General features: G+C 45.8%; 6 protein-coding genes and 1 non-coding gene across 9 annotated transcripts; 3 read left to right on the top strand and 4 right to left on the bottom strand.

Annotated features, from left to right (window-relative positions):
• Positions 1-5,694: 5,694 nt before the first annotated feature.
• On the top strand, positions 5,695-9,540 carry LOC136540761 (transcription factor bHLH57-like). Of its 2 annotated transcripts, XM_066532776.1 has the most exons (4): positions 5,695-6,028; positions 6,487-6,933; positions 7,030-7,416; positions 8,930-9,540. In XM_066532776.1, exons 1-4 carry the CDS (start codon positions 5,975-5,977, stop codon positions 9,017-9,019), a joined length of 978 nt encoding a protein of 325 aa, XP_066388873.1. In that variant the 5' UTR covers positions 5,695-5,974; the 3' UTR covers positions 9,020-9,540. The 2 variants fall into 2 exon arrangements, with proteins under 2 accessions (XP_066388873.1, XP_066388872.1); XM_066532775.1 differs by lacking the exon at positions 5,695-6,028 and having other exon boundaries at positions 6,046-6,933.
• A 5,873-nt stretch (positions 9,541-15,413) lies between these two features.
• Positions 15,414-20,440, top strand: LOC136540760 (DEAD-box ATP-dependent RNA helicase 10-like). Its single transcript, XM_066532774.1, has 13 exons — positions 15,414-15,807; positions 15,923-16,055; positions 16,139-16,208; positions 16,553-16,615; positions 17,040-17,114; positions 17,342-17,461; positions 17,833-17,874; positions 17,980-18,054; positions 19,090-19,236; positions 19,388-19,525; positions 19,647-19,758; positions 19,865-19,953; positions 20,086-20,440. The coding sequence occupies exons 1-13, from the start codon at positions 15,627-15,629 to the stop codon at positions 20,203-20,205; spliced, it is 1,365 nt and encodes a 454-aa protein (XP_066388871.1). The 5' UTR covers positions 15,414-15,626; the 3' UTR covers positions 20,206-20,440.
• Positions 20,441-21,354: 914 nt separating this feature from the next.
• On the bottom strand, positions 21,355-21,549 carry LOC136541007 (U2 spliceosomal RNA). The gene has a single exon (XR_010780123.1). It is a non-coding gene; the product is annotated as a U2 spliceosomal RNA (small nuclear RNA).
• A 9,513-nt stretch (positions 21,550-31,062) lies between these two features.
• LOC136540759 (probable long-chain-alcohol O-fatty-acyltransferase 4) lies at positions 31,063-32,388 on the top strand. Its single transcript, XM_066532773.1, has one exon. The coding sequence runs from the start codon at positions 31,149-31,151 to the stop codon at positions 32,190-32,192; it is 1,044 nt and encodes a 347-aa protein (XP_066388870.1). The 5' UTR covers positions 31,063-31,148; the 3' UTR covers positions 32,193-32,388.
• Positions 32,389-35,348: 2,960 nt separating this feature from the next.
• Positions 35,349-37,462, bottom strand: LOC136535785 (uncharacterized). Its single transcript, XM_066528185.1, has 4 exons — positions 37,126-37,462; positions 36,863-37,035; positions 36,688-36,751; positions 35,349-35,719 (listed from the first exon to the last, which is right to left on the bottom strand). Exons 1-4 carry the CDS (start codon positions 37,331-37,333, stop codon positions 35,511-35,513), a joined length of 654 nt encoding a protein of 217 aa, XP_066384282.1. The 5' UTR covers positions 37,334-37,462; the 3' UTR covers positions 35,349-35,510.
• Positions 37,463-38,316: 854 nt separating this feature from the next.
• LOC136535784 (psbP-like protein 1, chloroplastic) lies at positions 38,317-40,564 on the bottom strand. 2 transcript variants are annotated; one of them, XM_066528184.1, is made up of 7 exons: positions 40,334-40,564; positions 40,141-40,221; positions 39,887-39,963; positions 39,628-39,750; positions 39,455-39,526; positions 38,774-38,870; positions 38,317-38,628 (listed from the first exon to the last, which is right to left on the bottom strand). In XM_066528184.1, the coding sequence occupies exons 1-7, from the start codon at positions 40,497-40,499 to the stop codon at positions 38,522-38,524; spliced, it is 723 nt and encodes a 240-aa protein (XP_066384281.1). In that variant the 5' UTR covers positions 40,500-40,564; the 3' UTR covers positions 38,317-38,521. The 2 variants fall into 2 exon arrangements, with proteins under 2 accessions (XP_066384281.1, XP_066384280.1); XM_066528183.1 differs by having other exon boundaries at positions 39,887-39,969; positions 40,334-40,563.
• Positions 40,565-42,770: 2,206 nt separating this feature from the next.
• LOC136535783 (flavanone 3-dioxygenase 2-like) lies at positions 42,771-48,148 on the bottom strand. Its single transcript, XM_066528182.1, has 4 exons — positions 47,805-48,148; positions 47,436-47,683; positions 43,682-44,006; positions 42,771-43,568 (listed from the first exon to the last, which is right to left on the bottom strand). Exons 1-4 carry the CDS (start codon positions 47,997-47,999, stop codon positions 43,326-43,328), a joined length of 1,011 nt encoding a protein of 336 aa, XP_066384279.1. The 5' UTR covers positions 48,000-48,148; the 3' UTR covers positions 42,771-43,325.
• Positions 48,149-69,446: the final 21,298 nt, after the last annotated feature.

Genomic DNA, 69,446 nt, shown 5'->3' with positions numbered 1-69,446 from the left:
GCATTCACTAGGGTTGGTAGTAACACATGGAGAAATGTGGTATAGCCTCACGACACTGACGATTTTATTTTCTAAGAAAAAAGAACATCATTTGCATAATTCTTAGACCCCGTTCGCTTGTCTTAAAAATAGCCTGTTCGGCTTCTTTTTTCAGCCGGAACAGTGTTTTTCTCTCACAACAATTCAGCCGGAACAGTGTTTTTCAGCCAGTTTCAGCCAAGTTTCAGACCAGCGAACGGGGCCTTATTATGTTAGACTTAAAGCTTAATCAGAATCTTAATTAGCCTAACATAGGAACACCTAATCCAGTTCTAGCACTTAATTATGTCTTAATTGGTACTGACCTTTTAATCAATATGTCCAGATCGAGTGCTGCTGAAGTCCTCGTGGCTGCTCGAGCTATAGCCATGACATGAAACTCCTTTTGCAGTGGCCGTCATAGGTGAGGACAACGGCACAGTGGTGGCCCACGGCTGACTCCTGTGCTCACCTTTATCGGTAGTTCTTAGATTAATTATGGTCAGTTCTCATTGTAATCACAAAGGTGACTCCACCTTATAGCTCGGTGTGACCTGAGACCATGCTAATTAGTTAGTTACTGGGCCCACCAATCATGAACGTAGATTAGTGAGAGCTGTTAGGCTCACGAAGACTAGTCAGATTTGACTCTTGACCAAGCCGAGATCAACTCTAACATCTTATACTCATAAAAAAACACGTTAGCGGAGTAGTGGTAGTAAAATCAAATGATGGTCATTATCATTATTCTCTGAATGTACTACGAGTTTACCGGCGTGAAGGGAAGAACGTTCGCGCGACAGCCGGCAGCAGAGCGTAGCCTGCGGGATCGATCGATCCTGCCGAGTAGGTCTGGAAAAAATACTCGTGGCTCGCTAATTTATTCGACTCGTAGTCAGCTCGACTCAGCTTGTTTTAACTTTTGATGAGCTGAGCTGGAAGTCTAGCTCGCTGTTTTAACGAGCCAGCTCATGAGCTGCTCATGAGCTGAGGCCTATCAGCCTACGACCATGAATCCAAAAGATGATGATGCTGATCTAGAAATATCAACCTATTCTATTGGTACGTAATCCTTATTTTTAGCTGTTTCATATGAATTTTGATTTTATAATTGTCGTGGTACTTAAATGTTGATTTATAGATTATTTTTCAGAGAGAATGTGATGATGCTGATATTGAATTTGTGGACTTTCCTAAATCTGTGGTGGGAAGCAACTGGTAAGTATGCTGGAACAGCATGGATCATGGATGGACCAACTATGTTGTATGATTGATATTTTTAATGAACCTGATGTGCATTAATCATGTATGGTTATATAATAGTGGACGTGACATTTTAGAATTAATGTAGCATAAACATTATAAACATGTGTGTTCTATTTTTTTAGTAGCTCGTGAGCTACACGAGTCAGCTCGCTAACGAGCCGAGCTGAGCTACGTCTCTAGCTCGTAATATTAATGAGCTGAACCGAACTGACTCGTTAGCCTAACGAGCTAGCTCGAGCTGGACCGAGCCGAGTCGAGCTGGCTCGATATCCGGCCCTACAGGTGAGAGCCCGAGACGTATAGACGGGGGCTAGCATGCATCAGTCAGGTCTGTTCGCTTAAACTTATCAGCTGACTTATCAGCTGGAATCTATAATATTTTTCTCCTACATTAAGGGCGTGTTTGGGACTGCTCCGCTCCATGTTTTTCAGCTCCGCTCCACGTTTTTTAGCCAAACGGTTTCAGCTCCACGCACTCTGCTCCAGGAAAAAGGGTGGAGTTGTGAGAGCACCTAAAGAGGTACACCACAAACTCCAGTTTTTTGTGGAGCTGCTCCACGGTGGAGTTTGTGGAGCAGAGTTTGTGGAGCAGTCCCAAACACCCCCTAAATCAGCTTCAGCCGATTTATCAGCCGACTTTAATAACAGCCGAACCGGTGCTGCATGCTCCTATACGAGACGACATATATACGCTGTTTTCATGGCCCGTCTGCTGTCTGTCTCATACAAAATGGAGTGCGACTAAGGCTGGATAACGAGCTGGCTCGGCTCGGCTCGGCTCGTTATCCTAACGAGCCAGAAAGCAGCTCGGCTCGGCTCGTTAAAAGCTCGAGCTGGCTCGTTAAGCTCGCGAGCCAGGTATAAAAAAATACACAAAATATAATATTTGCATTTATCTAAAGTTTGAGAATAATAATAATATAAAAGAAATACATCTACACCGGTTACCAGTCAATTTATAGGGTCTAGACCAGTTATCAGTCAATTGTAAAGTACAAGACATGAAGTAATAAAAAACTAATATAAATTTTGATATTTTTTTCTGAAAGCTTGGCTCGTTTAGCTCGCGAGCTGGCTTAAGTTGGCTCGTTATAGCTAATGAGCTAAAATCTTGACTCAGCTCGGCTCGTTATCATACCGAGCCGAGCCGAGCCGAGCCGAGCCAAGTTGAGCTTCGAGTTTTTCGTTCAGCCTTAAGTGCGACCATCCTCGGCCATTATTGGACGCAGACACAAACACACTACTTCTACGGGAGTGCGACCAGTGCAGATGCCACTTCAGCGGCATGCCAAAATACACAACTTCTACAGGAGTGCGACCATCCTTGGCCATTATTGGACGCAGACACAAACACACTACGCAGGTACGTTTGCACAGCGAAGAGACCAAGCTGCAGATGGAATTCAAACAGAACTGTCTGTTGGTCTCTGTCTCTGCAAACCGGAGAGTTTCTAAACCAGTTTACACGACCACACTCGTGCCTGTAAACGGATTGGATACGGATCCATATAAATGTATATATAGTTAACTTTTATCTTGCATTTTGATTTATAGTATTTCTCTTTATATAAGCATAGATACTATTTTTATGTCGGATAAAGTATAAATTGATATTAACATTATATATATAAATAATGCAATTCTAGGTGGGATGGAGGGAGAACTTGTGTATGGGCATGTTTGGATAAGCTATGGCTCATTACTAGTTGGAGCTAAAAAATTAGTCTAAATTAGTTAGAGTTGGTTATCTGATTGAGAACAACCAGTTGAAGGCTTGGCTAAAATTAGCCCACCTAATAGCCCTCTTATTTGGATATGCTAGGGCTAATTCCAACTAATTTTTAAGCTAGTTATAACAGTTAGCCATTGGTATCCAAACATTGTATATAGCTTCAATTCGGACGCTGTCGGTACTTTTTTTTGTTACCTACTAACTCTGTCCATAAAAATTCGTTTAACTTTAATTAATTTTATTATAAATGATATTAATAATACGTATGTCTCTAATTAAGTTTATCACAAAATGTATTTAATTAATTTATGATAATTTAGATTAAACTTTAAATTACTCTTCCTCTTGTGAACCGAGGGAGTACCTAATAAAGCGCACATGTGCGACCTGAACCTCCTTCAGTCCTTCGCGGGGCTTTGAACAAGGGAAAATTGGTTCTGTAGTATCGAAAGGTTGCAACCTCCGTAAAATACCACTGAAAGAGTTTGGCCCCGTAAAATAGCATTAAAAGTTGTCACCGTAAACTAAAAATAGCACTCCGTCAGGTTTTACACTCGGGAGCGTTAATTTGATCTAGACTCCAAAAGTTAAGTGACATTTTTGCCCTTGCCTTATCCTCGTCCCTGTCCTCATACGGGAGCTATGCCGCGCAAGTGAGACAGCCGCGCCGCGCTCAGTTCTACCTGGAAGCGCCGCCTCCGCCCGTCCGCCGGCCGCCCGGGAGCTCCGAGGGCCTCCTACGCCGGCCGCCGCGGCTTCCTCTTCGCGCGCAGGCCGCTCCCCGTGTGGAGGCCGCGCTGTCCGCCGCGGGCCGCTCGTCACGCGGAGGCCGCGCCGTCCACCACCTCCTCCTCCTCGACTGCGTGTTGCGCCGGCCGTGACTCCTCCTCCAGTGTGCATGCGGTGGAACAATGCATCGATCTGAGATCCCCGACGGGTAAGAATAAAACCCTAGTTAAGAATTTCAGCTTTTCAGATTGGTGACATCATTCATTCAAGGGACAGATTCTTATAGTATTGCTAATTGAATTGAGGAGGTAGGAACTGGACATTTTGCTTGCTTTGGTTGGTTGAGCATGGGTTGTAGTGTCCAGTCTTCACACTTTTAAAGTAGATAGTTGTTTTTGGTTTTGCTTTGCATTTTTTGTTTGTTGGATTTATGAAATAGTTCGTGTTTTAAGTTTTAGTTCTTAGGCTGTTAGGATGAAACACTGCGAACACATTGGTACATGTTGGAACTCTTTATCTTGAACGCTGGAAAATTTTCTTTAAAGAAGAAGTTTTAATGACATTGGACATGATGGTCATGTTGCATGGTCTCAGAAATGCATTGCTGGACCTACTCTTCTCTACCATATGTGTTTATTCTGAGTTATACTTGAAGTTAATAATAAAGTTGTTCCACTAATATTATTAACTTCTGAGACCATCCAAGCACCGGTCAGTCCAGGACCAACAACAAGAAGGATGGCAGCTTTTGTTTCTACACCAACAAGACCACCAGGCATACGAGTGAGTCTAGGGCCAATAACAAGATGAATGGCAGCACAACTGGATACATCACCATGAGGCATTGCTAGGAGGATCATCATAAACTAGGCTAGTGTGATCTTGAATTATTTTATTGAACTGTTGCTGTATGAAAAAGTCATGTACTAAATCTATTTTGTTCATGTGTTGGACCAGACCAATATGGTTCCTGTGAACTTATTTAGCCATGTGCTTACAAGATGTGTTGGTCAATATTAGTCCATGTGTTGAACCAGAATATTTTTCATGTGCTTGGTCAATATTTAGTGCATATGGTGACTTGTATGTGTTGAAATGCTGTCAGTTCATCCTTGTATTTCATTCTTACGTTTTTAGAGCTTCTGTACCGGTTTGGGGTTTGATTCTTATGTTTTTAGAGCTCTTGTAACGGTTTGGGGTATTTTGGTCTAAGTTAACAGACCTAACGCTCAAATGTAACAGAATGGTATTTTCAGTTCACGTGTGCACCTTTCAGTGACATTTTACAGGACCGATGTCTTTCAGTGGTATTTTACGAAAGTCACGATCTCTTCGATGCTACGTAACCAATTTTCCCTTTGAACAAACCTGCGTGAATGCGTGATCGTGATCGTGATCGTGATCGATCGCATAGCCAACCCGGCGACCCCCTGCCCGCCCGGTGTCCGAGGAGAGCCCCAACCGGGCAGACCTCCCTGCGGCAGGCTGGCGCAGGCTAGCAGACGGGGAGAAAGACATCGAGCACGGCGGCAGGTCCGAGGGAGGGCAGGTCCGGGCCATGGGCAATGGCAGGTCGGTGGGCGACCCAGAGCGGGCGGAGGCCGACTGGCCGATCGAGACCCCACGCGGACGGCCGCCCCTGCCACTGCCCTCGGTGCCGACAAATCCGTTACGCTCGCCGGCCGCTCCCGCGCGCGCCACCCATGCATGTCACCGGACACCCGCAATAATTCACGTCTTGCACGGATCCACCCCCTCCCAAATCCAAATCCTTCCCTCCTTGGACCAGCTACCTGCACTGCCCTACCCACCAGGCCACCCCCCCACCCGTTCGAGAAGAGACAACTCCTCCCTCCCCTAGTCCCCTCCTCGCACTTTCACACGGGATCCGTGGCCTCGCCTATGGCCTATCCTCCTCCTCCTTCCTGTTCCACTACACAGACACAGTGCACTCTACAGTGCTGCTGCTGCAGCTGCTAATCCTGCCCTTCCTTTTCCATTTATTGGAGCCCTCGCTGCACGTAATCGTAGCTCCAGCCGCTGCTGCCGCCGCCACAGGGAGAGCTAGCGAGGAGGTATAGCTAGCTGTAGCTGCTGCTGCGTGGACGGAGGACGGAGGGGGCTTGCTGTTGCAGGCTCGCAAGTCGCAGCTGCCGCCTCACGCCTCAGGGAGGGGCTCATTACTCCCTCTGCAGTTACTGTATAGAGACGCCTTGCCAACAAGATCTCATGGAGAGGATGCAGCTGCAGCTGCAGCTGCAAGGGCCCATCGCCTCTTCGCTGGTAAGTTCACCTACACACTCAGGGAGCTGAGGGGGCAGGCAATGGAGTTATGGAGCAAGCAGCTTCCATTTCCAGCGGCAGCTTCTCTCTGGAGGAAGCTCGTCGTAAATGCATTGGAGTATTACTGCACCCTGCCTCCTCTCTCCTGCCTGCCGCTTCCTTTCCCTTCCGTGCCCTCTTCTTTTGTTCCTCCTTTTCTCCTTCCCTAATAATGTCGTCGCAGTGGCAGCAGCTCTGCCGGCACCCACCCACGCACGCACGCACGCACAATTCAATGCGCGCCACTGGGCTCGCTACTCTTCCTAGGAGATCGACTCGACTACTAGGAGTCTCTTTAATGGCCTTGCTGTTGCACTTGCTGCCCCCGTTTCTCGATCGGCTTGCTGTTGCTGATGATGTGCCTTTCTTGCTCCCCTTCCGGCGATGGCGTGGCGACGACGGTGGCGGTAATGGAACAGTGGGCGGACAAGCAGCAGCAGCAGCAGCAGGCGGTCAGCACCAGCACCGCGGCCGCTGCGGCGCAGATGCCCTTTCTGGCGCTGCTCCAGGGCGCGGGAGTCGTGGTGGAGGCGGAGGACCAGCAGCAGCAGCAGCAGCATGACGGGCGCAAGCGGCACGTCTTCGCGCGAGCCGTCTCCGACCTCGACCTGCTCGAGAGCTGCGTCACGCAGGTGGTGGCTCCCGCGGCGGCGGCGTCTGCGCCCGTGGCCAGCAGGACCGAGAGGCGGAGGAAGCGGCCGAGGCCCCGCGCGCGCGCCGCGCCGCCGCCGGAGAAGCGCAGGAAGCCCGAGGAGGCCGAGAGCCAGCGGATGACGCACATCGCCGTGGAGCGCAACCGGCGGCGCCTCATGAACGACCACCTCGCCTCGCTCCGCTCCCTCATCCCCTCCAGCTACATCCCCCGCGTAAGCCAAAGCCATGCAACGCCCATGCAGACGAGACAATGCTGCGTTCCCTTCCGATCCGTCTCTGACGATGCAACAACAATGATTTGCATGCAGGGCGACCAGGCGACAGTGGTGGGTGGCGCGATCGACTACGTGAAGCAACTAGAGCAGCAGCTGGTGGCGCTGCAGGCGGCTGCGGCCGCGCGTCGCGGTGGTACCGGCGCCGCGGCCGCGGTGGCCACGGCCGCGTCGGACGGCGTGTTCGTGTCCCCGCAGTACGCGAGCTACTCGGACTCGTCGCGCGGCGGCCTCGGCGCTGGCGTGGACGTGGAGGCGACGGCCGCGGTGGGCAGGCACGTGCGCGTGCGCGTCGCGGGGAGGCGGTGGCCCGGGCGGCTCGTCCGCGCCGTCGCCGCGCTCGAGGACCTCCGCCTCGCGGTCTTACACCTCGCCGTCACCTCCGTCGGACATGACGCCGTCGTGTACTGCTTCAACCTTAAGGTCAGCGAGAAGTGTCACGTCGATTTCACTTCTTGTCATGCTCATGCATGTCCCGTCTCCTCCCACGCACTTCCATTGCTTGCGTTACGTACTCTCGTCCCTCGTTTTCCCCCAATCATGCGTTTGACTGGTGCAAAGTGCAAAGAGAGTACCCTTTTTCTCTTTCCCGTTTTGTGTTAAACTGCACTTGATTTGAAATCCACCTGCGCAAAGTGCAAGAAAGTACTCTATTTTTGAGAAAGGAAAACGTGACTTTAAAAACTGCACTTGATTTAAAATCGACATGTGGAAAGTGCAAGAGAGCACCCTATATTTGACAAAGAAAAAACATGACTTAAATTCGGGAGGAGTTTTTTTTTTAATTATAAATTTTGTACGAGTAATTCTTTTGAATTTCGTTTTAAAAAAACAATATGTAGACGACAATGCTGCAGTAGGGGACTAGGAGTACATTTCCCCCCCTTCGTTTCCTATAGTTTTTAGAAGCACGAAGCATCCTAAATAACAACCTCTAGTGCTCTTTTTTACCCAACAACCACTTAGAGATGCTCTTAGAACATGATATTAACAAAGAAATTCAGACTTAAATATGGGACAAAACTAGCATTATCTAATAATACTGTTAATGTAGTAGTATTACTAGTATATATGATGTCTAGTATCATACTAGTAATGCTACATTGGCAGCATTATCCTATTGTTTTTTTACTATAAATTCGATAGGAGTCAGAGTCGGAGCAGAGCCAATACAACTCCAACTCCTTCGCATTAAGAAGACAATGTGTTGACAGCATTGCTGCAGTCTATTTTCTTTGTTTCCAATAGTTCGTAGAAGCATCTTAAATAACAACCTCTAGTGCTCTTTTTAACCCAAACACTTGGAGACGCTCTTAGAACATGACGTTAACAAAAGAAAATTAGACTTAAAATAAATTTGGGACCAAACTAGCATCACCTAATAATATACTGCCAATGTTGTATTTCTAGCATGATACTGGATATCTTTGTGAGATTTCGCTACACGCTGACATGCACATGCACTTGCGATGCAGCACTGCCATGATGGTTGCAGAAAGCGAACGGATTGTTTTTCCTCGTGGAGCGTTAGTTGCGGTTGCGTGGGATCTCTCAAACCAAACCGCCGTGCAGACATGCGGTGCATGGGTCTCGACGCCTTGTATGAAGGCAGGGCTTGGAGTATGTAGATGGAGTGTTCGAATACGATGAGCCCCTGGTGGCCTGGTAGGCTTGCTAGTACTGGTGGCCTTGCATTTGGTAATTGGTACAGGCAGGCATGAGACCACACCGTCCACCGTTTACAGACAGATTAGCCCTTACAAACCTCAGCTTTCCCTGGCTGTCTGTTTCCCTCTTGTCCTTGGAATCTGCGACGCAAAACACAACACAGCTCGCTACCTCTGCATGCGTCTGTGGCGATGGCGCGCTCGTCCCTAAGACCCTAACCTTATACTTTTACAGTAGTGTAATGGTGCACCTATCTGTGTACGTGCAGATGGAGGAAGGGTGCGAGGTGGCGACGGCGGACGAGGTAGCGACGGTGGTGTACCAGATCTTCGCCTACGCCGCCGGCGCATGCTGCTGACGACGGCGGCAGCCGCGGAGGGACGGGGACGGTAAGTCAAAACCACGTACGGAGGCGGGGCAGGCATGAGTCATGTACACGACGAGACGAACGCGGGCGCAGAGGAGGGGACGACGGCCGGGCCACCCAGAGGAGAGGAGGACATGCGTACGAAGAGGTAGAGCAGGGGCAGAGCGCTAGGGGACGGACCAAGGTGCGGCCATGGCAACGGCTGCGCTGCATGCAGTGGTCCATGCGTGCAGCGCAGAGACGAGCAGGAGACCTCTCTACTGTTGTTTTTACTTGGCTCAGTAGAACTCCAGTAGGAAGGGTGAGGAGTGAAAACTGTAGCTAGTAGACCAAAGGCTGAACAGAGTGGTACAACAGTGTTGGGGGTGGCAGGGCTAGATGTAGACCTGTAGTTTTTTATCCCTTGTCTTTGGAGAGCCATGCATCCATGTGTGTGTGTACGGTTTTAGATAGACCACGCACAGTATCGATCGTGTGTGTAAGCGTCCGTTCGTTTGCGTTATAAGGTATTTTTGTTTTCTCTCCATAATTAACATGTTCGTTCGTTGGTTTCAGCCAGGCTTATTCAATTAGCCAACAGTATTTTTCTCTTACAACAAATTAACACCAGTCAACCTAAACTAGCCTAGAAACCAACCAACGAACACGCCGATAATCGGCCAGATCAGTGTTTTAATTTGTAAACGAACGGGGAGCACTGCTGCTGGGTTCCGTGTTTGCAGTTGCGCGGTGCCGTGCAACCTTCTGGCCTGAGCTGGCTCTGGCTGCAGCGTCGGCCTCTGATCTCCACGGCAAGCCCCATCTCTGCGTGACGACTGCGGAGCCGTGCATGTCCTCTGCTGTCGTCGTTGCCGCGCCGCACCCGTCTGCATGCTTCTCTCTGGGAGGACGACGGGAGGACGGGGGACGGACAGGCTTTGCCTCATCGGGTGCTGTCGTCGCCATGTACAGATGCCCTCTCCTGTGCGTGCCAGGCTGAGCGGGGTACGACACGCTGCCACGGGCCTACAGTAGTGTATGCGACTGCGACTCTGCGAGCCATGCAAGCTAAGGGGCCGCGGCTCGATCGGGTGGTTCGTCCTGAATGATCGTAAATTTTCAACCGAAATAGTATTTTTCTCTCACACAAACCAGTCAACAGTACTTCTTCACGAACCAGCAACTATACAAACCAGCCAACCGAACGGGCTTTGCCAGCCACTGGTGCGAAAAGCTTTTGCCCCGATCCGCCGGTCCATCCTTCCTTGCCCCGCGCCGCTGCGCGCGGCGCCGAAACGAAACCGAGCGTGGACGGACGTGCCATGCCCCGCTCCGCTCCGCGCGTTCCGCGTCGCGAAATCATTCTCGGCGTTCTGCCCCGCACCGCAGCCCGCAGGCAGGCAGCGGAGCCAAAAGAAAAGCTGCCGTGCCGCGGCCGCCGGCCCATTCGCGTGCGGTGCAGCCGTAGCGTCGTAGCCTGTAGCATAGCTGTATGTAATGTAACCTGCCGCGCGCGGCGGGGGAACTGTGTAGACCGTGCTCAGGCGGGTCACTGTGTTGGTGCGGTTTGTTTCCCTTTCCGGCTTTCCCCCACCGGGGCGCTCAGGGCCTTTCGCAGCATCGCTGTCGCTCTGTCGGTCTCGGCACGGCGAGGATCGGATCGGAGCAGTACCGTCGGCCGCCGGTGGCGTCGGCTCGGCGACGGCGAGGCAAGTCAAAGCAGAACGGAGGAGGGCATACCGTTCGTTTATTAATGCCGCCGCGGGTACGCGAACGCACGCATGAGCAGGACTGCATGACACGAGGGCCGGCCCGATCGCCGATCGCCGCCTGCCTGTGTGATTCGGCGTACGTGCGTGAAGTCACCCATGTCCATGTGTGCAGCAGCGCCAGCGCCTGCTTCCTCATGCGCCAGAGTCCACCACTTGAGGCCTTTTCATCTCCTCTTCCTCGGCCCTGTTTTTCGAGCTAGCCGAACAGAGGCGAGGGCGTGCCGTGACAAGGACTTGTTACCAGTACTTGCAAGGAACGTGGCAAGCCAAGCCGGCCGTGCCGTGCGCCCGTGCTGCGGTGCTGAGCTCTAGAGGTTGGACTTGGACCATGCCAGTCCGGCACAGCACGGTGCTCGTGTGTTTCACGTCGTACTTCTAACTTCTAGCCATGTGAGACATGTCAGGTCAGGCCATATATTAACACTATAACTCTTTCGGTTTAAGCATGAGTCTTTACTTTGTCTTAAGCGCACCCTATAGCTTGCCGACCCTGTCTTACTGTTGTGCCGGCGGCCCTCAGAATATCTTTTTTGTGTGTGTGTGTGTTCTCCTCGTCACTAGTTTTATGATTTTTTTTCATGAATTTCATAATTCTTTCGAGAATTGGAGGAGTATAATTGTATAATAAATAAGTTATCTGTTAATTGTATTTCAGTGTTGTATATGCTTACATGTCATTTCTGTATTGTGCCGGCTCAAACACGGTTTGGAATAAGAGCGGGGCAGTGTAGACATCGTGCCGAGATTTTATGGGTACTCTACATGACAACCTTGTGTTTTACCGTACTAGTATGAACCAAAATATTTTGTGCTGTCTCGTCGGACGATGCCAAACGACCGTGGCTTCGCTGGCCTCAGACGAGGCGGTCCATGTCCCAGCTCTGCTGGGCTCCGGCGGCCGGCGCATCGATGCATCGCTGCGCGACTCGCTGTCTGGCTGCCGCGCCTGCTTCGGCACTGCGATATGATATGTGGGACCTGGCGCCGGCAGCGGCAGATGAAAAGCGAAAGTCCGGGATGCAGCATGCCACTCGCCGACGCCGGCGCCGCCCAGGGAGGTGACGACGCATTTCTCTAGATGGAGACCACACGAGACGTGGAAGCCGTACAGGCAGCGTCGTTAAGCATCATGTGAGCGATTTGTGCAGCGATCGCCGGCGATAAGTGGTCCTGGTACGGACCCTGTCCCTGCAGAGACAACAGTTTCGCTGAGGACCGTGCCCGGTGCCCCTGACTCCCTGACTCTGAGGGCTGGCTCTGCGCGCTTGGACTGGTCGTACGGATGCCATGACAACCGTATGATTGTGCCAGTGTGTGCTATCATCTCTTGAGCCCATCAGAGCTTTCATCATCAATTCCCAGAACAAATGGTCGCCCAGACGAGACAACCGTAACATGGGCTGGGCGCTGGGCCAGAAACCCGCCTCTCTCCTCCTCCGCCGAAATAGCTCACGGGTACGTGTCAGCCCAAACAATCCCTCTCGTCCAGCCGCAAAGGGGCGCGCCATCTTCACGGGCTGGGCCAGTTCGCCGGCCCCATTCCGGCACCAGTCCAATCTAGTTGCTTGCTGCCGCTAGGGTTTCGTTTCATCACGGACGGGGCCGTCAAGTCTTTCTGCGTCGTCCGCCGCGCCGGCAGTTAAACCCCATACCCGACAATAAACCCCGCGCTGCCCGCCTCGTTCCACGCCGCCGCGCCTGCCAGCAACCTTCTCGGTCCTCACGCGCAGCTTGGATAGGCAGCTCAGAGCTCGCGAACCAGTCATGGCGAACGAGGACGCGGCCGTGGAGGCCGGCGGCCGGCGGGGACGGGAAGCGCCAGCCTAGCGGCGGAGCCAGGAATTTTACACAGGGGTTCAGCCAAGTTTAATTAATAGATTGCTACGATCGAACTGCCAGGGTAAATGATGATTGTGGATATAGTTTACTAAATATATCAAATATAAAGTCACGGTTTCATATTTTTTTATAACATAAAAGTTGTAGCAAGCAAAAGTATTCATAGAAACTAACCTTTTCATATGTATTAGTCTTACTCTGCGTGTCTTCCTAATTCACTCTCTGAACTTTAGCTGTTGTTTGCTTTGGAGTCTCTTCTGCTGCCTCTTCATATTTTTCATCCTCTTCTTGTTGTGCAGCAAGCCAATTAGCAACTTCATTTTCATCCGTCTCTTCATCGTCAGAGGAAGTAACGCCAACATTCTTCTTGTGAAAACAATCTAGTGTTCTCTTTTTGAGTACCATGATTATCCTACAGAAAAAAAATTATTCAATACTCCAAATTAGAATATACAAAAATACTTGTAGCTTTTATAGAGTATATAGGCTACAGCCTACATGAAGTAAATAAAAGTGATTAACCAGGCAAGATTATTTTACAAAGTATCGCTAAGTCACCTTGATCAACTACTCACTTATTGCTTGATTAGGTCTTCGTGGCTTGGCCTCGTGGAGACTGGAGTCCTGGCCGCTGGCCTGTCGGCTTCTGATCGGCTGCCACTTCGGCTGTTTCTCGCGGACTCGTCGTCACTGGCCTGGACGGCTCCGCGCTTGGCCGGGAAGACTGAAGAGAGCACGAGGGTTAGGGATTTTTTTTTTTTTAATTTCTGATGAGTTGGAGAAGACGAGGAGGCCAGGCGGGGGCGATTCGGCGAAGGGCACTCTGTCTTCCTTCCGTGTGATTGTCTCCACGTCCAAGCAAATCGAGGTAGGGTCGGCCTTGGGATCGTTATATATCACGGGAGGGAGCCGCATCGGGTATATCTACAAAAGAAGGAAGTGCCGACGTCTACGGCAATTATTAGCTCGACGTGGCTCGGTTGCGCGTTTGACTGTCAGAAAATTGCGTTTTAAGCTTTGGCCAATTTGTGGCCACCACTACTTTGATAGCACCGTATAAATTTTGTCATCAATTTTCTTAGTAATACTGTGTACGCACATGCAAACTTTTGTAAAGTGGTTGCAAAGTTCAGAACAACGGAGTACGTGCACTACACTGAAAGCCGAGGTGTCAAGCTGCCATATGCGGAAAGGGTGATATTTGTTCTTTTTTAATTTAAAAAAAAAGAAAAACAGGGATTTTATGAATTTTTCATAATAATATTGATAGGCACACAATAGCACTATGCAGAGTTTTTAATACTAGTCATTAGCTAAGCTAGTGCAGTAATGCCGTCGGCCGTTGCACTTGGCTAGGTTAAGCCTTGCCCGTTGTGGATTTCCTTTTTTTTTTACGACGACAGATGACGTCTGTTTGAAGCGGACTAGTAGTGGGCTTCATTGAGATTTAAGCATGTGAGATTTATGGCAAATTAAGGATTGATGTGATTTGAGAGCTCCACGTGACACCAATGCCTTGTTACGCACAATCAGCAGTTCAGCACACAGTCTCAGGCTCCATTTCACACAACATTTCAAAAGCATAAGCAATTTGAAGACATCACATTGCACAAGACTGACTACAACAAATTAACTCGACCGTGACCCTCTCACCCCTAACACAACGACTAAACTCTGGACCCGCTTCAATCTCCCAGCTCAAACGGTGCCGATGAAGGGGAAAATTAAATATGCCCTAGGGCATATGCTCCCATCCCATTGCTGTCGGATTCGCAATACGATGGGTGTGAATCTAATGGCAACGAGGATAGGAGCACATGTCCCTGAGGGTGGCCGTGAAGCCGGCCGCAGACTCTATCACCGTGGCCGTGGCCTCCAGCACGCTCGCGGCCGTTTCACGGTTTCCGACCACGGCGGTGGCGCCCGCCCGCTCCACCTCCGTAGCTGCGGCCAGGGGCGGATCCAGCGGTGGGGCGGGGGGGGGGGGGCTCAAGCCCCCCCTACTCAAACCGAATCAGTGCAAATTACTGTAGAGCCCATATGAATTTTTAGGCAAAGTTCTATAATATAGGGGGGGCTAAGACTTAAGATCGAGCAGCAGTGTTCCCCTAAAATATTTCCTGGATCCGCCGCTGGCTGCGGCGCAGCGGACACTATGCGAGATCAGCAGGAGGAAAGTCGCCACTGTCGCCCATGTAAGTATCTAGTCATCGAGGCTGACATCATCTTTTCTTCTCGCATGGCATCGGCGGGGGCGCTGGGGGCAGCACGATCATCGCCGCTGGCGCTAGAAACAGCCACGCCAGGAGCGGCTCCGACGGAGCGCCGTCCGTGGTAGCCAGAAGCAGTCCGGTAAGGCAGACGAAGCTGAAAGCGAAAAGCCCTCATCTCTGGTTGGCTGGCGCTTCCTCTGCCTTGGCTGCAGCCTGCAGCTCTTGCGTTTTGTGGGAAATTTTGCATCCAACTGCGCGCGCGGGGGGCATTTGCCCTTGTGGGCAAAGAAAACTTTTCCTGTGCGTTTGCAGTTGCTCGTGTTCTCAGCGTACCCGTTTTATCGGGAAAACAGGATCCTCCTCCCACCGTCTCCCAGTCCGGCCCAAAACATGAGCCCGCTCTCCACAGCTCGCGGCCGGGGGGCAAACTGGACTACGGCCGCGCCAGGGCCCACGAGAGCGTCCGAGAGCGGGCAAAGCTACTGGTCCACAAACCCGTCTCTCTCCTCCTCCGCCGAAATAGCTCAAAGGGGCGTCGTCTTCACGGGCTGGGCCAGTTCTCCGACCCCATTCCAGCACCAGCCCAATAGTTGTTTGCTGCCGCTAGGGTTTCGTTTCATCGCGGACGACCGGACGTGGCCGTCACGTTTTTTCTGCGTCGTCCTCCGCGCCGGCACTACCGTACCCAACCATAAACCCCGCGCCGCCCGCCTCGTTCCACGCCGCCGCACACCAGCAACCTTCTCAGTCCTCACGCGCAGCTCGGACAGGCAGCTCAGAGCTCGCGAACCAGCCATGGCGAACGGGGACGCGGCCGTGGAGGCCGTCGGGAACGGGAAGGAGGAGCCGGCGGCGCGCCAGGCTTCGACGTTCGCGGAGCTGGGTATCTGCGCGGAGCTAGTGGAGGCGTGCGACGCCATGGGGTGGAAGGAGCCCACCAGGATTCAGGCCGAGGCCATCCCCCACGCGCTCCAAGGTACTGCTATCCCACTCGTTCCATCCAGTGCACACGCTGCGCGGCGCGCCCTGCGGCGGGCGGTTGCGGCTTCGGCTGCGGACTCTTAATTCGGCGGCCGCCTTGGTTTTCGCAGGGAAGGACCTGATCGCGCTGGCGCAGACGGGGTCCGGGAAGACGGGCGCGTTCGCGCTGCCCATCCTGCAGGAGCTGCTCAGCAACCGGCAGGCCGAGCAGTCTTTCTTCGCTTGCGTGCTCTCGCCAACGAGGTGGGTTTCATTTCTCAGTCAATTACTTCGTTGAGGGGCGACGCACCAGTATCTAATTTGGAGTGTCCGTGGTTGCTAATCAGAGAACTGGCGATTCAGATCGCGGAGCAGTTTGAGGCGCTCGGATCAGCTATTGGTTTGCGTTGCTCAGTGGTGAGTGTTATCATTGCAATTATGCAAGCGAATTCCTTTTGGCTGTCAGCGTCTGAATGTGGCAAATCGTGACGCATTGATACAGTTGTACTTTATCTATGTTACAACTTTCTTATCTTAGTTATGCTTGTGACTTTATGATAAGTTGAGGTACCCATCTCTTCACTTTCCCCCACTTCCACCACAGTATCGCTCAGTTCTCTGTTCTGACATAGACATACTTGCACTATTAGATTAGATGCATTCAGATGTCACCTGGTGATATTGTATTTCTCATGCCTATTATGTGACTTTGTGCCTTTGTGGATACCTTGGTTCTAGCTGACATTTTATTCTTTCACCAGCTTGTTGGAGGAGTGGATCGGGTGCAACAAGTGTTATCCATTGGAAAACGTCCGCACATTGTGGTGAGTGTTATACATTTCCTGATTTTCTCTACTTATTCCAAGCTAAAGTTCCTTTCCACATTTATATAGTAAAAGATGTTTTTGATGACTCTAAAGTATGTTTCCAATCTGTGTTACTTTGAAATGTATACATTAAATAAAATTACTTCTGAAAAGCCACCACAATGGATCGGCATCCTTATCAAATCCTGCTTCTCATTGAGCTCTTGGAGAGAGTCATTGCATTAAGCCTGAGAAGTACTTTGTAACAACAACCATACCAGCTTTGAATCTCTTTGGCTCTTCCATACTTGCATGACACTGAAATTTGTTGTATGCTATTATTTATATAAGTGAAATACTCTGTTTAAGTTGATTTTATTTCACATATTGTTTTGTCTTCATCTGTACTAACCTTCTCCGTAATACCTCCTTCAAAACCTAGGTTGGAACTCCTGGCCGTCTTTTGGACCATTTGACAGAGACTAAAGGTTTTAGTCTTAAGAAAATCAAGTATTTGGTATGTATTCATTTTTCTTATATCTAAGTAAAAAGTCTCAGGGTGTATGTCCTGAATTTCTTGCTAGATACTTCCTTCGTCTGGAAACGGATGTAGTTCTAGCATAGTACCGAGTCAAAGCATCTTAAGTGTGACTATCCTTACATTTTGGAGCATATGTCTTAATTTGAGATAACTAGTTGAATAGGTTATTTTTTTTTTATTGTTATGTTCTTTTGTATTGCTAGGTATTGGATGAAGCCGATAAGTTACTTAATGTGGAGTTTGAGAAATCCCTCGATGACATTCTGAGAGAGATCCCTAAAGACAGGAGGACTTTCCTTTTCTCAGCGACTATGACCAAAAAGGTTTGTGCACAGCGTGCTTATTTATTTATGAGATGAAACTACTTAACTTATGGAACCTTTTAATCACACAAGTGAAATGAATTAATAATAGCATTAAGTTCTTGATGTGGGCATGTTCATTGCTGCCATTGGTAATCACAATCATATGGCAGCACTTTAAAGTGCCTGAGATGATCAAAGAGTGATGGTGTCTCATATTTATCATGGCAAATGTTACTGTTAGTTGATTTTCTGTTATTTCATATTAGATCATTCTTTCCTAGTGTGATCTTTTCAATACAATTAGTCCATATTTTCATGGACTAATTTCATTAACACCGCTTTCCATGCGTTTTGTTTGACTAAATGAAGCTCCCTTTCCAATAACTTAGGTAAATAAGCTGCAACGTGCTTGCCTCAGGAACCCTGCTAAGGTGACATTCTATCTTTGCCTTTTCAGTTACTAAGCAAAGAGTTGACATCTTGGGTCTACTTTCTTATTCTCTACTTGTGTTTACAACATTTTTTTGTGGAAACAGGTTGAAGCGGGCTCCAAATATTCTACAGTAGATTCACTTAAACAAGAGTTCTATTTTGTTCCTGCAGATGACAAGGTCAGATATTTGCTCAAAGCCTCCACCTATATGTGTTGCTGCTGCTGCTGTCCTTGCTGCTTAAATGATTTTCTTCAGTCCATGTGATCCAAATCCATGCCCTCAAGACTTTTTTGTGTTATCATGGACAATGCATGATATGCTTAGCTTTGTTGCAATGTGTGATCTTTTTTGGTTTTGTCCTAAGTCAAAGTAGTCTAAGTTTGACTACGTTTATTGAGAAGATTATTAACATATACCACATCAAAGCAAAGAAGTAAACTACAAAAATATGTCACAATGGATCTAATGGCGCTTCTTTGATATAGTAAATATTATCGTTCTTTTATATAAACTTTGTCAAACCTCAAGTAAGTGAGTAATTTGACTTAGGAGTTAGGACTATCCCAGAAATGCTTATATTCTGGGAAGGAAGGAGTACTATTTTGATAAATACATGCATGTATGTCAACTTGCATTCTAGTGGATCTACAATTTACTTCAAGTTCTTTGTTATTCACTCTATGCCTAGTTATAGCACCTATCCCCTTGTCAGCCTAAAAAAAAGGGCAGACCCAGTGCCGGAGGCTCCCACATGAGTGGGGTCTGGGGAAGGGAAAAACCGAGGCAAGCCTTCCCCCCGCAAACCTATCCCCTTGTCAGCCTAAAGAAAACAAATGCAACAGGCTCTACCATTTCGGAAGTACTTCACAATAACATATTTTCTCACTCTTTTACAACAAAATGGTTTGAACCTTTTGATACATAAGTGAGCAACCAACCAAATGATTGGAACCAATTTGATGTTTCGATTCTTCTTGTGTTGCATGTCTCTGTTAACTGTCTGGACAATCCCCAATTCATTTAATAAGCAGTTATGGAAAATCTCAAAATCATGATTGCAATGAATTTACCGTATTGAATGTCGTTAACCTAATTCAACATGTGTTATGGGCGGACTAATTGAATTCTATATTGGTTACCATTAGTCCATCACAGCAGAGTACCCTTTTCCATCATTTGTCTCTGATCTACCTTTTTTTATGTGAATTTCAGGATTGCTATCTTCTTCATGTTTTGAATGAGAGGCAAGACAGCATGATCATGATCTTTGTGCGCACATGTGAATCTACTAGGCTCCTTGCTCTTATGCTGAGGAATCTTGGTTTGAAAGCTTTGTCTATCAGTGGCCAGATGAGTCAGGTTTACTTTCTTTGACTTAAAATGTCAGACATATAGATAATTATATGACTATTCCATTCAGTAGGTTAATCCTTCTGTTCTGTGAAGTGGATTTGTCTTGTTTATGTCTTCCCTTTAATAATACTTTTTGTTTATTTTTCTTTATTACCAGGACAAGAGACTAGGTGCTTTGAACAGGTTCAAAGCGAAAGATTGCAATATCCTTATTTGCACTGATGTAGCAAGTCGTGGCCTTGACATTCAAGGAGTTGATATGGTCATCAATTATGATATTCCAATGAATTCTAAGGTCTCTTTCTGTCTGTTTGAGTACTTGTCTTGGGCCATTGTGATTTCATTTTAACTGCTTACAATTAGATGTTCAAATTGGATTTGTTATGGTCTTAAATTTTATGCTGCGCGACATGTAGGATTATGTTCATCGGGTGGGTAGGACCGCACGTGCAGGGCGGTCAGGATATGCTGTATCTTTGGTGAATCAATATGAAGCCCAGTGGTTCGTGCTGATTGAGAAGCTCCTTGGTAATTACAATTTTTTTTCACCTTTTTTTTTTCTTAACAATTGACAGCCATAGCTGGAGATGTCATTTTTACAAAGCCTGCCTCTCTTATCAACTACGATTTGCAGGCAAGCAAATTGACCAGCGTAAGGTGGACAGAGATGAAGTCATGATACTTAAAGGGCCCATATCCGATGCAAAGAGAATTGCACTTACAGTACGTCCTCCTTTGAAATCAGTATCGATTCTGTAATTTTGGCGCCATTCTTGCTGGTAGCAAATCTGTGCAAAAGTATGGCTATCTGCTGGCACTTACAGTTACAGTCATGCTACTTATCTTGCCTTGTAGAAATTGAAGGATTCCGGTGGCCACAAGAAGCGGAGAAAGGTGGAAGATGACGACGAAGAGGTGGAAGATGATTCTCATTCTAAGAGACCGAAATCCTTCAAGAAATCAAACAGACGATGAAGGCGCCGGAGCTCGCCTGATGAGTTAGAATCCGAGTGTAATGCTGCTTCATTTTTATCCAAGTCCTCTGTGGTTCAGCGCACACCCTGTGGGTTTGCAGTGATGCTTAATGCTTTAGGTATATACTAGGGCCAGTTAAGACTTTTACTTGTCACCATTGCTTCCGTTGACGCAAGTCTCCCAATTTTGTCATCCCGACCCAAACCATGTTACACAAGGGAATCATTTTTATTTTTGCTGAAGGCTGAGCTATTTCATTGGAGTCTTGTTAACTACTGGGTCTCTTTTGCCCGAAGTCATAGGCAGCCGTCGGCATGTGTTAACAGATGACTGAAACAGGGTGTTTTTAGTGCCTTCACAGGGGTGATTGGGTGAAAGAAAAATGCAGCTTTATACGACCATACGTTGTTTCTATAGAGCGCACTTCTCTTTTTTTTTTAAGTTCATTGTTGACAATTATTTGTCCTTAATTTTTTGTTGGTATTTTCCTTTCACTCACTGGAAATAGTGAAATTGAGCTAGAGCACAGCGGTTATTAATGTACGTAGTACCTAGCATACGCCTCTAAATACCTGAACGACAGAAACTCAGAAAGCGCAAAAACCAAGCAAGCCTGCAAAAAGCTGCACGCTACAGGAGCAAGAAACGTCAATGCTGTCGATCCGTGACATGCTTTTTTTTTTAATTCTTATTTTATTTGAGTAGTATCATTTTTTTAAAAGGATTGAGTAATATCATTAGATGTCGATTCCATGAAAATTGTAAGCTTCGTTTCATTTTATCTGAGTTGGATCGATGTCTATTCCATGAAAATTGTAAGCTTCGTTTCATTTTATCTGAGTTGGATCGTTTGCATCCGAAAAGCTACGATGCTGTCGATCGGTGACATGTTTTTTTGAATTCCTATTCCACGGTGACATGTTTTTTGAATTCCTATTCCATGAAAATTGAAGTGAACTATTAACCAAAAGAAAGACATACATATGAACTCCATTTTGTAAAAAAAATATCAACTACATAAATTGTATATATAAAGATCAAAATCATATCATTGATTAATTATTAATTAATTTGTAATTAATTTAGTCTAAAAATTTATTTTATTAGACTAACTATTTCTTTCTTCATGTTTTTGCAAGCCAAGATTTGTTTGGGTGTGCCAGGCCAAGCAATAGTGCAACGCTAGGGCAACACGCAAGAACCTTGGTAGCAAGCTACCATATTAGATTCTCCCAAAAAAAAAGTAAATTTAATATAATTATGAACGCCTGTCTTACATATCAGATATTAAACTGCTAAGAACAGATACTACATTGATCTTAGCCAAAAGACCAAGAAACGTATGAGTTGGCTTGTTTCTATGCACCTTCTTTTATACACGCCTCACCTGACCTATGTCTGTCACCCCTCGGTGTGGTACAATTCCTCAGTTCAATAGCTGATGCTAATCTCAATCTGAGGTTTGTTAGCAAAACAAGGCCGTATTAATTATGATGTTAGGCTTAACGGTCCATTAAGCAATCTTGGCCTGGGCTTGATGGGCATTGGCCTTCTCTGACTGTTCAATGGGCCTAAATCCAGTGAACACAGCTAACGAAGGCCCAGCGCAGAACCAGATTGGCCTTCTCTGACTGTTCAAGAACTACTTTATCAAGAGATTTTGTTGGTTCATTCTCTGTGTGACTTCCTTGGCAGGCAGCAGGCTGCGATTTTTTGGCATGCGCTAATCAAAGTTGAAGGCCTTTCTTCCTCTACTAACAGCAGGGTAATCTAATTCCTGGGATGCAGATGTGCAGTCACTTCTGATGATGGAAGCTTGCAAGCTACAAAAGGTGGTGTTGCCCTGGGCTTGGATTTATAAGATGGAGCATCCATGTTTTGAAAGATATATGAAAGATGCCTATGTAACAAATGAGAGAACAGAACCAACAATAAATACAACCAACTATATAGTATGAAACTAAATCTTGAATTAGCACTAGGAAAACAAAACCATGAGAGAATTTTGCCTAGGCTTGCAAGATGTTGAGAAAAAAAAAACTTTCTATGTTGAATAAGCTCGCTACATTGGCAAGTTTCTCTACTGTATAAAAAAACATAGGGAAAGATTCCTTGACTACCATTTCTATATGAAAATACTAGCACATGTTTCTCTTGTTAAAAAATTTGCAAGACTAAGGCGGATCACTTGGACTATACACCTGTTAAAAAACCTCTAGCTAATCCAAACACTTTAGACTATGAACTAAATTATAATACCAACCGGTGGATAATAATCCTATAATCCACTTCTAGTCTTCTAAAAGGATATTATAGTTCAACCAATGATAAACAAACACCTATAATCCAAGGTTCCAAACAATTTAGATTATTATAATCCATAATCTAGATTACTGTGATGTAATCAAAAGCTATAATCTAGATTATAATAATTCAAAGTGATTCAAACAAGGTCTAAATCTTCCGTTGTTTTACCTAGGGTTTGGTTTACTGGCGGCATCAACGAGATGTGGCGGTGATATCGTATTGAAATAAAGTCTCTCCCTACCTTGAAGGTGTCTGATATGCGGTTTAAATGCATGTTGGATGCGTTTCATTACATAACACCATGCAACATTTAAATGCTATACTAAGAATATGAAACTGCACAATTAAAATTATGCATTGTGGTTTTTGTTTTATTTCATCACTCCACATCTCTTTAGTTAATAGGGCGCTCTTGGAAATAGTGTAACGAAACTTACAATTGAAGAAGGCCTTATTGACGCAACAAATGGTGTCTTTGAAAGGAGAGGTCCATAGACCTATTACTTATCTAGGCATAGGGCTGAAATGGTTGGGATAAAATCCCATTGGCTTAGCCTCAATTTCTATGGTTAACCAGCTTGAATTCGTATTCACAAGCATCTTGATTGGTTTCACTTTCCATCTTTGGCAAATTTGAAAACAAGACAAAAATGATGTAGCTATTTTTTAATCTTTTTCGCTTTCCCTATTCTTTGTCTGGACATCTCACTTTTAGCCCCGGATATCCCGTTATAGTCGGTCCATTAATTCAGCCTAGCTAACCACACCTCACTGCAGCAGCCCAACCTCGCTCATGGTGGATTTTTGGCCGCTATGTTGTGTTGTGGACTTATATTCTTGTAGTGTTGTACTATTTTAGTAGATCTTACCGTATTAAATAGAACTATAGCAATTAAAGTCATATTTCTTCGTTCTATGTTGGTATTTTCGTTTTGCCTTTTCAATCCCTGACCGTCATTCACATGTTTATGTTCAAATTTGTTCTTTCTTATATCTTGTAAGCCGCATATTCGTTTTAGTTCCTGGCCTTTTTTATTCTACTTTAGTAATAAAATATATAAGTGAAAAATACTATAGGGCTTATGATTCGGTCCGTTCTATTCAATACACAATGGCATTTCCCATAAATGATCAAATTTGGAAACATTTTCGGTAGTACAAAAACTTTTTCACTATTATTTTTAATTTGGGAGCTGCTACACTATATGTGTGTTTTTTTAGATTTTTTCAAGCAACATCTTACACAATCAACTAATCTATATCTATATCTATCTATCTATATCAACTACCACTAGCATTTTATCTCGCTATGCAAGTTGTCTACATCAGTATCCACTAGCACTTGCAATTATGTCTTCGTTTGAGCTATTCACATTAGCAAATCACATGTAACACCCTCGGTGTTACACCCTAAATCAATTACTAAAACATGTCATGAGTATTATGTTTATGCGTTAATGTATGTGATAGAATGTGTAGATAAATTTCTTGTAACTTAAAATGATCAATAAAAAATGTTAAACGAAAGTTGATTCAATAGTTCAGGTATATCAAGTAGGGTTTAAAATTAATTTTTATTAAGCAAAAATACTATAGAACATGTGTGTGATACTTAAATAAAGTTTGAAGTACAAACTTTATAGATGACAGTGAAATACTTGCTGTCAAAAAATGATATTACTAGCTAATATTTCCACTAGCTTAGAAATCGCAAATTCAAATCAAATTCAACTCAAAACTTAGAAAATTTTTCAAGTTGTCAACAGCTAGACATTGTTATGTTTAGCAAATTATTTTGAGAGATTGGGTTAAAGAGTGGTGCGGTGTTATAGCTCAATTTGGTAGTCTCATATGCCATCTTGAGCATGGTGAAGATGGTTTAGGTCCAGAAGCAACCGTTTAGTTTTTATGGGTGCTTTAAAATTCGTGCACGACGTGGTTTCAGGCTGGTTGGCCGCGTGGGCGCGATCACCACGCTCGGGCGTTCAACGTCACCACGCTGACTGTCCCGCGCGTGGCCGGCCACGGCTGCTCTGGCCTGGGCTATGGCCTGGCCACCGCTGGCTCCTGGCGCGTGGAGCCCTATGGCTGCTTGTGCAGCCGGGCGATGCTGTCGTCAGCCTCACTGCGCTGCCGCACTATGACTCACCCCGCGTCACAGCCACTGTTGTCGCCTCACCGTCATGTTCGTGCCTCCCTCTACATCTCTGCGCTGCTGCCGGCCTAGTGCGTTGCCGCCTCTACAGCGCGCATGTGGTCGGGCTCGCCGTCGCCTTGTCATTAATGGCACTACGGCGCGCGGGCCACGCCGATCGTGAATGCACGTGCCTGTCTGCTAGCGCCGACATGTGGGCCTCCATGATCACGTCGATCGCGTCCCACCAAGGCGAGGACGAGCCGAGCCCACCTGCCGCGTTCTGTATCTCTCTTTCTCCCTCTACTGCCGTCGTCGAGCCACGCCATCAAATTACCCTACGAACGATCACCTCCATTCAATTCATCGCATCCACGACTTCACCATCATGTCCTCTCGCTGCCTGACCCTACCCAACCTTAAAGCGCGCACAACCAAGTTCCAATTTTAGAGTTTCCCTACCGCCGTGCCGATAAGGCCGTGTTTGACCGTGAATGTGGGCAGCCCTTCTACCATATCTCTCGAGCCAATTCACTTGCACCACCAGCTTTGCCTCGCCTCCCTCTCCACCTTGCGCACGTCAGAGGAACCACTACTGCCTCCCCATCATTGCTGACGCGACGGTGCCACCATGGTGCGCCGCCTGAAAGGTCCTTGTTTGGTTTTGGTAATTGAGTGACAACTTAGGTGGACTAATTGTGTTTATGTGAGATACACAGGTGATTAGTCCACAGATACATGTGTATGAGCAACATATGCCATGGAGGTGAAAATGGCTTGGAGATGTTGAAAAGCTCACACATGTGATGATGAAGGAGCTTAAATGCACATGAGACATGACATTGAGTCATGTGATCAAGGTGGAGAAGATCAAGATAAGACTTGGCTTGATGGACCGGTTGCAAGCGTGAAGGGCAAGTCGAAGGCTTTAGAGTGATGGACCGCGTGGCGGTGAAGCTTGAGCAAGACTTGGCGCCGATGGACGATGGCAACGATGAAGAGCAAGTAGAGTCAAGATCGATGAACCAATATGATCATGTGATGATATGAAGTGGATCATATCATTGTTGATCGTGTTGGTGCATGTGTTGCATCGACATTGAAGGAGATGGAATGGAATGCGCAAGGCAAAGGTATAACCTAGGGCATTTCATTTCACCGATCATAGGTGTGTAGAGAAGTTTATGATAGGGTTTAGGATAGATGACCGTACTATCAAGAGGGGCAAACTTGTTTGCATATCAGTCATCTAGTGCCACTCGAGTGATCTAACTTTGCATCATCGCTAGGATTGAGTGGCGTGGCAAGTTGAGTGGCTAACATCCTTTGAGAAGTGATTGTGAAAAGCTAACACACATACACATGGTGGTGTTGGCACATTTATAAAGGAGGTGGTGTTTGTAGGGTTGAGATAGGTTTGGGTCCCTCTCTCCCTCCCGCCGAGCTTGGTGATGTTGGCACATTTACATACACATGGAATGCCTATTTTCTATTGCACCGGATGCAAATTCTTGGTGGTTAGCACATTGGAGCAAGGGTGAAGAAGTTAGAAGTGAAAACGAGTTGATCGCAAAGATGCTGGCGTCGGTCAACTGACCGAACGCTGGATCTGAATGCACCGGACGCTGGCAGGCTACGTCCGATCAGGCTGACGTACGATGACGTAGAAGCTGGAGTGTGACTGGACGCTGGCTGCATCCGATCAAGTGTGACCAGACGTGTCCGGTCGAGGTCGATACCTTACTGGAAACAACCGGACGCTGGGGGTTCAGCGTCCGATCAGTTGAAAGCTGCTGCGTCCGGTCAAGTCAAGTGACCGTTGGAACCGAGACATGTGGCCGTCTACGGGCGACCGGACGCTGAGGTCCAGCGTCCGATCAACACGACCGGAGCGTTCGGTCGGCCCGACCGTTGCCCAGTAAAGGGGTAATGGCTAGTTTAGCCCTTGGGGCTATAAATAGAAGTGGCCTTCGGCCATGGCTGGAGAGGAGCACCTTGGGGGACTTTGTGTCCATGCTTGAGAGTGCTTAGGAGCCCTCCATCTCACACATACTTGATAGTGATCATTCGATTGTGTGAGTGAGTGATTCTAGTGCAATTGCATCATGAGGTTGCATCGAGTGGCACTAGGTGATCGAGTTGCAAGCCGGTGGTGCTTGTTACTCTTAGAGGTTGCCACCTCCTAGACGGCTTGGTGGTGGTCTCTGTCGAAGCGCGCAAGAAGCTTGTGCGGCGCTCTAAAGAAGTGCTTGTGAGGGGCATTGTGCTCGCCCCACGGGAGCCACAAAGAGCAACTCTAGTAAAGCATGTCATTAAGCTACTCTCACTCAAGGGGTAGGTTCTTGTGGCGCTCGACGTGCGGGCTTAGCGGGTGATGCTAATTAGTCGCCGAACCACCAAGTGAGCGGTCGACACAACAGGGACTAGCGTGTTGGCAAACACGTGAACCTCAGGAGAAAAATCATCGTGTCAACCTTGTTCTTCCCGTTGGTTTGCATCCCCATTACACAAGCTTGCCATTACTTTTATACATATTAAGCTTGTGTAGTTGCTCTTGTAATTAGATAGCTTGCTAATTACCTTCTTGCTTGTGTAGCATAGAAGTAGCTCCCTTGCGTGGCTAATTTGGTTTTAGTAACCTTATTAGTCATATTGCTTAGTTTGTGTAGCTAAGTATTTGCGCTCTCTAATTTGGTATTGGTTGCCTTGTTATTAAGCATTGCTAGTAAGCTTAGTTGGCTTTGTGCTTTTGCTTACTAGCATGTGTAGGAGCTCCCTTGTTGCTTAAAAGTACTAGAGGCATAGATTTGTATGACCTTGCTCCTAGCATTAGTTAAGAGAGCTCTAGCTAGCCCGGCACCTTTGTTGCATAATTGTTATCTTTAAAAGGTGCTAGTGAATATATATAGTGGGGTATAGTCTTGGCTAGACTGATAGTTTTAATTCCGCATTTGTATCGGTTAGCCGACACGATTAAGTTTTAGAAAAGACTATTCATCCCCCCTCTAGTCGCCATCTTGACCCTTCACCGCCGCACGGCTCGGCTGCATGTGGCCAGCCCTCCTCCATCATCCTCCACCCTAACTGTCACCTTAGCCTAGTCTAGGGTAGCCTCCTAATGCTCACGTGCTAACCAATTAGGCCTGTAGCTACCTCAGCCCATCAAAATAGTGGCGCCGTGGTCGCGAATGACCGTGCGCCGCTGTAGCCTATCCCAGCCAGTCGTGTCACCCTACACCGCCACTTAGCGTAGCCTCTCGGGTTAGAGATGGTGATTGACCTGTTAGGTGGGCCCACGCAGGTCCCAGGTAGCCGGCGTAGGCGCTTAGTGTCGTCGCTCGCCGCGCCACCGTGCACTGAGTTGCTGGGGGTGTGCGCGGGTGAATTAGAGAAAGGCTAGGGGTTAAGTGAGAAGTTCTGAGAGAGGGAGAAATAACGTTAGGACTTAGTTGTAATTTAGAAGAAGTGTGAGGTCTCTTTTCCAAAGTCGTCGACGCGCGCGGGATTCCCTAGCGCGGGCCGTCTCCACGTGGACTGGCCTCGAGTGGGCCGTACCGATGGCCGCTGTACGCTCACGCGTGCTGCGTCGCTTGGGCTGCGCGTGTGGGCTACACGGGAGAATTCATTTTTCTTTTTCATAAGGAATTAGAAATAGTTGTCTAATTTAATTTTTGAGTTGATCTTTGATAAATCATATAAAATCATATAGGTGTCTAAAAATTATGAAACAAATTTTGTTAGGTTCCTAAAATATGCTCTATCTGTTAGTGTATTTAGTTTATATATATACATGTTGATATCAGGAGCTATTAAATAATTTGAGAGTGCTCAATATTATTAAGTTAATTATTGTAGGAATTTTTGTGGTAAATTGGTAATAGTTTTAGTCCTAAAAATTTTATAGTAGCTTCATGGTATTATTATATGTTTACTGTAATTTTTATAGCTTTAGAATAGACTAAATATTAGGGTAGTTAAATGCTCTTTGTTTTAAATATACATTAAATCATTAGTAGAAATAAAGATATATCCTTCATTTGTAAAGCTAGGTGTTTGTTAGTTGAACCTAATACTTTGCTTGGTAAAGATGATAGTTAGCTTAGTATCTTACTTATTAGAGCTAGCTTAGTAGCTTAGTATGCGTACTCTTATTTTAAGAGTTGTTGTTGCACAAATGCTAAGTGTTACATCATCATTGCATACATGTAGAGAACGAGTTGGCGGAGATCATGACCATCGGAGATCATCGAGGAGTATGAGAAGGAGATTCTCGTACAAGAGGAGGTCCTAGAGATGCCACTGACTGACTCAGCTAACACCGCGTCTACCCAAGGCAAGCCCTGGTACATAACTCTTATTTTTTATAATCATTGAATATATATATATATATATATATGTGATGTGCATTTACGTTACATGAATTTTATGAAAACCACATGCATAGGTATAACTGTCCTATGAGTCCTACTAGTGCAGGTTCGAATAGCTGCTATGCTTAGGTTTTTGGTAGTGTGAGTAACATGTCATTACTCACAATAGGTGATTATTATAATTACTCTCATAATAAAATGATGAAAAGAAAAATGGAGACATGACAGGGATATGGTATGGATGTTGGTGGGTGTAATAGGTTGTATTCTGCAGCCAACGAGGCTTAGCTTGGTTACACTGTTTTTCCTGTTCATGTCGATTAAGGACTGTCTGTTGTTGTGGATGGTAGTCAGGTCACAGACTTATTATTCTGAGCACATATTTGCTTATGGGAGCAGAAAGGCTTATTACGCTCTTATCATGGGTTCTAGCTCTTTTCGGACTGACTGATTAGAGGCGGGGAAAGATAGAGGTATAAGCACCATTCTAAGACTGGATCTCAAGTGTGGGGGTTTGGAGTCCAAGTTTGGACGGGGACCTGGACCCCGTGATAGGAGTGGAATGGGTTGGTCTTGTTTGTGTCTGGGGTACAAACTGAGCATATGTTTCGGGGTACCTAGCTGAGATACATTGGTTCACGAATCGTCGTTTCCGTGAGACGGTATGACTAGGCTATGGTTTAGCACTATAGTAAGAACTGAAAGATGAAAGATGATAAAATGGTTCTGATGACTCAACCCTTGCTTGAAAGTAGAATAGGTGCTTACCTAGAATGGTTAGCTATGAAGTAATCATGACTACTAGTAAAACTTAACTATAAGGATAAACTATTAGTAATGCTTTTCGCAAACAAAAAGAAAATAACAAACCCATATTGCATATCATATTCTTTGGAGTCGGAAAATTATTTCTACTAGTCGGGTAAGTCTTGAGAGTACATTGTGTACTCAGGGTTTATTTTACCCCTGTTGCAGGTGCAGCTTGAGGAGTAGCTCTTGTGTAGAGAATTCTTCTGGTGGGCACAAATAGATCCTTGTATCTTTTTCACTAGATGCTTATTTTTATCCGTTGTTTAATTATTGCACTCTAAACTCTGGTATTGTAATAAATAATTTCTAAGAACTTTTGTTGTATGAAATAGACTAAGTATTGTAAGCTCGTACTCATTATTGGATTCTGAATGTAAAATGTGGATTGTTTCGAGTTCTCTCTTGGGTGGGCTCGATAGAACTGTCCGATGTAGCTAACTTTCGAGATGCTTAGTGTCTAGTGAAAGACGAGCGCCTCCAAAAACATGTTATTTCGGGCGGTTCTATCACACCACATCATTTACTAACATAATTTGGTTGTCTACATCAGAGTGCTAAATCATACACTAACATGTATTATGATATTTATTTGTTCATATAAGTAAGTATAACTAGTATAGTTTTATTTGCTATTTCCACGACTACATATGGGGTATTTTTCTAGTATAACGAAAAAAACTCACGAGAGTTAACTTATATTTTTTCTATAGTTAAGTAATGACAAAATATATGTTGTCTAAACAATAACAAAAATCAGGCCCCTCAAATACAGCCATATAGGAGAATTGTTTTTATTTATCTTTTCCTAGTAATTCAAGTTTACTAAAAGAGTATGAGTAGTGCTAACATACTACTGTCTTCGTCCACAAAAGAATACAATTCTCATTTTTTGAGAAGTCAAGCCACTTAAACTCTTACTGGATTTTATATAGCATAATACTAACATTCATGATACAAAATAAGTACACTTAGATTAGTTATAGAATATATTTTTATAATAAATTTGTTTGAAGGCATAAATATTAATACTATTTATTATAAATTTGGTTAAACTTGGATAAGTTTGACCGACACACTTTCTATAATTGCATTTCTTTTGCGGACGGAAGGAGTATATAAAAATGGTAAAAGGAGCCCACTGATGTCTTCAAGTTCATCGTTTTATATGAGAAAAAGAAAACGGACAAAAGAAACGGCGGTGCGACGTCACAGACACCACCGCGGAAGCCACGGAAACGGAAGGCACCACAGAACCTCAGCAGCAGCAGCAGCAGCAGTAGCAGAGAGCCCATCGATTTCTGTGTCTCCGTCCAACCATCCACATGGGCATGGTGACGGCGCTAATGGACGGCGAGGTCGGCGCTCTCGTCAAGGTCTCCGCGGCGGTGTGGGTGGCGATGTCGTACGCCCGCCTCGCCGCGGCGCGTCTCCGGCCAGGCGCGCCTCGTCTACTGGCGCTCCTGCCCGTCGTCGCGCTCCTCTGCGCGATCCCCTTCGCCTTCTCGACGTCTACGTTCCGGGGCACCTCGGGCTTCTTCCTCGCCTGGCTCGGCTCCTTCAAGCTGCTCCTCCTCGCCGCCGGCATTGGGCCCCTCGACCCTTCCCTCCGCCTCTCCCACTTCGTCTGCTCGGCCTCCCTCCCCGTCAAGCTCCGGCGGCAGTCCAAAGAGAAGAGCCAAGCTCCCGTCCGTGGCCCGGCGAGGATACTCCTCTCCGGCGCCGTCATCCCGGGCGTCATCTACGCGTACCAGTTCAAGAGCTCGATGAGCAGGTACCAGCTCCTCGTCCTCTACACCTTGCACATCTACTTCTCCCTGGATCTCCTCCTCGCCACCGTCCACACCTTGATACACGACCTGCTCGGGATGGAGATGGAGCCGCAGGTGGACCGCCCTTACCTGGCCTCGTCGCTGCGTGACTTCTGGGGCCGGCGGTGGAACCTCATGGTGCCGTCCATCCTCCGGCCGTCGGTGTTCCGCCCCGTCCGCGCGCGCCTCGGCAGCGCGGCCGGCGTCCTGGCGACGTTCCTCGTGTCCGGCCTCATGCACGAGCTCATGTTCTACTACATCATGTGGAGCACGCCGAGCGGCGAGGTGACCACCTTCTTCCTCCTGCACGGGGCGTGCGCGGCCGCCGAAGGTTGGTGGGCGTCGCATGCCGGGTGGTGGCGCCCGCCGCGGGCCGCCGCCGGGCCGCTCACGCTGGCCTTCGTGGCCGGGACGGGGTTCTGGCTCTTCTTCCCGGCCATGGTCAAGGGCGGCCTTGACGAGATGGTGCTGCAGGAGTGCCAGGGCATGGTGGAGCTCATGGAGCAGGCCGCCCGGCGGCTCGCCGGCGCCACAGATCTCGTCTCGTCAACCATGTGACCTTGAGCAAACGAAACGGCATGCAAATCTCTACCGCAGGATTTAGATCCGACGGTTGTCGTGATGTGGTTGGTGGATGCGCTAATAGTGTTTCTTTAGTGATGAGCTGTGATCGTGGCTGTCAACTTTCCGTAATTAAATACACATCGTCTTTCAGATCCGGATGACAGGGGTGATATGATAGTTGGGAGGGATGCAAGCGGGTCAAAATACTGGGCATAGGGTTGTTTGGAACTGCTCCGCTTTATATTTTTTCAGTGTTATGTGTTTTTTAGTCAAACGGTTTCAGCTCCATGTGCTCTGTTCGAGGAAAATGGTGGAGCTATGAGTGTATCTAAAGGGATGCTCCACAAATTCTAAGTTTTTGTGGAGCTATTCCATGATGAAGTTTATGAAGCAGTCCCAAACACCCTACAGGGCAACTAATTTTATAGCCGCTCCAGCTGCTCTGCCTCTCATAAAATCACTACGTGTGTCTCAAAATCTGTATATTATAAGAATTATTTAGTAATGTATTTCCTTCATTATAAAATATAAGGTATTTAAAAAAAATCTAGAACAAGTTATGTAGTCTCTCCATCCTAAAATATAAGGTATCCAAATAATTTTACAACATATTATGTGGTAAGACAAATGACACGTATAACTCTTCCTGATTATCATATTTGGTTTGGTGACATACATTAATAGTAGGTATGCATGTGAATATTGTCTTTAGGAGTGTTGACCTTATATTTTAGCGTTTGCATGGGGTGTGTCTACTAAACAATGTGAGCGAGTTACATGTGGTCATGTGGGACGCTACCTTATTACTTCCTAGGTTAATGTCTTATTTTATCATAACTAAAGTTAGACAAAATGTTGCAATTACAAAAGGTGTGGCTAGCAAATCACTCGTCATATTTATGACAAAGTTTAACATCAAAATAACTCTAGCATATACATAAATACGTTTGGTATGCCAATAGTTGTGGAACTGCGCATGAACCACCTTAGTACCGAAAACAGTAAAAGAGTAGACCCAACGCAGTAGTAATAAAAAGTTATACAAAAAATGACACGATAGTTATATGTCGTCACTGCAATTGTGGCCTTGTGGCTTGTGTGCGCCATTAGTCTTGACGTATTCTCATAATGTAACACCCTGCTCTCTCGGACCAATTGTGATACGCAATCGTAATGGCGCTAAAGGCCACGGCCCAAGGCCAAGGGCCCATTTCGGACGTGACTTGCAGAGAGGATACCAGCGCCCAGACGTCCAGGCAAAAGCTTATGTCCAAACGCTCGCGCCTCCTCTGTCACGTGCGCTTGTGGAACAGGCCGTGCCTGCCGCTCCTTCCCCTTGACCCCCTCCTCTATCTCTAGGCGGGCGGGACCTGAGAGCCGGCATGAGGGCATGCTCCGTTTGTATGATCCTAGGTGCGCTGCGCGCCACGACCGCGAGCCCACGGCTCGCCGCGCCCTATCCCCCGACGCCCAGGCCGTGCCCCCATGACTCTCAACCTTTGAAATATGAAACACTTGGATGCAACATACGACTGAAGCAGATGAAACATTTGAAACATACAATTGCGACATGTGTGTGAAACATATGTAACATCCAAATAAAATATTTACAAATTGCAACATGAAAACACTTATTGCAACATAAGACTAAAACAGTTGAAACATTTCGAACATACTCTTGCAATATAGGTGTGAAACATGTGCAACATCCAGATAAAAAACGCTTACAACATACGTCTGAAACAGATGAAACATTTTGAACATACTCTTGCAACATGCCTCTGAAACACTTGCAACATGCCTCTAAAACACTTGCAACCTATGCAACATCCCGATCTACTTTTACAACATCCATACAAAATACCTACAACAAATCTCTAAAACATCTGAAACACTTGAAACATATATTGCAACATATGGGAGGGGAGGCTAGGGCCGGTTGATTCCGGCCTCGGGGTACGAGCACCACCAGCATAGGTCGCGCTCATGGCAAGGCCGGGGATCAATCTGAGGCACGCAATGGCACCATGAGCATAAGCAGAGGCGGGTGACGCGCCCAATGGCGCGGGAGCGAGCAGCACGAGTGAGCGCGCAACGGTTGGGACTGCGGGAGCAAGGAGCGAGAGGCACGAATGGGAGCGAGCAGCGCGGGTGGGCACGCAACTGTTGGGACTGCGGGAGCAAGGAGCGAGAGGCACGTCTAGGCAAAAGCGTATGTCCAAACTCTCACGCCTCCTTCATCACGTGCGCTCGTGGAAAAGGCCGTGCCTGCCGCTCCTTCCCCCTGACCCCCTCCTCCATCTCTAGGCGGGCGAGACCTGAGAGCCAGCATGAGGGCACGCTCCTTCCGTATGATCCTAGGTGCGCTACGCGCCACGACCGCGAGCCCACGGCTCGCTGCGCCCTATCCTCGGCGCCCAGGCCGTGCCCCCATGACTCTCTACCTTTGAAATATGAAATACTTAGATGCAACATACGACTGAAGCAGATGAAACACTTAGATGCCTCAGGGTGCGAGCACCACCAGCACAGGTCACGCTCATGGCAAGCCCGGGGATCGACCTGAGGCGCGCAACGACACCCAAGCACACGCAGAGGCGGGTGACGCGCGCAACAGTTGGGACTGCGGGAGCAAGGAGCGAGAGGCACGAATGGGCATGCGCGACGGGCAGGAGCGAGAAGCGAACAACAAAAGGGGGGTGCGTGCAGGGAGATGGCTGCGGCGGCAAATGCTAAGTGGGGCGGACGGACCGGTCGCACGAGGCCGTGAAACGTGCAATGGGTGATCAAGTGGGTAGATATTTTTTGAGAGAGAGAGAGAGACGTGGGAGACGTACTTTTGCCTTCTAGCGAGTGTGAGTCCCCCTAGGTAGGGCTATAGACTAAAAGATATTTGTCAATGATAGAGCAGTAGGTTTCTTTCTTTTAAGAGTTCTCTTGCTTGTACTATAAGTCTATAAGTTAACATCTTCATTACTCGATGGATTCTCTCACTCCAAGAAAAGGAGGCAGGCTGGTGGGCCGCGCAGGCCCAGGAAGGCGTGCCCGCCCCTGAGCCACCCAAGATAATTTTGGTGCACGGCCATGGCCCAAGGCCCGAGGGCCCTAGGCTTGGGATACCCCCTTTTACAATGATTTTGCAAGGAAAAGTTGAAGCTCTACACCAGATGATAAGACTGTGGAACAAGGTCATTGGAACAATGGAACTAGAGGAAAACTTCAAGTAGGCACAGCGAATTGATGAGCAAAAAAGGAAAACATAATCTACAAATGGCCATTGGTGGGATGATCTGCGTGTGCCAGCAAAACATACTATAAGAGGACCTTTTCCTTCTTCACAAGGATTGGAGGATCGATATCGATGCCCATGTTAGCGGCGGTGCCAGCGATGATCCTCATAGCAGAGTCGATGCTCTTGCAGTTCAAGTCCGGTAACTTCTCTTGAGCTATTGCACGCACTTGATCCGCTGTTACTTTTCCCACCTTCGCTCGCTGTGGCTCTTTCGAACCTTTTTCGACACCTATAAGAACCAAGATTCAGACAATAATAATGTAAGGAACCATTGTGGCTCTTTCGAACCATTTTCTGTCCTAAGAACGAGGATTTGTTATCACGAGAACATATAAGGGACCAAATGGAAAAGAGAACATATGCTCTAACATAGAAAGCTGGCTGTCTGACACCAGCATATGCATTTGCAGGTACTGATGCTGACATTCATTCTCTGCAGCCCATAGTTCATGGCTATACCTTAATTAACATGCAAACATATATTATGTATTTATGTGTAGTGACTTGTGAGTGAATGTACTTAGAACGGAATAAAATTCCTCTTTCTAGAAGAATCTTATTTATCAAGGCTGAACATCCAAAACAATGAATTGTTGCATGAGTTCATGCGAATTGGAAATGGAAAGCTAGAGTTCAAAGACAGCAAATAAAAAAATACCAAGTTACTGTTACCAACACCCAACACTGAATCATTGAACAACTGTCGACTGCTCAAACTAAATTGAATTGCAGTTGCATTCGCTGTTATACAAACATGTGAAAAAAAAAACAATGTGGAATGTCTGAACTTTTTTTTTTGAGGGATCAGGAACTGACTGAACTTAATAATATCTAAAAGAGTTACACACCGGATCACTAATTGCCTAATCCAATGTGGTACACTTGCACAAACCATAAATACCATTCCTTTTCCTTCATGTCGTATTGCTTTTATAGTCTTATAGGGCATGATTGGTTAGCTTCCAAAATGTGTCAAACCAAATATTTGGCTAGCCATGATTTTGGCTATTATTTGGTTGGCTACCAAAACTTGCCAACTTCTCGCATTTAGCTTGTCAAATCTATGGCAAATTTTTTACCTAACTTTGGCTTGCCAAATCATTGGCATGGCAAATTTGGCTACAAAATTTGGGCAATTTGATGAATGCACCAGAAAACTCTGAAGAATAGATTCAAGCTAAAGTACAGGGTGTGCACCTGCAGCCTTGAGTAGCAGGACTGAAGCCGGAGGGGTCTTCAAGACGAAGGTAAAGCTCTTATCCTGCAAAATGCGAAGCAAATGAACCAGTATTACGAGAACCATAACTCCACATTAGCAATCGATTCTCAGACAAGCGCCCAAAGTGGGACGGACATCGTTAGTCTCACTCACATCAAACACGGTGATCTCGACGGGGATGATGTAGCCAGGCTTGTCGGCCGTCTTGGCATTGTACTCCTTGCAGAACGCCATGATGTTGACACCCTTGGCACCAAGCGCCGGGCCGACAGGCGGCGCCGGCGTCGCCTTGCCGGCTTCGAGGGCCAGCTTTATAAGGCCTACCACTGCAGGACAACAAAGGGGTTAGGCGCAAGAACGTCATCCCTCATGCGGCAGGAATGCTGACGACGCCGGCCTAGAGAGGGTGCACGGACCTTTCTTGGCCTTGCCTCCCGGCTTGGGCGGCGCCATGGCCCTGACGGCGAGCGTCCGCCGCGAGGAGGGGCCGGCGGCGGGCGCGGGCGCCAGCGGCCGGAGGAAGGACGCGGGGGCGCCGAGGAATGGGGAGAAGAGCTTCCTGGTGGGGGTATGGGAAGGGCGGCCTTGGAGGGATAAGGAAGTGGTGGCCATGGCTGTGTTCATCGCGGCGCGGTGGAGGAGGGGAGCCGGGAGCGGAAGATAAGCAGCGCCGCGAAGGAGCAGTGTAGCGGTGAGGTGTTCTTCCCTCTGCTCTGCTGCTTGCTCCCTGCCTCCTAGTCCTATCTAATCCGCAGGAGGGGGCAGGGCACTCCCCATTTGGATACGCCTTCTCACAAGGGAAACGTCTTTTTGAGACCAAAGACCGATTGGTCCCGCTTTATAGAAAGCAAAGAGTTCGCTTGGGAAACCAGCTTACAATCAGAGTCTTACAAGTGCTGAAGGCACACCCCTCTAACGCAACACAATTCAGATAGCAACTAAAAAAAAGGTTCATCAGAGCTTATTTATTAAATCCTTGCATAACAGATTCTACACCACTAGTCTTGGGCGTTTAGCACCAAATGTCTTGATAGCTTTTCCACTGTCTTCAAAATCCAGCCTCTTTCCTTCTCCTTGAGTAGAATGCTCCACTTCTGCAGAAAAATTATTGATCGATGGATCACTACATTAGGGCTCGTTATGATTTTGTTGTTAAAGACATAGTCATTGCGAATTAGCCAAAGACTCCAACATATACAAGCTAAGATAAAGAGCATCTTTGAATTAGGAACATCTCCTCTACCACTACTAAGATTTAGAAATTGTTGAAGGCTTGTAGGTGTTTGTGACCAAGAAAGTGCATCATGATATGTCCACCAACAATAGTTTGCACTATAACACTCAAAAAAGATATGTTGGGATGTCTCTATTTGTCCACACACTTTGCAATGTTCATCTCCAGGCCAATTTCTCTTAACCAGCTGTTCTGCCGAGGGGAGGCAGTCTGAGTATATAGACCAGAGGAAAAACTTGATCTTCATTGGAATTCTAGCTCTCCATATACTCATGATTTCCTTGTTTTCACGACTGAAGCCTTTCTATTGCTTATTTTCCACAGATTTACACAGCAGAGGTCTGGACCTCCTAACTTCAAGGATCACAGTACCGAAGGTGAAAAGATATTATACATAAAGTACAAACAAATGTTGCTCAAATCTCTGTAACAAACATTCCGAAATGAAACAGAACAGCGTAATCCACATTCCCGACATTTACTACTGAAATCTCGCCATTGCAGCTCTGAAAGAAAGCAAATCAACAAAGGAAAAACAGCACAGCAACTCAGGCATTCCTCATATTCTATTTTCAATCTCATATTCTATTTTCAATTTTGAAGGAATCCACCACTGTATGCAGCCTATCCTTCATCTTTTCCCATCTTCTCTCGTTTGCTCCAGTAGTCAATGTGAAAAATTTACCTGCAGTATTCGCACTCAATTAGAAAACAGTATATTGGCAGTGACCAGCTACACCATTCGTACAGTTTTCCAGTTACAAGGTCGAGATATTAACTACTAATAGAACATCTTACTGACAGAGAAGATCACAGGTGGAAGGTCATACCATTTGCAATTACAATAGCACCAAGTGCATGTCTGGTGTAGTTTGGAGCCTGAGCTGTGAACTCAAAAGTGTAGTAAGCTCTCCCATCAACATCATTCTGCATGACAAAACACATCTTGTAAATTAACAACATAAGTACCAAAATATATCTTTCAAGAACAGAATAGCATGGTCAATGTGAAGAACATGATGTTCCACAAATAACAAATTGATTCTAATACAAATGGGAGAAGTACTAGCTAGTTTACGGTGGTACCGATATGTTTTATCTGTCATATTGTCACCTGTACTTTCAAGTTGGTAACAGACTACCAAATCTTTTATTAGCTCAGCATACCAGTTGAAACATGGAAACCAGGCAACAAATTTCAATAAATGCTGTAGGTGTAAACCATTCATTAGTACATGTTATTTTCAGAGAGTAGCTGTTCAGCTTAATGCTCGACCTAATAATAGAATGAACTCAGAAAGATTCGTCAATCAGCACCAACTAAGTTCATTCAGTCTTTTATAATGCTGTCCACATAAACCAATTAGCATGCCTGAATGAATTTTTTTAAAGAACCATGATATGTCATAAATCATCATTCCCCAATCCTCAAAGATTTGACATGCACTGGTGTCCATGAATATTAACAGGAATAGTTAGATGAAGCACAGCAAATTGGAAGGAAGGCACACCTCTTTCGCCTCAATTAACTTTGTCTTTTGTGTTGGTGGCGCCAAAACTTTTTTTATCAAAGCCTCGGCAACCTGGAAAATAGCAGTTAATAAATCGAAATTGGACCCTTTCCACTAGATAACTACGGACTATCCCAGTTTATTTATAGATTAAGGAAAAGATAATAGCAAACCTTATCCGGAGGACCAAGATCACGAATATCCTCCTTGCTAGTGGGAATAGAGTTGACACTCACACTCTCCAGAGGCTCTATCACATCTTTGTACACCTTGTCTTGCCCTTGCACAGCCACTTCCTGGATAGGATAATGTGATTAGCCTCACACACATCATGATAAAATACATCGTGCAGCCAAAAAAAACTAAGCCAAATTGTGTTTCTTTCTCTTCAATCAATCAAGGACAATAATTAATACAAGAAGTGTTTGTCACCTCCCATCCGAACGGGTAGAGGAAGGAGTAACCAGCCTTCTTGTCGACGACAGGCAGGAACCCTTTCTTAGCCTCTGCTGCGACTATACCAGATCAGAATCGCACTCAGAGGCGCAGTTTTGATCAAATAAACCATTCACAGTGCAAGCTCGTCTCCCACGGAGCGGCCAGTGTACATCAATCAAAGCACGCAACGCTGCAGAAGGCGAAGCAGTCTAAGGCGATAGTGAAGTAAATTCGAAGAAGCAACTCACATGCGGCCGGATTAGGCCGGGAGAGGAACGCGGCGGCACCGGCCACAAGCACCCGCCGCCGTCCGGAGCTAGCCGCCTCCTCTGCGTCAGGCAGGTCACACAGCAACGTCGGTAAAGCGAGACGCCATAAAGGTATGGGGGCAGGGAGGGAGACGCAATCCTGCTCAGGAGAAGAGGCGGTGGGGGTACCAACCGTTGTCGAGCTGCCGCGGCGGCGCGGGGCCGCAGGCGGCGGCGACGGGCGCGACGGCGCAATGCCGCTTGCGCAGCGACGGGGCTCCGGCCCCAAGGCGGCGTGCGGCGGCCGCGGGAGAGGACGACGGCGCGCGGAGGGAGGCGGCGGGCACGGCCGTGGCCATGGGGGTGAGCGAAAGCGAAGCGACGAAAAGCAGCTTGCGGACTCCGTGCGCCGAGTAGGATTTCGCTCCCTTTCTGGTCCACACGACGCGTGACGCCGAGCCGGAGCCGAGCCATGCGCGAGTTGGGCCTGGACAGCGGCGCGGGGCCCTGATCGGCTCCGCCTGGTCCAGCAGCCACCCCGGCCTGGCCCAATGCGGGAGGCGGGACCGGAGAAACCCATTTTTTTGGAAGAAAAAAAAATCAGCTCGTTTTCTGTTTTCTATTTTCTATTTTCTTTCTCGGTTTCTTGTATTTGTTATGAGTACTTTATTTATACTAGCAAACATACCTGTACGTTGCAACGAGAGAATAATCTATTGCGTTGCTGGTGGCACAAGCAGAGACAGTTTCACACTCAACGAGTTACAAAATAAGAAGTTGTTAAAATTCTTCTCCAACTAACTTTCCGTATTCAGTAGCAAATTGTTTCTTCCTCTCTTCGGTTTTTTGGTCATGTGTGCCACTTTCTTTGTTCTAGCTCCTTATATCGATTCAGGTCAAGCGTTGCCACTATCAACCTACCACCAGCTACTGACCGGCGACATGAGTCCGCACCATTTAGGGTTAGGGTGGGGATTGTAATTGCACCTAGCCGGCACTTGCTTCCCCACGGTTGTCCCCAGCCGCGCCAGCTAGCCACTGCCTGTGGCCAGATCTGGCCTCTGGCGACCCTCCAATTACCCGAACCAAGTTTAAGTTGCCATCATTGACTCACATTCAACTTAATCGTCTTTAGACGTGAGTTGTTCTAACTCGTATAAGCATAGCTCATGAGTCCGCATCATATACACAACACAATACATCTTGAAATCGAATTCCGTATCATGCTAGATGTGAGCTGTTCTAACCCGCATTAGCATGGGTTATATAAATCCGGACGAAAGAAGCTACGTTATCGGGTAGTCAGGGGAAGGTGGCCCCAAAAAAGAGGTTGAAATTTTGGTTCTTTAATATACATATAATTAGGTATAGGTAAATTGGGAAAATTAATTATATAAAAGCATAGACCTATAGATACAACAAAATCTTTATACTAAAGCATATGATATTATTTGTTTAATGTGTAGCCCTAGTCAAAGCGAGTGTAAAAAACTGATTTGGTATTTTTTTTATTTTTCTGTAATTTTGTATGATTTTTAGAATTCTCAACTGGTTTAAAAGAAAAGAAAACAAAAAAGAAAGGAAAAGGGCTACTGTGTGGCTAAGCCATGGGCTTTGGCCCAGACTACGTAGCCAGCCCAGCCAGGGGCCGAATCCGAGACCCACCACAACAGGCTTAAGCGAAAAAAGAAAAAGAAAGTTTTGCAGTAGGAACCCTAAATTTGTTTCTAAAACCGTTAAGCCCTTTTCACTATTTTCTTTGTCTCTGGTATCTTTGCATCTGGAACCCTTTATTTGTTTCTAATTCCTCCTTCAACTCTTTCTCGTTCTAGAATCAGACGACGGTCTTTCGGGCGGAGGGGGGAGGCGATGACGAGACCGAGGCGGATTAGTAGGTTGGGCGAAAAAAATTTGGTGGCAGAAATTTTGCCTCTTTAGTATTGAGTATAGATATAGATTTATTCCGTCTATACATATCTCGTAGTATTTATGTCAGTGGTTATTCATGCAAATCAAAATTTTCAAAATGCACCCTGATTGTTTCTGAATAAATGATATACCTCAATGAAATAATGTTCTATCGCCCTTCCAAGAAACGTGCTCTAGCTTAAATAAAAAATACCCAGGCTTGAACAAAAGTACTTTTTTTTGTAAACATAAGTGATTTTGTTCAAAAAATGTAAGTTCTGATAAAAATATTTTGGCTTTTTGAGAAAATGTTATAGTTTCACGAGAAAATGTTTTGTCTTTATGAGGAAATCATTCTAGCTTCATAGCAAAAAATTTCTAGCTTTGCAGGAACAATGTTTCAATAAATAAAAATATTTGGCATTATATTCAAAATATCCATGCTATGTTGTAGAAATAATCAAAGTTCCCCTTTGTTTCCATTAGTAAACATATATAAAAATTGTTTGCAGAGAATCAAATTATGTTGTGTGAACAAGTTTTCGTTCTTGTCGCAGAATTTGAAGTAAAAATAGCTACAAAATATTTTTTTGCGAGGAGGCTATAAAATATACTATAAACAGCAAAGAAAATGATGAAATATAATAAATTTACAATATAAAGAGGCTTAAAAATGAGAAAAGAGGATATAAATGCAGTTGAAACAAATAAACATACATTACCTAGCTTGAAACTACATTACCTATGTAAAAAACACTCATAGCCCATACAAATTAATAGATATAAGGGTGCAGACGAAGAGAATAGCCTGTGAAAACGTTGACCACATCAGCCAGCCACAGCCACAACCAAAGAAGCTGCAGCGACAAGCAGGCAGGCTGTCTTCCCGGAAGGCCACGACGATTCCGATAAATTAACTACAAAAAAAAAATATGGTACATGGGCTGTACTGCCAAGAGCTTAAAAGCCCAACAAAAAAGGTCAAACCAGCCCACATGGCCATCTGACACTAGTACAATTTTACAGACCCCGCCGTGAATTCTTGTACTCCTAGTCCTAGGAGGGGAAGCTGACGAGGGGTACACACAGTTTTTGATTGATTCGGCAAGTTCAATTCTAACGAACAAACTACTAGAGTAGAGGTGTTGCGTATACATGCTAGTACTACATGCACGGCCAGTCGGCCACCGAATGAACAAAACCGAAAAGCTAAATGAAAGAGAAGCGTCTACTATGTTGCTGTTCCTCCTCTGCTACTACCGTGTACGCAGGTGCTGCTAGGTCCTGAAGAGCTCGAGGCAGTGCTCCTGGTCCAGGTTCCTGCTCCAGAACTTGGCGTAGTACTCGGCGTAGGTGTAGTCCCTGTAGACGGCCGGCGTGTCGCCGGTGACGAGCTTGGCGGCGGGGCCGATGCGCACGTCGTTGCAGGGGCAGAGGAACGACGCCACCGACATCCTGGGCCTGTCGGAGTTGACGACGGCGCGGTGCCACACGCTCTTGTACCTGCCGTTGCTCAGCGCCTGCAGGATGGAGAGAGAGAGAGAGAGGACACGGGTTCAGTAGTTGAGCTGCTGCCACGTGTACTACTAGGTGGGTGGCAGACGATCGATCGAGCAGTCGATCTGGTCACTACCTGCAGCTGGTCCCCGATGTTGACGACAAGCGCGCAGGGCCGCGGGTTGACGGCGATCCAGCGGCCGTCCTTGAGCACCTGCAGGCCGGCCACCTGCTGGTCCATGAGCAGGATGGTGAGCGCGTTGGGGTCCGTGTGCGCGGGGAGCCCGTACGTGAGCTCCGGCGCCGGGCAGCGCGGGTAGAAGTTCACCGCCATGTGCTGCTCCTGCTCGCCCAGCGTCTCCTTGATGTAGCCTCCGTCCAGGCCCAGGCCCTCGGAGATGGCGCCGTACAGCCTGAACCCCAGCTTCCGGACCTCCCTGCAGTACGCGCTCACCGTCTCCCTGTACGTGCGGGGACGTTGCCAGCGCCGGCCGGCCACCAGACAACAAACAAACTGTTACTGGGGACAAGATCACACGTGATATTCTATTTGCGTTGTGTGGCTCTCATCGCGTTGTGACACTATAGCAATATCGTCGTGGAGCCTCAAAATCACGGATTCACTTACTATTGAGTCGGAGCCTAACAAAGTGGAACTAAGAGTTTGTTTGTTTGGCACAACTTCTTATGGCTCCAATTCTTCCGGATCTCTCAAATACGAAATACACCAGGAGCACGATGAGGCTATCGTTTTATGGCTCCTCCGATCCAACTCTGGCTCTTCAGTTCGCTTTGTTCTTATCAGCCTGGCTCATCAACCATGGTACAGTAATTTTCTCTCACAACAAATCAGCTTTAATCGGCTTATCAGCCGCAGAAACCATCCGCCGAACAGCTTAATCTAGCACGAAGACAGAGCCAAAGTCCGAGAGAGTTGTGCCATGCCAAACAGACCCGGCCCTAAACTTGCTCTTAAGAAAACAGAGAGGGCAGTGGGGGTGGGCCTCTCTCACTGTCATCTCAAATACGCTCCGCCATCACCGTCCATGCCACCAGCTGTGCTGTTCGTCAGGTGCGATCGCTGCATGGACAACACTACTGGCTACTTGCGGAAAAAGTCTACTTAACCCCTCATCTTTCATACTTAGTCTACTTCATCCCCAACTATGAAACCATCTGTTTTACCTTCTGAACTTTCTAAAACCGTCTATTTTATCCCTGGGCGGTTTTCAGCGACGGCTTTTGCTACAGTAACCACAGCAGTAATTGTGGGTTTGTATTTCCTTTCTTTTATTTTCGGTGAATCTTTGAAAAATCACAGTAAATCATAGAAAAATCATAAAATAAAAAATCTAATTTTGTTGGACTCTACATGAGTAGATCTACATAGTGAATATATAATACGGTATGCTTTAGTACAAAAATTTTACTGTAGCCTTAGATTAATTGGAAAATCTAATTTTGTTTGTAATTAGTTGGAATAATTCATAGCTGTAGCTTCTATGGTCCAATTATGGTGAAATTTTTATGGTACGCTAATTATTGTATGCTTGAACTATAGTAAAAATTCCGTACTCACTGGACTATGTATAACTTAGTTATAGATAAATTCTAATTAATTACAGACAAAATTGGATTTTCCAATTAATTTAAAGCTATAAAAAAATTTGTACTAAAGCATACCGTATTATATATTCACTGTGTAGATCTACTCATGTGGAGTCCAATAAAATTAGATTTTTTTATTTTATGATTTTTCTATGATTTACTATGATTTTTCAAAAATTCACCGAAAATAAATAAATAAAATTCAAACCCACCTTTACTGTAGAAAACCCACTGTTACTGTAGCAGACCCGCTGTTACTGTATCAAACCGTCGCTGAAAACCGCCCAGGGGGTAAAATAGACGGTTTTAGAGAGTTCAGGGGGTAAAACAGACGGTTTCATAGTAGGGGGTGAAGTAGACAAGTATGAAAGGTGCAGGGTTAAGTAGACTTTTTTCAGCTACTTGCAGTCAGCAAAGGTGCAAAGCTAGGCAAGTTGACTGGAGGAGCAGCGGGCAAGTGGCGTCTCAGATGGATGCATGGACCACTGCCATTCCTAATACTGCAACTCTATATAGGAGTAGTAGTTCCGTTTCCTTGGAGGCTCGGCCGGCTTATCTTCTCTGACGGCAGGGAGGTCTGCCTGTCCTAGAAACGGCTTTAAAACTGGCCGCCAGCACATGGTATGGTAGAGCCGTCCAAGGTACACGGTGTACGGTGATGGTGGTTAGTCACTTTCGAATTCCCCCTCCCTTGAAGCACCGTCCAGCGCTTCAGTGATGGGTCTCGCGATGAAAGCAAGGAGGAGACAAAAACGATTCCTATCTGTCTGCAGTTAGCAAAAAGACTGAAAGAGTGAAGGACAAGCACAGTCCGGCCCTATGCTTGTCATCTAGGCGCCTTGGAGTTACTCACTCAGACCCCCTATATCTCAAAAAGATACCATTCTCGGTTTTTCGAATACTCAAATAGTTTCCAATTCAATTAAATTTACAAAAAGTAATGGTATTTATAATTAGAGGATATCAAATGAGATCATTAGATTGATTGTTAAATATATTTTCATAGCATATTTATTTGGAGCCATAAGCGTCAATAATATTTTCTACAGACTTTAAGTTAAGTAAGCTGGATTCAACCTAAACCTAAAATTTCATCTTTTTTGGGAGGGTTGGGGGTAGTATTGATTTGCAGTTCCATGTCTGATGTCTCTGAACTTGTACGTTGAGGGTATTACTCGAGATCTAAACATTCTTAATCAACGTTTAATCGCCGATACAAGCAACACGCTGGTCACGCGGTAGATTATTAAATATTGTATCCGTAAGTTAGCAAGAGGATCAGCATAGTGAGGGAGGCAGACCATCTCGGTGGAAGCCGGAGACAATAGCTGCATTATATTTAATTTGATGCAAGCTCGGCAACGATGGCTCACGAATCACCGATATTAATGTAAGTTCTTGGCTTCTCTTTTGAGTGTAGATTTTTTACTGGTTTGTTTTCACACAAACAGAATTGTGCACTCTGATGTCTAGCGATGCCAGTGCAACACCACTTGGCTGCTGCTGCTGATGTGTCATGATCCACCTTCCTGGTTCTTGGGGAGTGCATAGCTTTTTCCCCATTACATGGTGGTGTTCCTCTAGCTGCTGGTTTTTTTTAAAAAAAAAACTTAGCGGGAGCTCTGTCTCTCAATTAAGGGAAGATAGAGGTTTATGTACAAAAAGGCTGAAAGGCCTAAAACGCCCTTGAGGGCACAACCCAGGTACGAAAGAAGAATGATCTCCTCTCCCCTTAGTGAAAAAACAGAGGGGGGCTAAGTTATGCTGCTAAAGACCCGTGATCCAAAGTCAATGTCTTCTTTGGTTTTGGAGGCCTCCAGTCTTGCGTCCATGGCAGTGTTTTGAACCTTGTGTTTCTTTCTTTCCAGATGTTCCACATCGTGTAAATCACCACTCTGTTGAAGTGTTCTAGCTGCGGGTATTGCTGGTTTCTCGTTAGTTGTTTTTCCGATGCATTTTTTTCCTTAAAAGAAAGCTGTGCTATTCCTTTTTAATTTAATTAAATAATAAAATTATAGCAAAGCTACTCTTTTGGTCCTTAATCTGGTCTAGTCTATCTAGGAGATAAAAAAGAGTCAAGGGGTGGTCATCTGTCTCTCCACTCTTATTTTTATGGATTTGTTAGGGTCCGTCGTCGTCTTCCCGTCTCACCGGATTCGATGAGCAGCGGTCAGCGGAGCAGAGCAAGAATACAACACAAGCAACAAATGGGTAGGTACTGGAGCAGAGTACTGAGTTCTGATATGATGCTGGGTAGGAGGCAGGAAGGCAGGTAGTGGTACCTGAATGATGGCGGGTTGTCCGGCCAGTCGGGGACGTATTGCTCCAGCGGGTGGCAGTGCAGGCGGAGGTAGTCCCGCCAGTTGTGCACCGTCTCCTTGCGCACGTTGAAGCTGGTGGACAGCCGCATCTTCTTGCCCGGGTCGTCGGAGTAGAGCTTCGCCTTCTCCTCCGCGGGGAGCCGGAAGAACTCGTACGCCACGGACATCATCGCCGCCGTCAGCTCCTCCGGCACCCCGTGGTTCAGCACCTGGGCGGTGGCCGACAACAGGATCGGAATTATTTATTTATGCTCACCCAATCAGTACGATCGAGCACACGGCCAGCGGCGAGCCGACGACCGAGACTACCAAGCCGTACCTACTACCCACCTGGAAGAAGCCGTGCGTGCGGCACGCCTCGGCGATCCTGACAACGACGGCGGCGCGGTCGGGGTCGGCGAGGTCGACCACGGGGATCTCCGCGTCGGGGACGACCTCGTGCAGGCGCGGCCGCTGCTTCTCTGGGCGGACGTAGCTGTCCGGCAGCCTGTCGTGGTCGGCCGTGGAGATGAGCTGCTCCGCCATGCCCGCTAGCTGCTCTAGATCACTCTAGCTCCCTCCCCCTCCCGCTCCCGGCGTCTGCTCTGGCTCAGCTAGGCCGCGTGCTCCATGCTCATGTCCAAATAAATAGACACGCAACGTGATCGATCGACGACGAGATGAGCAGCTACCAGCTAGCAGCGGCACAGAAGCGGTTCGGCTGGCATTAATTTCGCACTGTAGCAGCTGGAAAACGCTAAAACCGCTGTTTTTTTTAAAGAAAAACACTGATTGAAAAAAAAAACTAACCAGCCGGCCGAACGTGGGCAGCCGAACAATTTTTTGTCGCCAGCCTCCGATCGAGATGACACGTGGGGCCGGCGAGACCTCGAGTTCCGTGCTCCGCTCGTCTCCCAGTTGACCGGGTTGAGACCGCTGAGCGATCGTCAGCGACACGGCGCAGGGCAACGTCAGGGCACTGACGGCAGCAGCGGGACGGGTTCTTTGTCCACTGTGCGTCGCGTGATGTGAGCGGCCGCCTACAGCTTCAGCGTTCGTCGCGTGCCGAGCTGAAGCTACCTGCCAAGCTGCCGAGCATGGCGGATCACCGCCCAGCGAGCGTGAGGGCGTGCGATTCAGGCGTTGGCGTGGCAGGAACTCGTGCACAGTTGAGGGAACCCAGCGTGTCGTCTACCCTTATCACGGTCACGGTAGCATATTATATAGCCATATAGGGGGGTGTTTAGTTCACCCCCAACTCCCAACTTTAACACTATGCAAAAAGAAGATTCCCCGTCACATCAAACTTACGGTACATGCATGGAGTACTAAATGTTGATGAAATAAAAAACTAATTACACAGTTTGGTTGTACTTTGCGAGACGAACATTTTAAGTCTAATTAGTCAACGATTGAACAATTAGTACCAAATACAAACGAAACGCTACAGTAATCAACAGTGCGCTACAGGAATCCGGCGCGCGCCAACTCTGGCCAACTAAACAAGGGCTAGGAGACTGCTGGGTTGTTGCAAAGGTTTAGTTGGACGGCACACTGTTCTCTTCGCCGGTTTTCGTTCCCGTGAATGATCTGTGGGATTTCAGTGTACTCGCGGATCGACAGAGAGTCAGAGACGTACAAAAATGTCAATACAAAAATGACAAGCGTGGGATGCTTCGTTGTGGTCCTTCTTTTTCCTTTTTCCTTTTTCCTTTTTCCTCCTATAATAATAGTCCTAGTAACATAGTTTGTTCACGCTGAAAGGCAGGGGACATGTACAGGTCCACTTCCCATACATATTATGCTACCGTACCGTCTAGAGGCATATATATATATATATATATATATATATATATATATATATATATATATATTATATAAAGTTATAGACTATCATTTGAAAATCTTATCAAAGCTATGATCACAAAATATACACACAATCATTACATTTATGGCCCCGTTCGGCTTACCCCACGTCCGGCTTGTTCGGCTTCTTTTTTCAGTCGGAACGATGTTTTTCTCTCACGACATTTCACATTTCAGGCAAAACAGTGTTTTTTAGTCAATTTCGGCCGAGATTCAGCAAGCCGAACGGGCTCTATATCACTAGTCTATCAATAAAAACTTCAATGCAGCGAAATTAGGTGGAGCATGGCCACCTCCAATCTGGGCCTTCAGATTAGCATGAGTGCTCACATTTAGTCTAATTACTATCTTTTTTCAGTATGATGTGTCTGTTAATACCGAGATGTCTTTAGTGACTTAGTGATTATTTGTCAGGGCTCCATCTCATCCCAAAACAACTCTTTGGCTCCTTAAGAGAAATAGCTTCTCTGGTGCTGGTGGAGATGGAACGCTTTTAGAAAATGTTTAATAGGACGACTTCTTCTGTATCTTCTGGAATGAGACGAAGGTAGGTGTATAATGTTCAATATGTCCTACTACTTTGCACCACGTTTATATAATATCTAGGATGTCCCGAGTAAAACAGGAAAAAACCCAATGTTCTATTTTTAAAGTAGTGATTGTTTTCTTCAAAATTCAAAACATATTCATGTTTGGTCCTCTTGTGTTGCATTAACTGTAAATAACATCATAGTCAAAATGTTCGAGAATCGGGTACATATTTGAGAATTAAAGTGCTTTGAAAATCTCAAAAACTGTGCCGCGTGAAGCAGAGAAATGAATAGAGGCTGGAAGCCACAGTTTCTGGTTCCTTGCACACAGTCCCCCCCCCCCCCCCCCCCCCCCCCCCCCCCCCCCCCCCCCCTAGCTCCCTGGCCAGAGCTATTTCGTTCGTCTGGCAGAGTTGGAGCAAAAGCTCTTCTAAGAGCCCTGTCAAAGGGGCTCTTAGTCAACAAGTCATAGTCATGTATGATAGATACAGTGGATCACCTAGACATAGATCTAGTGGGTATAACCTTACATACGGGATAAAACTTCCTAGAACATGATCTAGAGAGAGAAAGAGGAAGGGAGGTGAGATGTCACCGACCATCCGTGGGGTTGGAGGAAGAGCTCGACGTAGCCATGGCGAGAGTGATGCGGTCTGGGTCAGCGGTGTCGCGGTGACGGTATTGAGGTCAGTCGCAGTGTAGTGGTGGCGCAGAGGCGGCGGTGAAGACGGCAGTGGAGCTTTCTGTCGCTGGCTGAGCCCCTCACTAGATCGGATTGGGTTTGTCGGTGGATGTGGCGGCTCACGGTGAACCTCGTACTGAGAGCCGCCGGCCTCCACCTCCCTTTATAGCGCAGTGCGACGGGGGGCCACCAACTATGACGGCTATTCACGTTGAATGACATATAAGGTAATAACACCTATGACGACGATTCGCGTTGAATGACATGTAAGGTAAGAAGAAACCGAGTACCTTGTACTGTTGTACACCAATTCACTTTAGTCGAGCCAATAGTCAAAAGTCGCATGGTTGCTCAAAATTATCAATCCTTTGGACATAGGCATACACCAACTAGTCACCAGCTTTGTTGATTGTCTAAGGGGCTGTTTAGTTCCCCTCCAAAACGCCAAATTTTTCAAGATTCTCTGTCACATCGAATCTTTGGACGCATGCGTAAAGTATTAAATATAAATAAAAAATAAAACTAATTACACAGTTTAGACGAAATCCACGAGACGAATCTTTTAAGCCCAATTAGACTATGATTGGACACTAATTGCCAAATAACAACGAAAATGCTACAGTTTCGTTTTGCCAAAATTTTCGACAACTAAACTGGGCCTAAGCCACCAGATCAATTTATTGTCGTTGAATTTTCATCTGCTTTGTGGAAGCCGTCAGCTCGTCATGGATAGTTTTCTTCTGTCAAGGTGGCTGCGGTTCTGCTGGTTTGAATTCAAATCACATTACCTGCTGGCTGGAACCTTCCTTCGTCCCTAACCATAGTGCTCAGGTTGGCTGCATATTTGACCGTCTGGATGAAGCAGGAAATGTGTTGCCTTCAGTGTTCAGTAGTACTGACATATATCTCCAGGAATGAACCAACGTTAGCAACTTAATAAGGTCCAAACAATGCGTCATTATACTATTGATGAATTCAGATACTACGTCAACTAACTGAAGTTATTTATGCTCAGCTTTTGCTGAATGGATCCATGAACTTTGAATGTTCTTGCTTTTGCTCTAGCAGGTGTCATTTCCCTCTAGAGCCGGCAACAAAGATCACCGTAGAATAAATATTAGCGTAAAAGAAACAACCTGCATCGATCAAAGTTGATTTTTTACTAAAAAGATCACTTGAAATGCACACGAAGGCTATTTTTTTTAACACAATGGCAGGAGTGTTAAAAGGGCTAGCATAGAAGAATTAGACCTCTTAGTTAAGATTGTAAAGACGTGAAAATCGTATGGCAAAATTGCAGATTTTAACAACTAGTACTTTGGAGAGCTACTGTTTGTCGTTCGGAACACTGATGAATTGGCCACAAGCAAGCACCGGAACAGAAGAACCGAAGGAGACGCATGCAAACGATTGGGAGAAAAAAGGAGGGCTAGATTTAGCGCGTCGAGAGGAGTGAACGCACCGGCGGAACTGCGGCGCCGGGGGCCCTGTCGCCGTCGTTGCAAACGCATTAAGCTAATCGACAGGAGTAGGCTGGTGAAAGGCTTCCTATCCTAAAAAAGAAAAGATGACAGCGTCTTGAACTAAACAAAGAGAATTGCTATAAGAAAACGTGGGATCTTTGTATCCGTTTCTACCTTTCGGCTGGATTATTCACGAGCCTCATTGTACAAACGGAGGCTAGATAATGCCACGGAGCAGGAGCTACCAATGCTCGTGCTCCCAAAGAAAACGTGTTTTTTTACCGACCAAGGACAGCAGACACGACAGTGGCAGAGTGTAGTCTTTGTCGCTCTGAGACTGACTGGGAGCAGAGTCCCTGTGGCCAATGCGGCGTCGCAAACGCACCCGGCACCCGACAGACGCACCCAACGGCAGAAAGAAAGATTCGTAGGTGGGAGTTTCGCGGAAGGGAACGAAGGTCCGGCTCGTTGGAAAAACGGCCGATGCCGATGCCGATGACGATGACGATGACGAGGTTGACGCTGATTTATCGTGAAAAAAAAATATTATTATTTTGTGGAAACGGTATAGTTGATAAGTCTAATGGAACAGGTCCGAAGGCAACGGCGACGTGCGTCCGCCGAGTGCATGCATCCAACCTGCTCCTGCCCTTCGTACGTCCGGCCACCGCCGGCCTTGGCGTCTTGGCGACGTGCCCTGCGCTTCGCCCATGCGGCGGTGGGATGGGACAGCCGACAGGACAACCGACGAGGGAAGATCGTGCAATCTCCGACCAGCGTCGTCGAGGTGCAAAGGACGACGACGGGCGGCGGTCCCCGTCGGCATACAATGCTTCCACTAACCTCAGCGACTATGACAGACAATGCGGCAGCAAGATGTTTTGTTTGTTATTAATCCCGTGCGTCGAGGTCTTAAACCGCGGGCCAATACATTTAGCGGTGGCGTCTTCTAAGAGTCATGAAAGACGGAAAAAAATCGGTTAGGATCATCCCACCATAACACCGTGCTGATGTATGCTTGACGCATGGTCCTAGGGCAACTAATTCAACATGATTACGTTTAAAATGATACTGTGACCCACATTAGTTGCACAGTCCACACCACATTCTGGTTGGGACGGTCCTCACCGATTTTTTTTCCAAAACTATATAAAACTATATTTTACTTAGTGAATTTATAAATCGTACAAAAAATAATTAACTAATTATGCAAAAACTTGTAAATGAAATTATATGAACATAAATACTTGTACATAGCTTCAGGAGAATATATCTCTAGATTCATTACTTACATTAATTAAACCAATCGACATATTCAATGATACGATTCCCATTTGTATTCATTCAGCATTTAATATTTATCAATTCAGCAATTATTCAATAGTTGAATACATTATGTACTACGCACGTTACGTAAACAACATAATGGAGAGGTTTAAATTGTGGTCATCTAGAGTAAGGTATGTACTAGGATACAAATATTTTCCTCACTTAAGATTATTGATGCTAAAACATTTTGTGACTATCATTAGCGGCAACGGTGAAATAAGTGGAACATCGTAGTGATAGTTCTTCTAAAAAGTTATAGCCAAATAATAGAAAGATACTATAGTGTGCTCTTCCCTGTAGTGTAAATAGTATATATCTACTCCAAATAATAGTGCCAATCTCCAATGGCAAGCACAGTTTAGGACCCGTTTGGTAGCGCTTCTTCGGCACCTCTTGCAGTAGATTCACGTACGACGCTACCAAACAGGGCATGACGAAACATCACTGTGGGAAGGTGGAAGAGTTGAAAAATCTAGCTTCGACGGGCTCCTTCGCTTGATTAATTGGACGCTGATGCCCCTAGGACCACGCATTGCGTTGTCCTCCCTCGCGTGCCATCGGCCAGCGGCACATATCACACGGGCATGCAACCATGCGTGACTAGCGGTACTGACTACGACAAAGAGGTATGGCGCACGGAGAGTGACGGCGATGGGAGGTGGAGCGGCGGTACAAGGGGAGGTCGGGTGGGGAAGGGAGGGTGGACAAGGGTGGCGGCACATATGGTGGAAGCTCGGGAGGAGAAAAAAAGAAAGAGTAGAGCGAGAAGAAGTGTTGTGCCGTGGTGTTGTGGGAGAGAATAAGACAGATAGAGAAGAAAAAAAAGAGAAAATAGAGTATTATGAAAATTTATCCTTTTTACCGATTAGAAAAAGCTACCGAACGTTTTTCTAACCTTTAAAGCTGAAGCTAAAAAAACTTTTTTTTATCAAAAAAGTTATAGCTAGAACTATTTCTCGAGCTTTATGAAACATGTCCTTAGTTTGACTGGATAGATCGATGGTTCGAACGGTCACTCACAGGTTTGTCACCGTTCAGCAGCGAACATGATGCATGTTTGATGGACTGTGGATGACTGCTGACGACTGAGCTTCTCAGATTACAGAGCACATTTGGATATACATGCATGCGTGGCGAGCTAGCACATCTATATCAGTATTATTTCTCCGGCACTGAGCACGTACGTAGCTAGAGCTGGTTTGGCTGCAGTAGCGTTTGGATATACATTTGGATGCGTAGCTTCATTCCACGTGTGCATGAGTCGGCAGTCGGCACCGGCTCTTACTAGTCGCAAGTCGGCATTTCCGCGTGGAATTCTTCGTCGTGGTGCCGCTTTGGGCGATGCGGACCCTACTCCTAAATGTCGTTGTCTGAGACACGTCAAAAAGACTGGCGATCTTGATGGCCACACTTTCCTGTGTTTAGCTCTCGGTCGCAGGCGACTGAACTCGGCCGGCTGCCAACCTTTGACTGCTTGCTTCCAGCCTACCCAATCTATGCACACACATTACTCCCAAGTTAGTCCTTGCTGATTGCTGAATAATGCGATATCGTCATCTTTCAATAATAGAAATTTTATTTCAAACAATAGGCCCTGACAAATACGTCTGCATAGCTAATTAAGATGCTTACAGGCTGTAATTAGTACAAAAGAAATAAAAAAAAAGACAAATGTCATGCCACGGCGAGCAATAAAACACAGCAGACCGTCTAGTTGTATTCACCACAACCAGAATCTGCAGGTTCTGAGATGTGGGGTTCTCCTAGTGTTTAGCATTTAACATTTATTATGAGCTTTTTCCCTACCAAATACCTCTTAGGGAGAATTCCCATGTGCTAGAAATGGTGCAGTGTTCTTATTACTACTTAAAACACTAGGAAATTCCACCATTTTGGTAGTGCACCACCAAGGACAAACGTTCGGAAAGACAACACTGAATGCCAGGATAAGAGTTTTCACTTCGGTCAGAAATGTTTTCAAACTCTACAAAATGTCTTCAACAAAAGCGACACTACTACCACACCATTGCCAAGTAAAACAAATTAAGATCAAACCCGGAGTTGAACCGGTGCATGAAGAGCTCCACTCCACTAGGTTCCAATCCCCATTTGTCGCCATTTAGCCGTCCCCACTTGTCAAGTCAGAGACTCTAAATCACTATACACTCCATCTTTGACAAACAACCACTACTTTGGAATTGGACATTACTGCCGGTCTCAAAGGCTCTGAACTAGCAGTGATGCAGATTTCCAAAAACAAAAAAGAAAAGAAAAGTAATCATAGGACACCTCTGCCGTCTATGCCTCATGCTTGGCTGTCTCCCCCACTGTCCGCATGTCTATCGTCTCCACCACTGTCGGATATGCTCACAGATCAAAGTTGCAAATTGAGACAACAAAGATTACTTGGAATGACATCACAGATAGACGAGAGAAGGAGAGAGAGAGGCATTCCAGTCCGTGCAGCTCCATGCCCCGTGTGTCGTCGTCTGTGTACATATTTCTTAACGACTATTAGATGATTCCGCAAACGCACATAACTATCGCGTAGCACTTCGTTCGGTGAGTACCAAGTGCCGAATTTATATTTATCCCACAGGAAGGCGGAAGGCTTACATTTAGCTAAGAATTGCTAAGGTAAAGCCTAAGTTAATCCTAGGTTGGTAAACGATAGTGAAAGATGAATGTGAACTACCTAAACTAACTACTAAATAATAAGCTAACCTAGAGATAACAAGGTGGGAGAGTGAGCGATTTATCTTTCTAGTAACTAGGGTAAATAAATGACTAGGAGAAATACGATAGTACTTCGGGGCATAGCCTGTCTATCAACTAGGAGAGTTAAATAGACAAGGTCTGCCACGAGCCCTATGATTTAATAACTAGACTTATCGTGGTGGAAAACAGAGAATGGAAGACTGTCACCACTTGCCACCTACCATAATCTATTTGGAGGCCTAGCCGTATCCACACATAATCTCTAGCCTAAGCACCACACTTAATCAATAATCTACAGGCTTACTACTTCGATCCGAGCTCCGATGAAATGAGATCAAAGTACCCTAACCAGACGGTAGAACCGGTACTAACAAATAACTACTAATTAAGAGATAACCTATGCTACTAATGCCAAACAACAAGCACCTAAGCTCACTAATGATGAACACTAATGACTAAGTACTTAAAGTAAAGCAAAGCAATAATACTAGAATAAAGTACTTAAATAAATACTGAATAAAATAAATGCTGAAATAAAAGAATTACAAAGGAGCTTTACCAGACCCAAAAGACTCTTCCAAACTTTGAGAGAAGCTCCGCTCTTGCTTTACTCCACTACTAGACTACTACTCTATAGCTAATGCTAAGCTAGAAAGCTAAGAGAAGCTTGGAGAGCTTGGAAATGAATGAGGTGTCCTTCCATCGAGCTCCACACCCTCTATTTATAGTGTAGAGAGACATGGAGGTACTTGTAGGCAGCAGGGAGGTCGGTGGAGGCAGAGGGGCACCGGGCGACGGCAAGGGGGCACCGGCCGACCCTTGGATGCACTATCTTTGCATCCAACAGTGCTGGCTGGCTCCCAATGGTGGTTGTGAAGCCAGCACGTGCCAAAACTTGGCTAGTAAGGTAGTTCCAAAGTCGGTTGGAGCCTCCATGTGTATGATGGTGTGCCGGTGGATCCACGTCAACTCCATCTCATCCATCGGTGCAGACCGACTTTGATCAACGCTTGACATTGCTTCTGGAGTAGCTCCCATGGATCAGTGACATGGCAAAGTGCCAAGGTCACACTTTGGGGGGTCGAGCGGCGCCCAAGTGGACCCAGGCGGCGCTACTCTATGGGCCTAAGTGGCCCTATGAAAGGTCCTAATGGCTAGAGGGGGGTGAATAGCCTAATAAAAATTTCTACAACAACACTTAACCAAATGGTTAGACAATTATGAGGCGAAGCGAGTGTTGCGCTAGCCTACTCAAAATGCAAGCCACCTACCACAATTCTAGTTTAGAAAGTGTCAATTCACACAAGAGCAATGACACTACCCTATGTTAGTGTGCTCTCAAAGGCTAACTAAAGAGCCACACCAACCAAGCATGCAAGCTCTCACAACTAGCTACACTAAAGAGCTTGTCAACTAGTTTGCGGTAAAGTAAAGAGAGTGATCAAGAGGGTTATACCGCCGTGTAGATGAATGAACCAATCAATCACGAAGATGAATAATAATGATGACCAATCACCTCGGAATCAATGATGAACACAATGATTTTTACCGAGGTTCATTTGCTTACCGGCAAGCTAGTCCTCGTTGTGGCGATTCACTCACTTAGAGGTTCATGCGCTAATTGGCTTCACACACCAAACCCTCAATAGGGTGCCGCACAACCAACACAAGATGAGGATCACACAAGCCACGAGCAATTCACTAAAGTACCTTTTGGCTCTCCACCAGGGACAAGGTCAAGAACCCCTCACAATCACCACGATCGGAGCCGAAGACAATCACCACCTCTGCTCGACGATCCTCGCTGCTGCAAGCCATCTAGGTGGCAGCAACCACCAAGAGTAACAAGTGAAATCCACAGCGAAACACGATCACTAAGTGCCTCTAGATGCAATCACTCAAGCAATGCACTTGGATCACTCCCAATCTTACTATGATGATGAATCAATGATGTAGATGAGTGGGAGGGTTTTGGCTTAGTTCACAAGGTTGCTATGTCAATGAAAATGGCCAAAGATGTGAGCCACAGCCAGCCATGGGGCTTAAATAGAAGCCCCCACGAAATAGAGCCATTGTACCCCTTCACTGGGTACTCTACGCTCTGATCGGATGCTCCGGTCCACTTGACCGGACCCTGGGCTCAGCGTCCGGTCCATAGATGGACGCCACGTGTCATCGCCTTCAAACGCTGTTCGTCAGATTCCAACAGCTATGACGCTGACCGGACGCAGCAGCTTTAATTGACCGGACGCTAAACCCCCAGCGTCTGATCATTTCCAGTAAGGTACCGACCTCGACCGGACGCGTCCGGTTAAAACTGACCGAACACTGGAACCTCAGTGTCCGGTCGAGTACAGTAAGGGTCGAAACCTGGTTTTCCTTGACCGGACGTGTCCGATCCACCTCGACCGGACACAGCCAGCGTCCGGTGGTAAACCCTAGCCACTGTACCAACAGTCAACGTGACCGGACACAGGCAGACAGCGTTCGGTGCTTCTAGGTTCAGCGTCCGGTCACTGGACCGATGCTGGCATCAGCTCTATTCTCACTTCTATCTTCTCCACCCTTGCTCCAATGTGCCAATCACCAAGAATTTGCATCCGGCGTAATAGAAAATAGGCATTTCATTTTTGCGAAAGCGCCAAATCTGCATGCACACACCTTGTGCACATGTGTTAGCATATTTTCACAAATATTATCAAGGATGTTAGCACTCCACTAGATCCTACATGCATATGCAATGAGTTAGAGCATCTAGTGGCACTTTGATAACCGCATTCCGATACGAGTTTCACCCCTCTTAATAGTACGGCTATCAAACCTAAATGTGATCACACTCTCTAAGTGTCTTGATCACCAAAACAAAATAGCTCCTATGGATTATACCTTTGCCTTGAGCTTTTTGTTTTTCTCTTTCTTCTTTTGAAGTTTAAGCCCTTGATCATCGCCATGTCATCACCATTGTCATGTTATGATCTTCATTAGCTTCTCCACTTGAAGTGTGCTACCTATCTCATGATCACTTGATAAACTAGGTTAGCACTTAGGGTTTCATCAATTCACCAAAACCAAACTAGAGCTTTCACCCTACCATGTCCACTTGCTTCCTTGGTCCATGTTTGTCACCATTTTGGCCTATTTTGTCATATTTCCTACATACAAATAATTCTACAAACACAAGTGGAACTAGGTGAAATTTAAACAAAATTATAAACATGTGATGATGATTCACATCACTTTGCCATGCTTTTGGGTGGAATATTGATGGTCAAAATGGGTGTTAGTGACCGTCAACAACCTACACCTTGGCAGGCATGAACAAATATGTGACGCCATAGACCGATGAGAGAGAGACTCTGAATCACTATATAGTCCATCCTTGACATACAACAACTACTATAGAATTGGAGATTACTGCCTGTCTCAAAGGCACCTTTCGGGTTTTTAACCGAAAGTGAAGATCAGAAGCAATCAACAATGATGCGGATTTCCAAAAACAAAAAAGAAAAGAAAAGAAATCATGGGACACGTCGTCGTAGCTCCTCAATTCCCTCACACACCGCTCTCTACCCCCCACACCACTCTCTATGCCTCACCTCTGTGCTGCATGCCTGGTCATCTTCCCCACTTCCTGCATGTTACCGTGTCGACCACCATCGTCTGCCCTCACAGATCGAATCTACAAATTAAGACAACAAAGATTACTTAGAACGACATCACATATCGATGAGAGAGAGATAGAGATGGAGGAGATCCAACAAGTGTAGCTCCATGCTGTGACGTCACCTACGCCTTGGTAGGCATGAACAAATATGAGAGAGAGTGATGCAGTCAACAATGTTTGCACCTTTTTGTGGCAGAACCGCCTGAATAATACGCTTTCGGAGGCGCTCGTCTTCCACTAGACACTAAGCACCCCAAAAGTTAGCTACATCAGACAGTTCCATCGAGCCCACCCTAATAGAAGACTCAAAACAATCCATGTTTTACATACAGAATCTAATAATGAGTACAAGCTTACAATACTTAGTCTATTTCATACAACAAGAGTTCTTAGAAATTATTTATTATAATTCTAGAGTTCAGAGTGCGATAATTAAACAACGAAATAAAAATAAGCATCTAGCGAAAATAATACAAGGATCTATCTGTGCCCACTAGAAGAATCCTCCACATAAGAGCTACTCCTTAAGCTGCACCTGCAATAGGGGTAAAATAAACCCTGAGTACATAATATACTCGCAAGACTTACCCGACTAGGGGGAATAGTTTCCCGACTTCAAGGAGTATGATAGGCAATATGGGTTTGTTTTTTTCTTTTTATTTGCAAAAAGCATTACTAATAGTTTATCCTTATAGTCAAGTTTTATTAGTAGTCATGATTACTTCATTAGCTAACCATTCTAGATAAGCACCTATTCTACTTTCAAGCAAGGGTTGAGGCATCAGAACCATTTTACCATCTTTCATCTTCTAGATCTTACTATGGTGCTATACCATAGCCAAGTCATACCATCTCACGAAAACAATGATTCACGAACCAATGTATCCTAGCTGGGTAGCTAAAACACACGCCCTGTTTGTACCCTAGGCACAAACAAGATCAACCCATTTCACTCCTATCGAGGGGTCTAGGTCCCCGTTCAAACTTGGACTCCAAGCCCCCACACTTGAGACCCGATCTCAGTATGGCGCTTAGACCTCCACCTTTCCCCGCCTTCAATCAGTCGGTCTAGAAAGAGCCAGAACCCGCGATAAGAGTGTAATGAGCCTTCCCGCTCGCATAAGCAAGTATGTGCTCAGGATAATAAGTCTGTGACCTGACTACCATCCACAGTAACAGACGGTCCATAATCAACACGAACATGGAAAACAATGTAACCAAGCTAAGCCTCATTGGTCGCAAGACACAACCTGTTACATCCACCAATACCCATACCATATCCCTACCCTGTCTCCATTTTTCCTTTCATCATTTTAACATGAGAGTAATTATAATAATCACCTATTGTAAGTAACGGTAGGTTACTCACGCTATCTAAAACCTAAGCTTAGCAGCTACTCGAACATGTACTAGTAGAGCTCATAGGACAGTTATATCTATGCATGTGGTTTTTATAAAATTCCTATAACGTAAATACACATCATGTATATATATTCAATGATTATCAAAAATAAGGGTTATGCACCGGGGCTTGCCTTAGGCAGGCGCGGTGTCAGCTAAGTCAGTCAGTGGTGGCTCTAGGACCTCCTCCTACATGAGAATCTTCTCCTCGTACTCCTCAATGATCTCCTCGAACTCATGATCGCCGGTGGTCACGATTTCCTCCAACTCGTTTTCTACATGCATGCGACGGTGATACAACACTTAGCATTTATATAACAACAACTCTTAAAATAAGAATACGCATACTAAGCTACTAAGCTAGCTATAATGACTAAGGTACTAGGCTAACTATCATCTTCATTAAGCAAAGCATTGGTTTCAACTAACAAACACCTAGCTTTACAAATGAAGGATATATCTTTATTTCTACTAATGATTTAATGTATATTTGAAACAAAGAGCATTTAACTAACCTAATGCTTAGTCTATTCTAAAGCTACAAAAATTATAGTGCGCACCTAATAATACCATGAAGCTACTATAAAATTTTCAGGACTAAAGCTATCACTAATTTACCACAAAAATTGCTATAATATTTAACCTAATAATATTAAGCACTCTCAAATGATTTAATAGCTCCTGGTATCAATATGTATATATATGAACTAAATACACTAAATTTATTTAATAATTTTTGGACACCTACATGATTTTATATGATTTACCAAAGATTAACTCAAAAATTAAATTAGAAAACTATTTCTAATTCCTTATAAAAAAGAAAAACGAATTCTCCCATGTGGCCCACACGCGCAGCCCATGTGACGCAGCGCGCGGTGGCCCACGGTGTGGCCCACGCGAGATAGCCCGCGTCGGGGAATCCCACGCGTATCGACGACTTTGCAAAAGAGACCTCGCACTTCTCCTGAATTACCATTAAGTCCTAATGCTATTTCCCCCTCTCTAAGAACTTCTCACTTAACCCCCTGGCCTTTCCCTAATTCACCCACGCGCACCCTGGGCAACTCAGTGCACGGCGGCGCGGTGATCGATGGCACTAGGTGCTTACGCCGGCCACCTAGGACCTACGCGGGCCCACCTAATGGGTCGATCACCATCTCTGACCCGAGCGGCTACGCTAGGCGGCTATGCAGGGTGACACGACTGGCTAGAGAAGGCTGCAGCGGCGCGTGGCCATCTGTGACGGCGGCGCCACTGTTCCGATGAGCCGGGGTAGCTACAGGCCTAATTGGTTAGCTCGTGGGCATCATGAGGCTTCCATGGACCAGTCTGAGGTGATGGTTGGGGCGGAGGATGACGGAGGAAGGCTAGCCACGTATGACCGAGCCGGGTGATGGCGCACCGTGGTGGCACGGTTGCGTCGACGATGATGGGAAGGTGGTAGCGGTTCGGCTAAGGCACGCAGGGTGAAGAGGGAGTCAAGGCGATGCTAGTGGTGTAGGCAAATTGGCTCGAGATGGACGGTGGGAGGGCTGCCCACATCCGCGAACGGGCATGGCCTTATCGGCACGGCGGCGGAAGAAACTCCAAATTGGAGCTTGGCCGTGCTCGCTTCAAAGCTGGGTGGGGTCGGGCAGCGAGAAGATGTGGTGGTGAAGATGTGGATGCGCTAAACTGAATGGAGGTGATCGCTCGTAGGGTAATTGATGGCGTGGCTCAGCGGCAGCGGCGGAGAGAGAAAGAGAGAGACAGGGCACGACAGGTGGCTCGACTTGTCCTTGCCATGGCGGAATGCGGTTGGCGAGATCGTGGAGGCCCATGCACAGGCGCTAGCAGACAGGTATGCGCGTTTTCGACCGGCGTGGCACGCACGGCTATAGTGTCTTAAATGATAAGGCGACGGTGATCTCGGCCATGTGTGCATAGTAGTGGTGGGCTTGAACTAGGCCGGTAGTGCGGCGAGGCAGCAGTGCGCGGACGCGACGATAAGGTGATAGCGCCGGCAGTGGCTTCGTCATGGCGTGGGGCGGGCGACAGCAGCTCTGTGCGGCGGGGCCAGCGGCAGCGGGCCACAGCCAGGCCAGAGGCAGCCACGGCCGGCCGCGCGCGACCAACGCGGCGACGCCAAGCGCCCAAGCGTGGTGACCACGCCCACGCGGTCATCCAGCCCGAGACCGAGTTGTGCATGAATTTTAAAGCGCCCAAAACAACTAAACGGTTGCTTTAGAAGCCAAACCATCTTCACCATGCTCAAGAGGGCATATGAGACTACCGCATAGAGCTATAACACTACACCACCCCTTAACCCGATCTCTCAAAATAATTTGCTAAACATAGCAATGTCTAGCTGTTGACAGACTTAGAAATTTTCTAAGTTTTTGAGCTGAACTTGATTTCAATTTGCAATTTCTAGGCTAGTAGAAATACTAGCTAGCAATATCATTTTTCAATAACAAGTATTTCACTGTCATCTACAAAGTCTATACTTTAAACTTTATTTAAGGATCACACACATGTTTTATAGTATTTTCGCTTAATAAAAATTGGTTTTCAACCCTACTTGATATACATGAGCTATTGAATCAACTTTCATTTAACATTTTTATTGATCATTTTAAGTTGCAAGAAATTTATCTACATATTCTATGACATGCATTAACACATAGACATGATGCTCATGACATGTTTTAGTAGATGATTTAGAGTGTCATGACACCATCAGTGACTCGGTCAAGAAAAAACAAATAGACACCCCCCGAAATCCACAATGCGTGTCTAAGAAAGGTCGAATGATACCATAGGTTGTGAACTCTTGAGTACTATCACTGCCAATGCGACACCAACTTTTTAAAACATCATCATCATAGATACGCTGACAGGGTTAGGGCCGATTTGGCATAGATCAAAAGGGCTTTTTGCTTCTCTAGCAAGTTTACTATAGCGCTATTGTTGAGCTATTGTAGATTGAAGTTGGCGAAACAGTTTATAACGAAATAAACTACAAAGCTGGTGTACAGTTTTGAATGGATTATGCTATAGTATCTACGGTGCATGAAGAGTAGCGAAGTCGAAGCTGGACAAAACCCTACCATAAAGGATCTCAAACTCTACTGTGAAAGGTAGCGCACCAAATTGAACAAGCATGGCCAACGATCATGTGAGCCATGACCACGCCAAATAAGCATTTGGTATCAGATTCTCTAGGGTAAACTCTCTCTCACGGTCCGTTAGTAGCCAAATTCAAAACGCTTGGGGTCTACTTAGGGCAGCTCTAACAATCGACTTTTAAGCTAGCTCTAAGTATTTTTCTCATACTTTAATCGAAGAGAGAGAAAAGCTAACTCTTAATGAAGAGCTAAACTCTTGCACACATATCAAGGTTATATGAGAGTGTCATGTGAGGCTATGTATGTTAAAAGCTATGTGCTTTAAGTTAGCACTATTGGAGAAGCTGATTCAAAGCTAGTAGCTGACTCTGACCATTGCGGCTGCCCTTAGTGTCGACATAGCTAGATAGCTGCTAGCCGCAATAGGCATGCATCGAGTTGTCATGGTTTACAATCCGAATTTGGAAAGCAACTGCAAAACTTTACTAGAAACAGCCTTTTGAAATTAAGACCACAAATAGTGAAGAAGTTATGTCACTGCTGCTTTGACTTCGAGATGGAACGAAGCTTCCTGTTAACGTTACCGGCCTGCATTTCAACTCCCTCTCTATTGTTAGCAATGCTTAGGCCATAAGTTAACACCGTACCTACTGCCATTATAATTGATGCCATATACGGCAGAAGAAAAGATCAACTTTGTTATTACTAGCCTAACCAATATAGGCAGCAGACGTCTTCTGATAGGCATTTTTATTTATTTATTTATATATATACATGAATATGAGGATGACGAAGCCTCCAGAGCTCAGATGTGACGCTCTTCGTCTTTGTTGGACTCTGTACGCAAGTTATCAAAGCAAATCATGCCGGTACGCATGATTGATTGCTACTAGTAAAAATAATGCCCCCTCCTTATTAAAAAAACACGCAACTCTAAATTTTAATCAGATTATAAGATTCACATCATTTATGTCTTTAAATAGTTTTACCGCCAAAAACATGTTTCAAAGTTAATCTAACAATGAACGCTTATTTAGTATCATAAATAATAGTAAATTTTCACATATATAGATTTCATCAAATTTTAAATCATTTCACTTTGACGCGTTTGGTGGGATCCAGATTCTCTCAAAAACACAAGTGAGATGGTGGATCAGAATCAGTTAATGAAACTGTTTGGCTAACTCACTGATAATTCCTGAAATTAGAACGAGAACAAAGAAAAACCAAGTTTTAGATGTTTCTCCAGACTATAAAAACAAGAAGCGGTTTTAAGTAATTCTCTCTAAAACGTCTCTCTCTTTGATGGTAGTTAGCAGAACCTGAAACAGCACCTTAAAATGAGAGAATTGCAACGGAAGAGTACATAACCTTCCCTGTCTACCGTCCAAATCTCCATTTTGAGAGATCTGAGCTCTCGTTGGAATCATCTCGCGCGCGTCACCAACGTCTCCACATCCGTAAGCAACGAGTGAGGTAGAGCGCTGGTGTGCGCTGACGTGGCCCAATACGAATATGCTACTTTGCGTGTTTAGGATACTCCACAAAGTCCAATGAAAGTGATCGATCAGCTGGCCAAAGACGCGTTGACGTCACACGTTGTTTAGCTTAGTTGAGTGTTGGGCTGGGACGAAATAAAGCACTGTTTATGCTGGAAATGCTGTTTATGTAAAAAAATTTATGAGAGAAAAATACTTAAAAAAAAAAACAAGCCAAACTTGCTCAGCCGCACAAGCCGTAGGGTCGTGATCATCATGAACAAACCTTTCACGGGAGATGGATGACAGGAAGTTAACATATCTTGTACTTGCATTATACTATGTGAGACAAATCAGGAAGCCATTATTTTATTTTCCTTCTTGTCTCTTATAACTAAAAAGAATAAAAGTATGATAATTTTTTGGTGCGACTTTTTTTTGTCGCTCCTTTCTTCCGGCCGCGCGATACTCCGCGCGATAGAAAAAGAAACTGTCATCCCTACTATCCCTGCCTGCTTTGAAGGAAACAAATCGATCACCTTTGCGTTTCTTCGTGCTCCTATTATCATATAATATGAAAGTATTGTTGTATTCATCACCACTTTCAGTTGACTACTCCCATTAGCATATACTTTCTCTACCCCAAAATATAAGTCGTTATGGGATACGTGCAGGTCAAACTTTCTCAACTTTGACTAGATTTGTAAAAAAATACGTGCAATATTTATATCTCCAAATAAGTTTATTATGAAAATATATTCAATGTTCTATGTAATGATACTAATTATATATTATAAATGTTAATATTCTTTTATATATAATTGATCAAAGTTAAAAAAAAGTTAACTTCTCGGAAAGCGAGAATAAATTCTATTTTGGGATAGAGGGGGTACATGAAAGCAGTGTTGAAAATATTTTAACAATCAAGTTCGTCTCTGTCTGATTGGTAAGCTTAGACATCAGAATGGCATCAAAAATTTTGACTCTCATGGACACCCTCATGGATCAGTGCAAAGCATTCCAATCCTACAGCATACACAAATGGCAACCTTAAAGTTATGATATTTTCAAAAGATGGACAATAAAGACCATCTTAGATGTTCTAGCATTAGAGTATATACGTGCAGACACATAGGCATGGTGGTGCAAGTGAGCAGTCAGCAGAAGTCGAGGGTCAGGGGTGTTTGATCCCAGGACTAAACTTTAGTCCCTGTCACATTGAATTTTTAGATATTAATTAGGAGGACTAATATGAGCTAATTATAAAACTAATTACATAAGTTATGGCTAATTCGCTTGCCAGCGCCGTTTACGGGATGGTATGGAGATATGACGGAACTTATTCGTGAATTTATTGGCGTATAAAAGAAATGTATATCGAAAATCTCTTCCTGCCGGTATAAAAATACCGGTATAAAAATGATCTTAACCACATCACGAAAAAATCTACACAGTAGAGTTTATGAGCCGCGACGCCACGCTCTCTGTGACTGTGTAAATTTTACGAACTTAGCTTTTTGGATTAAATGTCACTTTAACGTCGGTCATATACTTTTACAGTATTGTTATCTTATCGTACGATCCGTGTGTTTTTAGTACAAAAGTTTAGCTGTCCTGTAGCAACGCACGAGCACGAACCTATTTGCATATATACTCGAACCTGTGTGTATATGATTATATGGAGATGCAGCGGAATTTATTCATGGATTTATTGGCGCATGAAAGAAATGGATATCGTAGAATTCTTTTTGCCGATATAAAATATTATCTTAGCCATATCACGAAAAAGTCTATACAGTAGAGTTTGTGAGCCTGCGACGTTGCGCTTTCCGTGACTGTGTTAATTTCACGAACTTTACTTTTTGAATTAAATGTCACTTTGGTCCCGTTCGGCTTACCCCATATTCGGTTTGTTCGGCTTATTTTTTCAGCCGGAACAGTGTTTTTCTCTCACAATAATTCAGCCAGAACAGTGCTTTTCAGCCAGTTTCTGCCAAGATTCAGACCAGCGAACGAGGCCTTTGATGTCGGTATTTAATTTAACAGTGTTGTTATCTTATCGTGCGATCCGTTTGTTTTTAGTAAAAAAAATTTAGTTGTCTCGTAGCAACTCACGGGCACGCTACCTAGTCAATATATAAGATCTGTAAGTCTAGCAAAGAACGTGCGTGCATGTACGTTATGTTGGATTTTGATTTAGCTGGACCCATTTTATTCAATTAAATAATAAATAAATTATAAGGCTATTAAATGTTTTTTTTTGAAAGTGAAACTACGGAGGGGGGAGTTTCCCGCCTGGATTGTATTAAGAGGGTTTAAGAGTGCGAGGTTACATCAAATGACTCAGGGCTAGCCTGACAAGCGTTTACACAAAAACGAAGAAAATTGCGCCACTTGCGTAACCCCGGATCATGGAAGCCGCGTCGAACCGCCCTTCCCGAGTGATGAGATTGTCGCACACACAGATGATTATACCACGAGGAAGTTGCCTTTCATTCCGGAAGATCGTCCCATTTCTTGCGTCCCAAAGCCTCCAGAGAATCGCTAACAGGATTGATGGCCATGAAGGCTTATCAAATGTTATGGTGCATTAATTTTCAGCCATGTGTGAGATTTTGATTAAAGTTGACTCAATTTAAATATTCATAATGATTAGACTCGGGCTTCCGTCCATCCGAACGGACCAACCCGCTCGCGTCTCTCACCTACATCATGCGACATCGCTTGCTCCACTCGTCCACATCGTGCGGCACCGCTCGCCCGCATCGCGTGCCGGCGCCTCTGCCCACTCTACCTCGCTGGTCACAGCTCCTTCTACCAAATCCACTACGAGGCGAGAGATCCGGTGGTGGGGACTGTGATGCCGACTACAGGAGTTGTCGGGGGATACGTGTTCTGCGTGGAGCTCAGGATAGCGGCGGCCACGAAGGGGTCCCTGTTGGCCTCGTGTAGGCGAAGTCGAGTTGGTTGATGGTGGCGACACCGCGACTGCTCCAGTGAAAGGTCCTAATATGGCTAGAGGGGGGTGAATAGCCTATTTAGAAATGTACAAATCAACTAGAGCAATTTGATTAGTATGACAAATAGCGAAATGCAAACTTGTTCTAGCTTTAAAAGGGTTACAAGCCACCTATCCAATAATTCTAGTTGCAATAATTACTAGGCACATAACTTGCAATGTTAGTACTCACTAAGAGCTCTCAATCTTGCTACTCTAAAGAGCTCCACTACATGAACTTAAAATAACAAAGCAAGCTCTCAATTCTAATTACACTAAAGAGCTTGCCACAACTAGTTTGCAAGAATATAAATGAGTAAGTAGGGTAATTATACCGCTGTGTAGAGGAGTAAACCTATTACAAGATGAATACTAAATCAATCATCGGGAGAATACCAAAGGGCAAGAGACAACCAATTTTTCTCCTGAGGTTCACGTGCTTGCCGGCACGCTAGTCCCCGTTGTGTCGACCAAAACTTGGTGGTTCGGCGGCTAAGAGGTGTTGCACGAACCTCATCCACACAATCGGACACTGCAAGAACCTACCTACAAGTGAGGTAACTCAATGACACGAGCAATTCACTAGAGTTACCTTTCGGCTCTCCGCCGAAGAAGGCACAAGACCCCTCACAATCACCACGATCGGAGCCAGAGACAATCACCAACCTCCGCTCAATGATCCTTGCTGCTCCAAGCCATCTAGGTGGCGGCAACCACCAAAAGTAACAAGTGAATCCCACAGCGAAACACGAAT

The sequence above is a fragment of the Miscanthus floridulus genome, chromosome 2, assembly GCF_019320115.1.
Source record: "Miscanthus floridulus cultivar M001 chromosome 2, ASM1932011v1, whole genome shotgun sequence".
Taxonomy (NCBI): domain Eukaryota; kingdom Viridiplantae; phylum Streptophyta; class Magnoliopsida; order Poales; family Poaceae; genus Miscanthus; species Miscanthus floridulus.
This window is presented reverse-complemented; position numbering and strand designations above follow the sequence as displayed.

Bases quoted from the DNA above. Each gene is read 5' to 3' on its own strand.
- LOC136540761 (XM_066532775.1), top strand. From the start codon at position 6,421: ATGATGTGCCTTTCTTGCTCCCCTTCCGGCGATGGCGTGGCGACGACG. The intron at 6,934-7,029 runs GTAAGCCAAAGC...ATTTGCATGCAG, and splicing joins CCTCCAGCTACATCCCCCGC to GGCGACCAGGCGACAGTGGT. The intron at 7,417-8,929 runs GTCAGCGAGAAG...GTGTACGTGCAG, and splicing joins TGTACTGCTTCAACCTTAAG to ATGGAGGAAGGGTGCGAGGT.
- LOC136540760 (XM_066532774.1), top strand. From the start codon at position 15,627: ATGGCGAACGGGGACGCGGCCGTGGAGGCCGTCGGGAACGGGAAGGAG. The intron at 17,875-17,979 runs GTGACATTCTAT...TTGTGGAAACAG, and splicing joins GCCTCAGGAACCCTGCTAAG to GTTGAAGCGGGCTCCAAATA. The intron at 18,055-19,089 runs GTCAGATATTTG...TGTGAATTTCAG, and splicing joins TTGTTCCTGCAGATGACAAG to GATTGCTATCTTCTTCATGT.
- LOC136540759 (XM_066532773.1), top strand. From the start codon at position 31,149: ATGGGCATGGTGACGGCGCTAATGGACGGCGAGGTCGGCGCTCTCGTC.
- LOC136535785 (XM_066528185.1), bottom strand. From the start codon at position 37,333: ATGAACACAGCCATGGCCACCACTTCCTTATCCCTCCAAGGCCGCCCT. The intron at 37,036-37,125 runs GTCCGTGCACCC...GTTGTCCTGCAG, and splicing joins GGGAGGCAAGGCCAAGAAAG to TGGTAGGCCTTATAAAGCTG. The intron at 36,752-36,862 runs GTGAGTGAGACT...CGCATTTTGCAG, and splicing joins TCGAGATCACCGTGTTTGAT to GATAAGAGCTTTACCTTCGT.
- LOC136535784 (XM_066528183.1), bottom strand. From the start codon at position 40,499: ATGGCCACGGCCGTGCCCGCCGCCTCCCTCCGCGCGCCGTCGTCCTCT. The intron at 40,222-40,333 runs GTTGGTACCCCC...TGCCTGACGCAG, and splicing joins GCCGCGGCAGCTCGACAACG to AGGAGGCGGCTAGCTCCGGA. The intron at 39,751-39,886 runs GTGACAAACACT...TATCCTATCCAG, and splicing joins TCTACCCGTTCGGATGGGAG to GAAGTGGCTGTGCAAGGGCA.
- LOC136535783 (XM_066528182.1), bottom strand. From the start codon at position 47,999: ATGGCGGAGCAGCTCATCTCCACGGCCGACCACGACAGGCTGCCGGAC. The intron at 47,684-47,804 runs GTGGGTAGTAGG...GCCACCGCCCAG, and splicing joins GCACGCACGGCTTCTTCCAG to GTGCTGAACCACGGGGTGCC. The intron at 43,569-43,681 runs GTAGTGACCAGA...TCCATCCTGCAG, and splicing joins ACATCGGGGACCAGCTGCAG to GCGCTGAGCAACGGCAGGTA.